This window comes from Strix uralensis, chromosome Z, assembly GCF_047716275.1.
Source record: "Strix uralensis isolate ZFMK-TIS-50842 chromosome Z, bStrUra1, whole genome shotgun sequence".
Taxonomy (NCBI): domain Eukaryota; kingdom Metazoa; phylum Chordata; class Aves; order Strigiformes; family Strigidae; genus Strix; species Strix uralensis.
Genome location: NC_134012.1, coordinates 98,157,061 through 98,218,008, shown reverse-complemented (window position 1 = coordinate 98,218,008; position 60,948 = coordinate 98,157,061). Strand labels below are relative to the sequence as shown.

Here is a 60,948-nt window from a genome sequence, read left to right as displayed (position 1 = left end):
GAGCTTTGCTATATCGCTGCACAAGCTGGGAGTGCTGGTCCAGGGCAAGACCTCACCCTGGCCAGTGAAGGACGGGGGAGCTCAGCATCACCTCTCTGAAAACTTGAACGTAGCATGTAGTGCTGCTGCTTTCTGGGGTATAAAGCATTATAATAACACGCTTTTTGGCTGGCAGGGAGCTCAGATCCTCCTGGAAAGCATCCTCCCTGCCTTGTGGCATGCCCAGGTGGGACTGCTTTAAAAACTGCCCCAATTCTTCCTCTTAACAAGCAGCTGGAGGAAGGAAAGGCTGTGGAAGGAGCCGGTGGTTCCGCAGCTCCAAGTGGAATGGGGTTTTTAGTGGCCTGAGACTATGTTTTAGCAGCATCCCAGCCACAGAAAAGGTTCTCAAATGCTCTCAGGAGGTGTGGAGGATGGTCAGGGGTGCACCAGGGGCTCATCCTCCTTCTGCGATGGAGATGAACTAAACAGCATTTTCAACTTGCCAGGTCTTGTCTGAGACATGCTGTCAGCTGCCTTTTGAAGTTATCCCTCTTTCCATTAGGATTTACTCACACCGTTTGGTCTTAAACCTCCAGCCTGCTCTTCACCTTCCCACTGTTGACTTCTAATGGCTTGAGTCTGCCCTGGGTTACCCCAAAGGCCACCTGCACCCATCTCCCCACCTCTCCAGGGGCCAGCGCTCTTCAAACCTAGGGGGAACCCACAGGGGAACCACCATGAGCGATGGAAAAAATAAAAATCCAACAGAACAAAGGATGATACTGAGACTGGTTTTACACCTCCCTGCAGCAGCTGTGGGGCAGCACGCTGCTCTCTGGTTCCTTAATCACATCCCAGGCATCATGTGTCAGGGCCTGAGGTGGTGGCATAGGCTTGTTTGCACAAGAGGAGTCCAAGGGCTGTGTTGGGGCTGTCTGATGCTCATCATCAAGAATACATCTGCAACACACCCATGGCAGCACAGGTGAACACAGGGTCTTCAATTATTCAAGGGAAGGCATCTGCTTACTCAGTTCAGCCTAAGTAATGCATGATCATTTGAGCAGCTTCACACCTTCCCTGCAGCCAACAGACACCAAAAAGCCACAAGACTCTGTTAGGTGTGAAAGGATGGTTTGAATGTCTGGTTATTTAGTACGACCTGGGGTTGTCGGAGCAAACCTCCTGCCTGGCCCCGAGTACCTGGGGAAGGTTGTACCATAGACACTGCTTCCCCTACACAGTCCTGACTCCCATGTCTGGCTTCTCCCATCTGGCTTTTCCCAGGCCAGACATGGTTTGTGGGCAGATAGCGACTCCCAGTGATTGAATTTTTCATCATTTCAGGGACTTTTTTTAATGAGAGGTATTTGGGAAGCTACTCGGGCAAAGCACTGAAATGGAGGTGTTTCTACAAGCTGGTGCTCCCATGTCTGACTGTCCAGCAGGTTTTTGTCTGGATAATCTCCATCTCTTACCTGTCCGGAGCTGAAAACAGTCCTCTGAAGAACTCTGGCCCTTCCACAGGCTGAGGGTGAGCTCCCATCACTGCCTATCCAGCCTAATGTTCAGCATGGCATTGGAAACGTGACACTAACAATCCAAGAAAAGACCCAGCGCACATAAAGAACCATCGGAAACAGAAATGACTTGACAAAGTACCCAAACCTGCGTTTTTTCCAACTTGGGATGTGTCTCATAGACAGGTGGGGCCCCTCTCCCACCTTTGCTGAGAAAATCAGAGACCCTGCCCACCAGGGACATGTTTACAAGCCGAAGTTTTGACTGCATCACTTCACCAGGCTGGAGATGACCCAGGGGTTGGGGATCTCCTCCAGAAGCAAGAGGCAAAGCTGGAGGAGCAGTTGAGGAGTCACCCACCAGCCGCCCTCGGTGATGTTCCACTGACATGGCTCCCATCCTTGTTGGTACCCCGTATCGTGAGGATGCCTCCATCATTCCCCGCTCCCATGCAATGGAGAAGGGAAACTGAGCAAGCGCAGTCCCTCACCTTCAAGAGTCAACCCCGAATGCTCAGAAGAACCATTGCTTGGCCCAAATCTATTCATTAACCCACATCACCACTTTATTTAAGTGCAAAACAACTTTCGTAGGGTGTCCTTCCCTCTTGCTGGCTGCTCTGAGCAGTAGAGACGAGGAGGGGGTGTCCTCCCCTCAGGGATGCGCTGCTGACCAAGAGAAGAAGGAAAGCCCAGCCAAGGAGGTGGTTTCCAGCGCATCGCCACATCACAGAGAGCTTCACCTTGGCTCTTCGTGCAGACGATGGATCCCGTTAGAGCTGTAGAACGTTAGCAGAAGGGGGGTGTTAGTGAAATGTCAGAAAATAAATCAGAGGCACTTGGCCAGTGATTTGTAACCAGTAGAGCTGCTGCGAGGGGTTATTTTTACTTGGTAGTTTTGTCACACGCCATCTAGGGAGAGTGTGAATAAATGGACCTGAATGGGAAGTGTAATCATGTGGAAAAGCAAGAAAATTACCCTTTCATAAATCTGTGTCACATCCTGTGCCAGGTGAGATGAGCTTTGAGTGAGAACATGTAACACAAGTGACACATTTCCCAACAGGATCTTAAAAGCATCACTCCAGCCCAACCACTTCTGACTTGAAAGATCCTCTTTGGGTTTACAGGACCACTGGCAGCTCGTAACGCCACAGATATACATCTCCTATGTATCTACAACCCCAAAGAGGGGGATTTGAACACACCCTGCTCTGAAATGGCAGCTTCCCCTGGACGTCCATGCTGTGAAACACTGGGGCATCCAGAAGGCTATAGCTGTAACGATGGGGGGAAAATCAAGAGTATTTTAGGATGCAGACAATTAAATCTGCCCATGGTAACATTAGAAAAGATGCATTTCCAAGGAAGCAATAGAAAGTCACTATTTTTACGAGTGACTTTGGCATACAGAGTTGGAGATTTCTACTAAAACCTGCTGATCACACAGAGTTGTGCAGCAGCACTGTCAATACTGGAGGACGTGGATCAGGTCAGTTGAGCTGGAGGGATGGACGTGACATTGGAGTTCAGTAACGTCAAGTTTAAGGTAGACACACAAGGACCTACCAGAAACGAAATGGGAAAGATCTGCCATGTCCTTGATCATGGACCAGCCAAAACCTGTCAATGCTGTGAAGCCATTGGACTGGTTTTGGCTGGAGTAGAGTTAATTTTTCTTCTCAGTGGCTAGAACAGTGCTGTGCTTTGGGTTCAGGATGGGATTGGGTATGAGAAGAATGCTGATAACACACTGATGTGTTCAGTTGTTGCTCAGAGGTCAAGGACTCTCCAACTCCCCGTGTCCTGCCCGTGTGCAGGTGCACAAGAAGCTGGGGGGAGCACAGCCAGAGCACTGGACCCAAACTGGCCAGTGGAATATTCCAGATCATGTAACGTCATGCCCAGGATATAAAGGAGGGGTGGATGGGGAGGAGGGGGGTTCTCTCTCACTTCCGGGATTGTGACTGCAGGATCTTGGGATCGCTGGCTGGGAACAGGCTGGGTATCAGTTGGCAGGTGGTGAGTGATCGCATTGTGCATTACCCCTTTGTACTTTCTATTATTGTTTCATTTTATTTTAATTATTAAACTGTTTTATCCCAACCTGTGAGTGTCCCTTTACCCCTCCAGTGGGTCTCGCCCATCCCCCGGGCAGGGGAGGGTGAGTGAGTGGCTGTGTGGGGTTCAGCTGCTGGACAGGTTTAAACCACGACGTGGGAAAGATTTGTGTGTCCTTGACCATGGGCCAGCCAAAAGCTGTCACTGCTGTGAAGCCATGGACAAAGCAAATGCAATCCTCTGCTGTACGAGATGGCATTTTGTCAGAGGCATGTGTAGGAACCCCCCTGGAAAAGGCACCAGTCAGACTCCAGCAGCTCTGCATTTAATATGCATCACCTACAGTAATGAAAAATGAATTTGACAGGGGACCCTTGTTTCTTTTTCCAGCTCTGATGAGATTGCCCTGGATACACCCAAAGCTGCTGATGCAGCTAGTAAATGTCAAAAATTATCTGAAATTAAACTTTTAGACAGTTTTCCCCTGCCCACTCCAGCTTTGCCCCGAGATTTACTGTCTGAAACATCCTTCCTTCCCAGTAGCTGGCACTCAATTCTAATTTTAAACTGAATTGCAAATCCAGATGACTAACCAGCTCCAAGAGAAAACTTCCAAGGGGCATTTATGAATCAGTAGTCGTAAGGACTCTCAGGAATGCATTTAATACTTTTCATAAACTCCCTGGTATCAAGATACAGACCTGGGGGAGGGGTGGGGGCATTGGATCCTCATCTGCTGTTTACTTTCAGTAAAAGGAAGACGTTCACCTTATTTGTACCAAGGACAAAAGTAAATGCAGGGTTTGTCCATTGCAAGTTTGCGTTTTGCAGGTGTGCTGCTTTTTTCCTTCCCAGACAGAAGGGAAACTGCACCCCTGTGATGCTCTGGAGAGAAAGCCACAGTGGCGAACATTCACAGATGATAACCTTAAAAAGGAGGGGGAAAACCAAGAAGTATTTCAGCAAACAGAGATGCACTCAGCAAAGGACACCACTTACAGATTTTCCAGGGAACTGGGGAACTAATCCACTTAGGAAAGCCTTTTCAGTTCCCATTTTAAGGCAGACAAACTGAATTTTCAGTCACAGAATTAATCTGCATTGCAGTGATTTCCCTGGGGAAAGCAACAGAAAATCTAACCTGTTTGGGTAGTTTTTGTCAGTTCTCATGTTGCCCCAGAAATGACAACTCCCACAAAGCCAAGTGGCTCCTACATAAAAGCAAAGTGGCCTGAGCCACGAGGGCTCAGCTGGGTGCTGCAGGGAGAATTTTTCAGGATACACTGAATGGAAAGCTTAAGTCCAAAGATTCTGGGTATCTCGTGGTGATGGAGAGAAGATTCAGGAGATACGTCAGCTCTTATCTTTCCAGATCTGCACCAAACTCCACAGCGCTGTTCTTGCTTAGCTGGTGATACACCTGAAATAAAATCTGAGTCTGGCGTCCACCTCCACAACCACCACCAGACCCAGAATTTTTATTTTCAAGCTTCACAAAAGCCAAGAACTCAGTAGGGCTGAAATGCAAACTCACTTCACTCTTGACATCCATCCTGACATTTAAAATATGTGGATAAACAGCGCTCATTATTCACAACACAGAGCCTTCTCATGTGATAAAAACATGAGAACTAAAGCAAACTCCCCTATTTAGCTGGTAACGTCATGGATTTTATTATTATTATTGTTCCTATTTCCTTACTGGCTATGAGAAGACTGGCAGGCAGCAGACCCTACATCTAGCACAGTGCAGTTAAACTTACCATCCTTCTCTTTACTTGGATCTGTAAATTCCCTGGTACAATTCAGTGGTTCTCCAAACACTGTGCAGCCTGGCACCAGCTCTTGTGGTCTGCGAGGACCTGCCCAGAGCTTCACGGCTGGTCTACGCGTCCATTTCAAACGGCAGCAGATCGGAGCTTCCCAGCACTATCTGGCTGTGTGAGAAAACCTGAGTGCAACCACCGCCTGTTACTCAAATGCTCCTACAGACTAGCAGAAGACAGCAGGGAGGATGGGACAAGGGGATGCAGTCAGACAAATACCGGTGCGGAGGTTGCTCAGGCAGCTGAAGGACTGCGATAGGCGGGGAGGTGGAGGCTGTGCAGAAACCGCCTCCCTGGAAGGGATGCTGAGGGCAGCGGCCGCTCGTTCCAGCTACCTGCGCATCCCCGGCATCCCCCACCAGCTCCACAGGCAGGAGTGGTGGTCCCGTCGCTTTTGTGGTCAGGAAATAAACACATTACAGCAGGGAACAGAGCTGAATTTGGGCGGCTGTAACCCATTCCCAGGTCTTAAGGCTTTATTTTGGAGATGTGACAAACAGCAACATACGGAATGAAAATGAAAAAAAAAAAATCCCAAACAAACTCATATTGTTTAAATAATACACTCTATTTTATTTTGTCTTAAAATAGTTTAACCTTTATGCTACAGACTTGTTTCAAAAAAAAGAAGGTCTCATCTTGAACCAAAAATATATATATTTATATATATAACACTCTGTTTTATTATTATTATTTCTCCAAAGACCATTAAATACTAGATGGAAAATGAGAACTAAATAACGAGTGTCGAAAAGGATCAACTTTTTAAACTAGAGTCACACATTTTAAACATTTATACTCTAAGCAATGATTTGTCTTCACTACAGAAGATTCCAAGTTCACACTCCAGCAATTCAGGAACTGCTAAACCATGAAGGGCTTGACCCAATGCACTGAAGCCAGTGGAAAGCCCCGCATCAACTCCAGTGGGTTCTGGATCAGGCCCCAAGTGCACTGGTTCTTAGCCATACAACGGCTAACATTTGTCTTTCCTGCTGAGAAGAGCAAAACCATCCAGGCACCTTTTGCTCTCTTTTAAAAAAAACCCCAACCCTAAAGACACAAAAAAACCAAACCAAACAAAAACACTTCCTAGCTATCCAGTGATGGCGGTTTTCAGATCACTACCCTTTCAAATTTGTTAAGAATAAGAGAAAATATGTAGTGTTTTAAATAAAAGAAAACCTGCATCAGACTACAATACATGAATTGTTTAAACAAACACAGTGCACAATTGGAGGAAGTTTGGTTAGGACACAGTCATTTTTATATATACATGGAAGTCACATCATATACAAACTGAAAAACAAGAGAGTTAGTTTGCATTTTTCATGGAAGGACTACAAATGGGTCCCTGCAGCTTTCTTCAAAACTGATCTTGAAAAGACTTTGTGAAACAGGAAGAAGCAGCCACACTAAATCACTGCTCCAAAGTTACCTTTACAGCATGTGTGCGAGCACGCTAAAATGACGGCCGAGTTGCATGATTAAAATATGAGGAGAAAAGACTGACAGCCACTACTGATACAGTGCCCCACCCGTACAGGGCTTCTCCCTGCTGCAGTGCGAACGGCTCCATCCACGTGCCGCTCCCTCCCTCCCTCCCTCCCTCCCACCCCCGGGGAAAAAAATCGGTCGCTAGAAGCACCACATACATTTTTCTGGCCATGCAATACACTTATGTTCAGTGTTTTAGAAAGCCTGAAATTGGAAGATCAACCCCTTGCCTAGTTGTTCTTTAAAGTGCAGTCATAACTGTTCTGCTTATTAAAGGAAAAACTGGCTGTTACTAACGATACTACCACTGGTGGTATTTTTCCTTTAAGTTATGGTAATTATTTGGGGGTTTTTTTGCCTACAGATAAAATTATTGTAAGCCAAATAAATTGAGGAACCAGCCAACACAAAAGGAAAACAGAACTTCTTGTGTCCTGACTACCCCCTGCTCAGCCTTAAATGGCAAAAAATCTGAATAGAACTGTACAAAATTCCTACTAGAAACATTCTGAATACAAAGGAACATTTTAATTGCACAACAGACGTTTAAAGTGAGTAACATCTTGTTAAAGTCTAATCTTTGGTTTTTGCCTTAAGAAAGGCTCAAAATGACAGATGAGGGGCAGGAATTTCCATATATACTACAGAAACTACAGCCCGCTAAAGTAAGTAGTTCCACTGATTTCGGTAAATATTCTGGCGGAAAGTGTTTCCTGGATCATACCCTAAAAACAATTCCAAAACTAGGATAAGACACATGAGCTAAAGCCAGGAAAATGGTGCAGATCTAGGGTTTTTTGTTGTTTTTTGTTTGTTTTTGTTTTTTGTTTTTTTAAAATAATAAAAATCACAACCTTAGGCCCTGATCCTACAACATCTTTTAGGGCAGAGTTTTAAGCACTTGGATGCCCTACGAGTTCCAGCAAACTGTTCGAGCTGAACCTACGCAGCTGCTAAAGTGCTTTGCCAGACTCAGACTTTGCAAGGTGGTTGGGTTTTTTTTTTTTTAAATAGTCAGCAAAGCAAGTAAGCAACAGCAGAAATGAGGACTATGAGCAAAACGTTTCACTTCTCTCCTTCTCCTACTCCAGGCAAGACTCAGATATCAGTAAAAAAGTTCAGCTGTATTTAACAAGGAGAGGCATGCTGGGCCTTCTTATTACTTTTCTTTTTCTTGTGCTTTTGCAATAATCAGCTGCTACTAAGTCACTACTATTACTACTTTGAACTATAACAAGCTGTGGGAAATGATCAGTGAAACACAGTAGTCAAGTAGACAGAAGACTCAGCACTGAAAAGAATGTAAACTATAAATTATATTGAAAATAAAAATCCTTTAATTAAAAGCTGTTCAGTGCATATGTTATGGGCCGTTTGTATTAAAGACAGTCCCTCCTGCTGGTAACATAACCAAATCAGCTTGGGTATAAATACTTTTGGCCCAATTTTCGGAAGTGTTGAATACCCCAGTTCCACTGAAATCAGTGAGGACACAGCATTTCTTAAAATCACTGATGTTCACACAGCAAAACACTAACTTCTACTAACAAACTCAATATACTGATAAATTAAAAATGTTCTGGAGTTGGAGGTGGGAAAGGGTGGGAGGACCTAAATTTGCACAAAGTTATTTTTTCAGATTAACACACACACGTTAGTCACTGTAGACGCATTTTAAATTTGGTGCTATTGGGTTTTAACTCTGGGAGGAATCCTCCTTCGAGAAGGCAAAACCGTTTAAAATTGTATTGAAATTACACTACCTTCTTATGGAAATGAAAAACTTTGTGGGTTTGAATTTCATAATGCCAGGAACAGGCCTTCTGAAGCTGAAACTTTTAACAATGAACTTCTGTGCAACAAAGGGGAGAAGGGGTGGGGACAGAAACACAGTGACACTGCATTACAGTAGATATTTGCGTCTGGTATCCTCATCTAAAGTGAGGTCTACTACTTCTGTGGGCGAAGACCAATTCTGCTGGGGAGTCACAGCTGTCCATGATTGTGTTTGCTGAGTGTTCATGTACTGTGAGCCTGAGCCGTGCTTCCAGGAGGACACACTCTGAATCACACCTCCCCGGGGATGCACACACCTGTAGCAAGGAAAAAAACACAGAGGATTAAAGCTACTATTGAATTCAGGCATAAAATTCTTAGCTGCAGTGTTTTATCACTTAGGCATCTTGTCCTTCTCTGAAATGTCCTCATGGATCTTCCATTTGTAGCCTCCGTGACGTCTTAAATACCCAGTAAACAAAGCTAAGACTAAACTTAAACTTGGGGGTGGTGGTGGGGATTAAATTATTTTTAAAAAATGAATTCTGGCAGTGGGTGTAAAGTGATATTCCTCACAAAATACATGCATAGATCCCTAGGATCTTCAAGAAGTCTGCCCTGTTGTGTGTAGTGCCATGCATTATTCACAAGCATCGTTTCCTGCTAGCAGTTGCACCCACTGGACTTTTAAAAGGAGAAAAATTTTAAGTGAGGCTTGATGAGACAAAGACAAAAGCTATCTTTCTATATGAGATCAAACCCATGATAAAATAAGGACATAATGATACTTTCATTACAGTAATTAAAAGAGACATCTTGTAATTACATTATTGCAGCCATTACATTTATTTTTCTTTGTTGTTCTTAGCTAAAAATTACAGACATGCTGGGAAATGCTCACTGGTAACAGTAGAACTCCACTTCAGCAAAACATTTAAGCTTTCAGTGATTACAGTCAATGAGATTAAACTGTGTATTTAAAGATAAGCACACACTCAAGTGCCTTACTGAAGAGAGGTACATATCTACTTAGCTGCTCAGCATTTTACCTATTATATTAGATATGTGACAATTGGAGTACAAGCTAATAATAATTAGAAAAAAAAAAACAAAATGAAAGATATGACTAATTTTGTTATATGATGAAGTGATGACAAGAATTTACTGGAGTCTAAGATGATCACTCCATTTCCAGTTGTAAATCTTAAACAAGGGCTAGTAAAACTCTATACCTAGTGCTCCAAAAATTGTTTTGCTCTTCTAAGCACTGGTGGTGGCTGTAGCTGCTCCTGGCTGCAGATGTAAGCAGGAGATGTTTGGCTGCTGGGGTAACCTTTTTCCATTTCTTTCTGAAGGCATGTGTACTGCATTTTAGGAACACAGGTTTTCTGCACTGGTCAAATATCCCTGACATTTACACTTTATTTGTTTTCATTTAAGGTAGTGCAATTTTTTTTCTCCAGAACTACTGAGGTTATGCTCATCTCTCTTGGCTCTGGTTAGAGTTTCATGAAATAGAATGAAAAATCTCATTCTCTGAGCTGTAACTTCTCTGAATATAAATGTCTCATTTCCTTCTCAGATACACTATTTAGTTTTGGATGTGATGCTCAGAATTACTTTTTATTACTTCTTCAGGCTTAAAAATACATACTTAAAGTACGTATCTACGAAGAATTAGTAATAAGAGACTGGAACACTAACAAATGTGAGGGATTTTATTTTTTAAAGCTTTCTTTTAAGAAGAAATATTTTTAAGCATAACTGACAGGAAAAGCCGGTAGCCAAAGCACACTAAATATGATGCTTGCTCTCATGAACTGTGACCCATTGTTCTGATACAGAACAGTCCTCAATGCTTAGGCAAAGCTAAAAGTAACTTTTCTCCCTGAAAATGACAGAAAACAAGCTATGAATTATCTCATAAAAATGATACCTCACAAAAATAAAAGTGTTTATCCTCAAACAAGTCACACAAGCAGCCAATAGCAAAACGTTCAATCAAACACTAGCTCAGGGAACATGCTTACCATTCTGTAGCTGAGGGAAGATATCAAGTAAAAGCAACCAAAAAAGGAGTGGGGAAAAAAAAAAATGGGAAAAACCAGTTTTATACACATGCATGTTGAAAAAAGCTATTGGAGAGAAATTAAACAAACTGAAAAAGATGACTTGGTGTACTAAGTAAATGCCAAGTAATATTCCAATGATGAGAAACACCACCAATTCACTAGCAATCTGAAAAACTACAAATTATGGACAAACTCTAAGGTGTCATGACTCACGCCAGTCCAACTACGACATGGAATATGGAGCATGATAAAAAACAGTGTGAGCAAAAGAACTGAATCCAAACAGCATACTAACTAAGCATGCAAAAAATACTGATCAAAAACCTAAACCTTTTCCAAACGACAACCCTATCAGAAGCCCATCAATACTTCATAAATGCAAGCCTAGACCTGCAAGAGAAATAAAATTCTAAATAGGATTCAAAATGTGTGAGAATTCAACGGAGCCAGTAAAAAACAGTCTTTGGGGGATGGCAGATGACTACATGAACAAAGGAAAGCACAAAAGTGTGCTTTAAGTCTGTCTTTGCTGAAATTATTTCAGTTTGTATCTACTAAACCTGATTTTAAACAGCAACTCTGCATTTACTTAACATTTCCTTTCTTGTACATAGTAAATATTATCGAGGTAAGCAGTATGGAAGGCTTTTGACTGGGGGACCTCAAGCAGAGGGGCTGTGCGTACACAGTGCTAGACAGATTTACACAAACTAGGACTGGAAGAGAAGTCCACACTGCTTATGATCCTCCAAGCCCTGGGTCTGCTGGATAAACAGCCAGGAGAGCTGCTTCCTAAAGAGTCAGTGTGTTCCAAAAGCATTAGCCGTGAAAGGACTTTCACTCTTCTAACAGCAAAGGCTAAATGTCCTTTAGCACCTTAAAATTTTCTTTCTTCACATCCAGCAGCACCGGACTGTCCCCACACTGTCCGAACAGTTTCCTGCCCTGGAAATTGGATCCTGCACACCTTCCTTCTTCCCTTCCTCAAGAAAGATGTGGTGGAGGGACAACAAGGAACAGCTCTGTTCCTTGTCCCTCACACTCCTTTTCCGCCTCCAAGCACCCACCAGGCAGCAGACTAGTTTTATAAAAAGCTTGTCTGTATACTGTTTTAACTTGCTTTTATTCCACCAAATTAACCCTCCATACTGTATGAAAATTCCAGTCTTGTTCAACTGCTTCATAATACCTCAAGCCAAGGAAAGATCATAGAGTGAAGATGAAGAGTAACATCAAAAAATACCTATCAAGAATTAACAGATGAAACACAGCTGGACAGCTTTCTATCTGAGCTTCAGAGAAACCTCTGGCTTCCTTACCCTCATCTACTTTGGGGGTTTGAACTCTCCTGTATCTTGAAATAAAACCAAGATTCATAAAGAACCAATTTTTAATCCAAAGGGGCTACGCTATGACATTAGCCATTGAAAAGCTGATAGTACTTTTACACCTAGCGATTAATTACATAAACTGGAACCTGATTAAATGCTTAAAGTGAGTATTTTGAAAGGAAACAAGAAGCCACATAAATATTTTTGTTTATGTATTTGCGTATTCACACTATGCCCTTAAAATTTGAATTCCTAAAATGGTTCCTGATGTATGTAAATTTGGTATCCCAATATCTGGTATTTTAATACTACGTATGTTTTGCCTGTTAATGTTTGGTATCAAATCACAAGCTTAATCTGAACACATATGAAGTTGGTAGTGTTCTAAAGAAAAACACATTCTGATATCACCATGACCAGTAGAATAGAAAGAAGTGCAACGTTTGCTATTTTTGGGTATCAATCATGGATGGATAACTACAGAAGTGGAAGTCAGCAGTTTTCTTCTTTATTAATTTTGGCAATACAGATGTTCTGATACAATGAAAGATACACTGGAAGTGGAAAAAGCAAGAGAAGGGAATTCATACCTGGCATGTTCCTGAACTCCAACAATCTCTACTTCACTATCAGAAGAGGTGATATTAATTTCTTCCTTGATCTGGGCATTACCAGAAGTTTTGTCACTTGCAAGGAAGCTTGGATCCAAATGACCTATAGATGGGGAAAATGCAAATACAGCCAACGTTCAACAGATTACACAATTCAGAAATTAGCTGGAAAAGTCATTTCTCAAAGCTAACAACAAAAAAAGAGCGAGTGAAACACTGAGATCGGAAAAATCTTACTAGATCAAGTTATGCAACTTTCAGTTCATCACCTGATACAGGATGACCACTGGATTGATCCAGTCTCAATGGCTCTAGTGATGGTGCCATCACACAAATGTGAACAAAGCCCGACTATTGCATCAAGAACACCTGATGTAATTAGGTCTCCAGCTGTTATTTTATGACAATGTTAAGAGCTAGACTGTGCCCAAACCTCTTTGAAATAAAGAAACAAGATGATCTATTGTCAATAAATCAAACTCGATGATACTGTGGCAAATAAAGCCTATAGGCTGGACAGAAACATCACACACACCAGAGAAAATGAATTTATTTTCTTTTCATTAAGGGGAAGCCAGTCAATGACAAAAACCCAACAAACCCATCAGTTTCTGGTCACACTGCTTCACACATCTGCTCCAACATTATTACAAATGCTTAATTTTTCATAAGTTCCACATACAGCAGTGTTGTTTTTTTATTCAGCGGTCTGTCAGACAAGACAACCTACCTAAATATTCACAACGAGCGAGGCATGTTTTGTCTTTTCTACCAATTAGTGCTAAGAAGGTTCTTCACCACAGTTAGTGAAGCTGTGTTGTGACATTAAATGATACTTGCATGGAAAACACAAACTAGCCGAAATTATTATTTGTATTACAGAAAATAAACAATTTAAAAAAACAATTAAAAAGATTTCAGTAAAAAGAGATAACTTCTACCATTTTTTTTCCTTAAAAAAAGGGATTACTTCTATTGTCCCTTTTTAGCAGTAATGGGCAGCCCTGAAGCAGATGACACTACCTACTTGGAAATCACTCACTCAGATGTATAACACAGGGGGAGAATCATTTGTCGAGCAGGAAATCTGAGATTAGAGAAATATATTATGTACATCTAGTTTGACTGGACACCTCTTCAAAGATGAGAGGAGGATGCAATAAGGATCCACAGAATTTCAAAGGTGTGAACATGCAGAACTGATTATACCCCCAGGTAGATCAAGAGGACACAGAAAGAAGAAATTAAACTTAAAACAAGTGCCAGAGAAACCTTCTAATGACTGCTTAAAGTACTTGGAAAAGATGCAAGCAAGCAGAGGGGCAGAGACCATACAGTATGTTTAGTTTCTGGAAGGAGAAGACCCTTGGTGCAATGTGCGATCAGGGTTAGCAAGGGAAGGAAACCTGTGTGCTGCATTGTATCCGAAGGAGTTTCCACCTTGTAAGACAAAAAAGATGTCAGCTGAACTTAAAATGAATTAATAGCCCAGGCAGACTTTTCCTAACGTTACAGTTCTGCTGAACATTTCTTGGCAAATATTACTGACTGCCAGAAAGTCCCCAAATGGGTTATGGATATTTCTTTAATAGAAGTGGCTGGGCACACTGTGAAACGTGAAATGGAAGTGCTCAGAGGCTTTGATTCATGTGCGGGCAATGCAAACCGGGAGCTTTACGTGATTACTGCCCCAGGGATTCGCATCGCCCCGCTCCTCAACATCCCTGCTGCTATGGCACAGGCAGAACGGCAACACAATCCTTGGCCACCGATTCATGCAAACTGGCATGGATACCAACGTGCCTTAGTATCTTGTATTAATGATGTACCACCATTGTGCACCCTTTACCAGGCAGGGCAATGTCTGGCAGAGGGGCAAAGCAGACCAGCTCTTCAATAGCCCCCAAATGAATGCCCAGATGTATAAATGAGAGCCCCAAAAGAGCAGTATATTACCACAGCTTTAAGTTCAGACAACAAAAAGGTAATTAGCAGTAGAGAAACCATGATTAGTGGAGTAAATATTGCAACAGTAGCTGAGTGTAAATCAGGATTACAGCATACAGATAGATTTACAGCCTCTGGCCATACAAACTTCATGCCTAATAACGTGCCTACGCCGTTAATTTCTTTGCATGAATATTAGGATGACGCCCAAAGGAGATGCTTTGTTTGCCCTACAACATCAGGGCTTGCAAAACAGCCCAAAATATTTGCCCATGCACAAAGATGTGATAGTGTGTCCTAATAAGATTTTTCACTTAAAGCTTTTGTTATTTTCCCATGGGAACACATCATTTAATGCCTGTTAAACTAGATACTGGCTGAAGATTAATTTGGGAACAAGATGTAAGATTTGAAGATTCTGCTTTCCAAATATGCAATCCTAGACATGGTAAGAAAAGGCCAGTACTGACAAATGTGCAGTCAGAAGCGTACCAAGGCTACAGGGCTCTGGGGCAAGGTGTATGTAAGAAGAAAAAGAGATTCATCCTTTCGGACATTGACATGGCCGTAGCGCCAGAACCAAATTTGTCTGGACATGTTCCCACAGGGTCCAGGGATGAAGAAGCTTCTTGAAGTTTTCTAGTTTTCTTTTACCTGCCAGCCTCCTCCTTGCAAGTTCCCTTGGATATAGGTGGAAGAAGGAAGACAAAGTTCTACCTGTGTTGCAGCATTGTACTCATAAGCAGAAAGTGGAAGAAAGCTTGGTAAGAAACGTTACTTTTTATTTCCTTACACGCCTTTGAAGTACCAATCCATTAGTGCTATATAATAAAGTTAATTTCAGCTGTTCTAATAGTTTAATAAATCACTTTATAAAGGAGTGGGCTTGTTAGGGGTCAAATAGCTAACCATTAGTCAGCTGCTATCCCAAACAATACCAGTGAGCTTGGAAAACACTGGCTAGCTTCAAAAAGGCTGGAACAACATCCAGCCACAGACCACAGTGAAAATAATGCAACAGAGATTCTCGTATTCAAATATAACGGAACATCTCTTTCAAAATCAGCCACATACTTGTATTTCTTTAAGCCTTACAGACATTGAAAAGTGGCTCAGAGCTACCAGGACACTTTCAATGTAAGTGCCCTTTTGCAGGCTTAGGTTTGGAAAAGACAGCATGGAACAAAATACTGCCGTGCTCCACCACTGCAGCAAGACTTCGTGTCTTATGCAGCTAAAAATCTTAACAAGGGTATTAAAAAAATGAGTGGAAAGGAAGGCAGTATGTTGGCATACAAGGCTACGGGGATGAAGTCAACAGAAAATACTCTGTTAGCTCTCTGCATCCAAAACACAGCAGCATTTCACGTTGTTGCTGAACTGTTTTGTTAGTGAGGAGGTGCAAGCACTTGGTGAAGCTGAACAATTTTTATGAGCTACATGAACTGCTCTGAATTCTTCCACAGTACTCCTGCTCTTGCTTTCTTGAAGGAAATTTCTTTGCTGTCTCTTGATGCTAAACCCACTTACCAGCACCTTTTCACCCTTCAGCTTTATCTGATGCTGGTCTGTCCAATTTTCTAAGGTATGTTAGAAATGCAGATGGAATATGGGAATAATTAAGGCTTGTATTTTAAAGAAATAAAGAGACAAACAAAAGAGACATACACAGACAACTACAATACTTAAAATGAGATTATGATCGGTTTACTAGCTGGTGGCACCGGTTGTCATAATCAACCATTCAGTAACAAGCTTGGCTGACTTTCATTTTTTAAAAAAACAACACCAAAACCGCAGACCTAAGTTCCAAGAAGTAATTAGAGGGAAAAGAAGGAGAAACAATAATTAAGAAAATTAGTGTCAGAAAATACATTGCAGGTCTTTGTCAATTTTTATCAGTTGTAATTTGGAATAAATGTCAGACCTTTTTAATAAGCACCTGTACTGTATTGCAAAATCCACACAGGGAGCTTTTAAAGTTGTATAAACTACAAAAATACTGAAAGCAAGAAAGGGAGAGACACCAACTGAGATACTGGAACAAACATCCGAGGAAGAGAATTTATACGAACCTGTATCAGCACTCAGTTCATCTCGCAGCCCTCTGGTTCTCCAGGCAGATCCTGAGTCTTGATTTCCTAAAGAATTACTGTGCTCTTGAACTACTGCAGCCGCCAACAGATTGTCCACATTTACCACTTCTGGGTCTGAATTTGTGTCTGATATATCATAATGAGCTACAACTGGAGGTCCATCTGCAGAAGGAGAGAAAAGCAACGTGGATTAGAAGTCAGCATACTGTGAAAGACATCTTTAAAAGTACAAATAATTTGTTTAAGGATTAATGCATTCTCCTAGATGAAGTTCTTAAAAGAACTATAGTTGATATGAATTATTAAACCTCAGTTAATGAACACAGTCTGAGAGTACAGAGACATTTTAACCTTTGCATACACAGAAAACACAAATGTAAGAAAAACATGTTTATCAATGTATCGGTTGTGTATTATTTTTTACATTAACACATAAACATCTCCATATCTGACAATGTTACATTTACAGTCTTAAAATGATAAAACCTTCAGTTTAAAATAAAAAATAAAAAGTTATAGGACATTAAATTTGGCAAGACAAGATATTTATCTAGAGGATTTTACAAAACTCAAGTAACAACTTATATTACCTTAGGGCTGATGGAATAAAACTAGTTCTTTGATATAACTGATCCAGTGAAAATAAAGTTAACGTTAGGCAACTTTCCTTTCATAACATTTATCTATAAAGGACAGGGGAACTTTTCAAAACGGCAATGTTTTTTGGTTTGGATTTTTTTTTAAGATCAAGAATAGCAAGAAACAAAACTCTGTGCAGTGATAAATACACTTTTAATTCAGTATGATTACCATATGAATTTTTGGCCACAAAAGTGAAGGAGGAAAGAGGGAGAGAAAATTGCTTACATTGAGTCTGAAATCCATTCTTGAGGAATAACAGAAAGCTAATTTTGGTCTATTTTGTTAGGATGGACTATTTTCTTTGTGAGGAATGAAAATCACTTATAATTGGAAAGCATGCTAGAAACAGAAGAGGCTCAGAAAAAAAGTCAAATTCAAGACAAGGATTAATGTGGAAGCAAAGAGAAAATGGATAAGTATGTAATTCTGAAAGGATGCGTATTTTAACTCAAATGCCTCATCTCAGCTACACCTTATCGGCTCGAAGTGCATGAAAGTAGCTGGACTTCCCACTCCCCAAATGGCAGAATAAAAACTTTCTTTGGGCCAAGACTTCATCCACGAAAATGAGTATGAAATAGAAAAACAGGCTGGGCCAAAGCTCAGCTCTTTTGCTACTCCTATTCTTTAACTCCAAGGAAGTTCTGGCAGTTGAGTGTCTGCAGCACTTTGCTGTTAGGGGTATGATACATAGAGGGTGTAATTTGTATGGGATAATATAAAATAATCACAAACTAATAATGTGTTTAGGAAGCTGGGACCTTCAGAGTTACAAAATGACTAAAGAAATCTTTAAACTCACAAAGATTAAAATGAAAAGACTTTTCAGGAAAGATTGGTTTCTTTTAGGATTGTTAAGTGGCTGTTGAAGATGGAACACATGAACTAAAAGTTTCAAATTTAGTTCTCTGAAAAGCTGTTGCTTTTAGGGTGGGTTTTTTGGTTGTGGTTTTTTTTTTTTTTTTTTTTTTTTTGTAACTTGGTCCCCGAAACATAATTCAATTCACTATTTTAAGAAACTCCTATTTTGTGATTAGCAACACACTTCATTAAAGAGTGACCATATTGCTTAAGTTGTAGTAAAGATCAGTTTTGCAACAAGATATGAAGAAATTCACAACATATTTCCAATCAGACCTGCCTCCAAAACAACGTCATAAAACAATGTTATATTACAAACTTAAAACAGACCCGACAAAAATAAATGGGTAGTTAAATGCCAATGTATTAAAGACCAAACTGTTCGTAACATGAAACACTGATGATTATGACTGGAAAAGAAGTTTGGAATAATGGAATACCAAGTTCAAAATTAAGCTGGCTGATGTTCAGTTAATTATTTGTGAAACTTGATTATTAAATTACATGCAGAAGTTGCAACTGGACTGAATCATGAGAGGCACGTCTTCTTTCAGTCTTATCATCAGAGTTCAGCGTGAACATATATAATGTGATCTATAAAAATAAACAGTTGAGTGCAGAAGATACGAGGGTCAAGTACAATATTGACTATTTGACCATTTTTTCGATAGATTATCTAAAATTTCAGGAGCTATGTACTGTTCCTTCAGGTCTCTGTTTCTCTCGCTTCTTACTACAAGCTCCAAAAGCAGAAGCGAAATTTGATTTTAGACAGACGTGTCAACACAAGTAAAATTGTATTTGGACAAAAGGCACCAATAGTCTCAAGTCAAAATTGTACCACTCCTACATGTATAATCATGCAAAAATGTATAGTAAATGTATATACATGCAGAGTGATATTCTCATCACCTACCCATAGAAATAACTTGTGTGAAAGTCTTCATCAGTAGGAAATACAAGCATAAACTTGTTATCTGTAGCTCCACTCTTGTATCTTCCACACTTCCAAACAGCACACCTTATAACTTAGCTTAAATTTAGTATACATCAAACAGACAAAAATATTTTCAATATAATTTACATACTGTAATTATATTTGTCAGTGTAACAGCCACCAATTTAACAGTCTGGAAAAAACAAGCTGCCTATTTACAAAGCAATCACAGCAGAGATCTATTTTTGCTTTTCTCAGCCTTGCCTTTCAGGATCAGATTTGGAAACGAAAGGCCCCCTGACATACCTATCACCCAAGATAACGGCGATGATGCCGCAACAAATCCTAGGATTCCCAGCATGTATAAAAGAAGAAATAAGCAATAAATGTCTATGTGTGTTTAAAAAACCCCCCAATAAACAGACTGATAAATAAGTTGTAGACAACCACAACTAGATGAAAGTTGCAGCAAAGGCATATTAAAAAAATCCTCTAAAAATCACCCATTCCCAAAAGCCTGTTTCCTTTTCAGTGCTACCAGGACAGGACAGGAGGGGTTAAATTTGGAAATAAATAATACTTCCCTAGCCAGCTACGTGATCAGCCGATGATGTGATGCAAAGTGAATGTGTGGTACCAAGAAATATGGACAACTGGCTTCAGCTAGGAAATAAGTGAAAAAATGCTTTCAGGCTGAAAAGGTAAAAGGATTAACTACAACCATAGTTGTAATTTATCATCTTTTCTTCACAACAGAGCCACTCCTCATAATTACTAGCAGGATTTCAGCAAATAGAAAAACAGACACCAAAACAAACCATGCCAGAATCAAAATTTAATGTAGCACAATTAGGAGGTTCCCTGGTCAGTAATTTAAACAATCTATTTAAGAAAAACTGCATCTTTTGAGAAGCCCAGGTAGCTGGAAGACTTATATTTCCCTGGTGGTAAGCTTTAATTCATTTCTAAAGCAATAAATGCTTGAAAAAGACAAGGCTGAAAGTTAATAAGCACCAGCAGCAAAATACAGCTGTTGACATTTAATGTTAACAGAGGGAGGGAAAGACTGCTCTCTTTTTTTGTTTTTTTTAAGAAGAATTCAGAGGCAGAGGTCATCATGAGGACAGCACTTCAAAGTGCCCAATTCTCCCTTAATTTACACAGCTCATCAAAACTAATTCCATTCAGGACAACAGAATCAGAAGCCACCCATATGCACAAAAATATGGGTCTGCACATATCAACTTTCATTTTAAGCTTGCAGTGTAGAAAATCCAGTAATTTCTTATCTGGTAGCCACTCCCATGCGTTTCACGAGCCACATCTCACTCAGCGGTCTAAACTGTGTTGTAAGATTACACTCCTATTATCCCTTAATTCATTAGAATGGAGCACAAGTAAAAAAGGGGAATCAAGCATAAAGTTTCAGCTGTAGGTTAAAAGCAGCAATCCTGCAAGGAGCACCGTACCTTTGCACTCCAAAAGCTGTACAGCAGTATTTTATCACAGGAAACAAAAGATAGTAGCTAGAAGAACCTGAATGGGGAATTTAGTCCTTATAAGTCATCATTTCTCTTCAGCTTTCTCAAATTTAGGCACGTAGCGCCAAGTTCATCGCCTAAACTCCTGCCCACTACAGCCAGAGAGAGGAACTTCAGGGTCAAGTAATCAGCCTGGAAATTGCAGCCTGAAGCATCATCATCTCCCCAGTAAACAGAGCTTAGACACCCACCTTAGACAAGGCACCTAACTTTTACATTGCTGAAGTTCAGCAAGGAGAATTCCAGCCTTAGGGATGGGATTTAAACTTTGCTATATTTTCTCTACAAGTAGTGGAAAAAGACTGAAATCTCCAGAGGATTGGATTGAATTCAATCCTGACTGAAATAATTTCAGAATTAAAAGCCTATTTTTGGTGGTCTGAACCGCCGTCTGGAGTCATCAGTGTCTTCACACTGAGGAGACACGGGGCCTTATGTAGGTGTGAGTATCACCCTAAGCTTTAAAACCCATAGAACAGGTAAAATAATAATGGCAATAATAATTACAGCACTTCATTCTTATGAAAAGCTTTCCATTACTGGATCTCAACAGGGGTCTGAGGTGGTTATTAACCTCCTTTTGCCCATGGGGGAAACTGAGGCAAGCAGAGATTTGCAGCTTGCTCAAGGCTAACAAGCAGAGGAGCTCAGCTTTGCTGAAAACAACACTCCCCTCAAATTACTGAGCTATTTTTAACTGCTAAATTATTAAGTTTAAAGACAGTGTTTAGGAATGCTTTCGTGAACCATGCAAAAGCTAAAAAGGCAACACACAAAAGCACCCGAGTAATGGCAAGCCCAAGGAGACATGGCTTCTTCCAGCCTCACCGCTGCATCTTCACTGTGAATGTAGGCACTGCTTTGCTTCAATCTCAGTACTTTGTCAGAAACTGCATTTATTTTTAGAGAACAAAATACTGAGACATTTTAAAATAATAAAAAAAATCTAAGAATGCCCTCATTTACACTTGACAAATTGAAGAGATAACTACATTTACTTCGAGATGAAGCAAAACACAGAATGGACTTTAATACCTATATAAATTTTAAGATCAGATGACTGAAGTAATTTCAGTGATTGAAGTAATTGAAGATCAGTGATTGAAGTAATTTAAGATCAGTGATTGAAGTGATAAGATTTTGTGTGCCAAAAACTAGAAGATTAATCTTAAGTGACTTGCCAAAGTAGTTTTACAGTAGACACATCAGTAACTTTGATCCAAACAGAAAGGTTTCATATACAAGACTACAGGCTGAAGTGGCAATCTTTTTGTTTTAGATAAACAATACAAAACTGGTATTATTTAGAACATGATCCAGAGCTGCGGTTTCGTAAAGTACGTGCAGTTCAAATGGCAAACCAGCTGAACCCTAAAACAATTCCCAAAGGGGAATGGGGGGGCAGGAGATCTGTGCTTTTTTATGTTGTTTTATCAACATGAAACACTTCATTACTATTTTTATTTATTTATTTATTCCAGGTTATAGTAGTTACATTTCAAAATTTACAGGGTTAGGCAAAGAATACATTGTAAATACAATAAGAAACAATAGTAGTATAACAACATTCTCTCTAAAATCATAAAGTGAACGAAAAGTTATCAATGAATCCACTTTTCTCACATTTTCCTTCATTTCACACAGTAAAGCTTTTGCGTTTGGTTTTTTTTAACCATAATAATAAAGTAATAAAATCAAGCCAACATGATCAAATGAGTATCTGTTCTGAAACTGAATCTTTTTTAATATATCACCTCAAAAGAGATCTGAAAAATTCAAGTCTTGCTGATCAACATTCATTCTTTCAGGCTTTTTGATGACTAGATGCAAAATACCTTGGATTTGTGTTACTGAATTATATATAAAGACATAATAAAGTCTTTTTCACCATGTATTAAGCAAAGGCACATGGAACATGGCTGTGTATTGAAAATATCAGGAAGTGGTGTGCACTTTGTATCTCATGATAGGATTTATTTTCCCTGATGCTACCTAATGATTCATTAGTTATGGAAGCAGAGATATTAGCCAGATCTCTTCCCCAGTTCTACTTGCAAAAGCATTTCACAGGAGGGTTTTGGAAACCATCACACCCTATTTTTACATAGCTATGACAGTTTAAAAAAAAAAATTGTCTATGTAAATACAATTCGCATTAGGAAAAGGCAGGCAAACATGCACCCCATATACACCCCTCCAGAAAACATCCCATTTTTACAAGTACAAGCTGCATCTTCCCATGGAAGGACTGATACAGCCTTGATGCAAAACTTTTGATGGTCCAGACCAACCCCCTCCTCAATCAGTCTGCAAGATTTAACAGAGCAGTTGGAATTGCTTCTAACTTAATAAGCCTATTTCCCATGTGCCTTCATTTTCCTGATCTAACACTATGAGAATAATAAAATTTGTGAGAAAGACCAGTTTCTAGCTTCCTGTTTTGCAAGGTACTGTCCATCCTTATCAATCAGCCTGAGTATTTTAGCTTCTACGGTACAAATTACACAGTGCATTTGTTCTAATGCTTTCAAATGTAACTGCAGTGGTCACAGGGCAGACCTTGACTGTTTTAAAAACATCTGCTCAACTAGCCTGATTTACACACACTCATCAGGCAAAGGCTCCCCTTGAAGTCAGCTGAAGGATTCTCTGACCAAAAACTGCAGAAAAAGTTCAATTTTTAATGAGATTAAATGCTAGCCCCATTGAAATTAGTAGAAATTTTCTACTGGTTTTAATAGGGCTAGAATTTGATTTCTTAATGCCCTTTCAATAGTTCTTTTTAAAAAAAAAAGATTTACAGTGTGTGGATACAGGAAGAGACAAAATATATTAACAAGATAAATCAGTGATAATAAATATGTTTCAATTTGTAAAAATAACGGCCAAATATAAACCTATTTCATTGAAGTTAAGATAGGTCCTCCAGTCTTAACTCTAGCAGCTCAGATAAAATAACCTAACAATCCTGCAAAAACACTAAAAGACACTGTGAACTTAAAAAAATAGAGATGTATATTTCTGCCTGAATTATTTTGTCCTAACACTGTTAAAAATAACACTGAAGAGCAGTATTTCTGAAAGGTTTAAGATTTTTCTATCTTTTTCCCATGCTCAGTTATTTTTTTGAAAAAGAAACACTGAATAAAGTTTCATTGTCTTTACCTGGATTTGGTTTATGTTGTATATTACTTTTTTTTTCCCCTAAATAAAGCCTGAAAATTCAGATGTTTTGTTAGAAGCATGTGAAGCAAAACCCCAAACCCTCAGATAAAACAATGTGTGAAGGGTGGAATTTCCTACAGACCTTCCTTACCAGACCCCACTCAAGGGAGGGAAGCAGCATAAATGCCTGGGAAAGAACCTGCAGCCAAGCCTGCAAAAACACTGCACACTAAAGCCCCTGGACTTCCAAGGACATATGGTCCAATTTTAGGAGCAGATCCTCTAATTTTTCATTTACTGAACTGCCAGTTTGACATTTAGTGACACTTAAATTGACCCTTTATATAATGACTTATTTCTTTTGCGCTTGCAAAAAAATGGTAAAAAAGTAGCCGTTTTTCACCTGCTACTAAATCCTGACTCTGCAGTCATACAGGTGTTCAATTACTCCTGTGCAAACAGCTGCCACATTGAAAACCTATAATTTAATATTGAAAATGGCAATATAGAAACTTGAATAAGCCAGTTGCGTTTAAATTGGCACCATCTTCCCTGGAATTACACTAGTCTATCCCCTGGAATTACCTGTAATTCCCTGGAATTACATCAGCCTATCTGACTTGATGCATTTACTCTTTCAAGACCGTAAAATAAATAAAATTCTTTAAAGAAACTAGAATGTTTCTCTACTCCATTCTGAAGTACAAAACCTAGGGCAATTAGAGAAACTCTTAAATTATCATCTGCAATGCTCCACGTCTGTGCAAAACTCCGACCGATTTCTCCTCTACTTGTTAAATTCAGTGGTTTTGAAGAATTTGCTGAGATGTGAGCATAAACATACATTCAAAATGTAACTCTGGGTTGGAAAGTAGAAGAGTTGCCTTCTGATAATCTTAAAATAGTCTTAAGGCCAGACTGCTTTAATGAAATACGGAATGCAATTTATGTTAAAATTTCAGCTGAAGAAATTTTAACTCCCTGAAAGTTTCTAGTCAAAGCCCTTTGAACATAAGAGCTTATAATGGAAACCATGACAAAATTAACTGCAGCCATATCATACAGCAAAAATATTTCCAGGAGAAAAAAAAAACCCACAAACTGAAATTATATATTAGGAATCTGTTTCCTCAAAGAGATGCCAAAGGCTGCATTTAAAATACAGTCTCATCACTAGCATTGGTATCTGAAAGTTGGTTTATTTAGTGCTCTGCATCTTTCAAATTCACAATACAAAGCAAGAAGAGAGATGCTCCTATTTAACTGCACAGCCTGCCAAATCCTTCATCAGGCAGGTTATACTGCACCTGAACAGAAACGTGGGGTTCCCCTCTCAGTTCCTAGAAGGAGAAACATCCTTCTTCACATGGAAAACAAGCTAATGGACCAGATATTCAACTGCATAAATCAACGCACACTTTTCATTTCAAAGGAGCTGATTTATGACAGCTGAAGTTCTGACTCCAGTTCTGAGGCAAGTGAAAAGAGCAACCAAACAAAATAGTATTTACCATTTACAAAACCATTTACAACCATCGGTCTTGCACAGGTATTCTTAACACTAGGTAGCTTTTGTGGGGAAATTAAGTTAAAATTGTATCAAATATGAAGTATTCCTTCAGTCTTCTGGGTGCCTTGGAACAATTTTATCGTAGAAAGTACAGCTTTAAAGTCTGTATCCTCAACTGCTGTAATCCTCTGCTTGTTCTTTCACATAGCTATTTGCGTTGAAAACACCAATTAACATAAATGGATAAAAATGTTTGACAGATCTTCATTTTTGCCTACAGTAACCAAATCAAATTTTTTATCTATTAATATGCTGGATGATTTCAATGTATGTTTGTTGGTTTTTTTAAAGATTACCTAACCAAGACATTGAAAGTTGGCAAAATTTCACTGGCTACATCCCTACTAAAGTTATCATCCATTTATGAGATCAGTGCATTAAAGTCTGTTTCAGTCTGACAGATAAGTAAGTTCAACTGATCCCCTTACACAATTTGTTTTGAAATACCTAATTGCTCCATATACACTATTTTATAAAAAAAAGTTAAGGGCATGCTTACAGACATACTGAGTTAAGTGACTCTTACACATTCAAAGAAACCAGTCACTGCAAAAAGCTGCTTCTGCATGCACAGGAAGACTTGTAAAGTTGTCATGCTTTAAAATATGCTGCTCTTATCATCATCATAAAGTTATATATATATATAAAATCTATGAACACCAGAAGGATCGGAATTTTTTTTTTAAATATTAGCAAATAATCTTCCCCAAAGGATCTTAAAGACGAGGACAAGTTTATTAAATTGCAATCAAACATAGACTAACTTGTTTAACTTTTACCTATAGTTAAGTTAAAAATGCACACAATGTCAGACAAGGGAGTTTTCTTACAAGTTGATATCAAAATCTTTGTATCAAAATTATGCATGAAGGTGATCTGTAAAGAATTTATTCCAGTACTTAAAAATTATCCCCTGCATAGTCTTTCAAACAGCTACTCTGAAAATAACACAGCTCTCTAACCTAATTTTTTTTTAAATGAAGGCATCACATACTTAAAAAAAAAGTAAGTCTGGGCCAAGAATAATGTTAAAACACCAGTGTTAGTACCATGCTGGTAACAAAAAGCAGTTCTTGAGTTTCTGTTACACGTTTGATTTAAATCCCCATATAAGTTGATGGAAAAACTCCCGCTGACTTCAGGGAGAAAAAAAAACCCCAGACCTACAGAAGATACACTGGTTACTTCCAACAGGAAGAAAAGGAATTACACTAAATTATAAAAAAACAGTGACTGTGGTTTAAAAAGCAAAATAACAGAGCTAAAGGAGAACTACAGTGTTCTCTCTACTTAAATTATGTCTATGCAAAGACTTTCAATTTCCATTATTAAAATTTTGATTTAATTTGCATTAGAAACTTTAAGCAACTTCTAACTCATGATAAATACACATTTTTGGTAGCTACAGAGAAGTTACTTCACATGAAGAAAGGCCTTAATGGAGAGGTGACCAAAAAATCCCTGTGTGTAGTGATAATAAATAGAGATTTCTAATATATAGTTTAAATTAATCCTATTTTAAACATCACAGTTTCAAGCCTGCCTATTCAGGATAACTATCAGTATAAAAAAATTCCACACAATAGCAAGTTATTGTATTATTTAAATGGAACTAATGGTCTGGCATTCCCCATCACAAGTAGATAATGATTTCAGTGGCATTCAAACATGGTTCAGAAGAAGCTCTTGCTGTCTGACCCAGACCAGCAACCCGTACCTTCAGACCACCACAGTGTTTACTAATCTGACTGTCAAGCCTTTGAATTCCTCTGCCAAGGCTCAATCCATCCACTGACGGCTGCTTATCTTAGGACTGACACGACTATTTTATTCCAGCGTGAAGGATGCAGTTTGATTGTATATACAGAAGGAAGCAGCAGTGCTTTGTGTGCCCAGGTCATGCATGCACACGCAGTTGGGTGTGATTCATCTCGCCTAACTTTAGCCAAAAGTTACCTATTCTAAACTGTTTATTAAGGGAGGTTTAGGCAACTAATGGAAGACAAAGACACTGCCAGGAGGAATCCTCTGTAGGTGTTTCTCTGTTCCCACTGACTCAGGAGATCCCCAGAACAGCAAACCTAAAATTAGAGGAGATGATTTCCACCCAAGCCAAACACACACATATATATATAAAAATATGTATACATGTGTGTATTTGTGCACACAGTATAAGACAGCTGCTTCCATAAATATGCCCTGTGCAACACAGCAGTGACATTAATAAAAACTCTGGACAGAAAATGAACTACTAAATGGGAGACAAAAAAATAATCCGTTGTGCACATTTGTTATGTATAGCTAAATCTTTAAGGTAAGCTTACTTATTACTTCTGCCTAAAAAGGAAGAAGAAAAAACTCATGTGTGACATGGTCAAGTCACAAAACTTGGGACTAAACAGACAGTTAAGGAAATGTTATGGGTCTGTATCTAGTCCGGTTCCCTAGGGTACTTTACATCTTTAAATATAAAACTTATTTCCTTATATAAATATTTTAACATGCAAAAAGAGCATTTGGATGAACACTCTGAATGCTCCTATTTAGCAAACACGGCTCTACTGATTTTGGGGTACCTAAGGAAGAATTCTGAGTTATATTTTCCCAAGTTTGGTGATGAAAGCTTAGGGTAGTTTCCCCCTGCACACCTTTAAAGGTGTTGATATGCGTGTGCTGGCACATGCATGTGGGTACGCTGTGTGGTTTTTTAAACTACGTATATATTCTCTATAAATTAAAAAAAAAATTATAACATGGTAATAAAACCTAAGAGAGGAAAACAAAACAAACATATACGAAGAGAAAAGCAAACCTTGTTTTTAGCATAATCCAAAGTAACATCAAGATTGCAAAGACCGGATTTAAGTTTATGATTGATTCAGATCAGGCTCTGCAATATTCCCATTCTCTGGAAAGATAGGTGGAAAATTGTTATTAAAAGTCACTGGAAACTCTAGTGTAGCATCGACATTTTGATAGCCCATGTAAGAATTAAACGACTGCTGTGGAAGTACTTGGCTATCAGGCATCTGTATGAAAGCCCCTGACTGTGTGGTTGGGGGGATTCTTTGGCCAACTAGTTGAATTTTAGGTTCCCTGGGCTCCAGTTGTTGCTTGCTTTCTTCATCCGTGTCAAGACGGGTTAGCTTTTCTATCCACATGCGAAATTTCTCCTCTGTCTGCCTCTGCATCTCGGCAAAGCAGTTCATGGCCTCTTCCAGGACATTGCCTATGCAGTTCCTATCCCACACGGTGCCCCTGTCAAGCAATCCTGGAATTTCCCTGGTCGCTCCTCCAGATCCCCCAGCACGACTGAAGCCAGCTTTAAAGACATTGAGGCCATTTGATAAGACATCATTAAGTAAAAACATAATATTGTTTATTAAGGCATGTTAACTCAGGAAAACAACTTTTCTAATTGTGTCCCTTGGATATGACAACGGGGGAGGAATTAGCAAATAGTAACCAACAGCATTACCGTCAAAAAACACCCGTTTTACACTCACTGAGGTTATAATAGAAATTTTGGCTTCAAAATTATTTTTATTCTAGAATTCTCAGACAATTCTGTCACAAAGGTCTTTTTTTAATAAATAAACAAAATTAGTCCAATTCCCTTGCAGTTTGTTTTGAACTTGACTGAAAGTGTCAAAAATATTATACAATAACATGTTTAGTTCTGTTAATCTGCAATCCAAAATATTATTAACTGATAAACCTGAAAAATTATGCGTATTTTACTTACATACTTGAACCCTTTTATAATGGACTGTTAAACACAGACAAAATTTTACACAAGGTTAACAGAGGGAAAGGCTGATATAGTGATTCCAGCATCTAAAGTGGCCAAGCCCAAAGCTCTTAGTCTAATTCTGGAAAACATGCTAAACACCAATGAAAAGAATACACAACACAAACACACAAACGTGAAAAGATATGCGAATGCTATGCTACTACATGAGGTGAAAGCAACCTCTGTTAGGTCTGATGGACACAGCTACATCACAGGCTAATCCACACCACAGGTAGGAGTGATCGACCTCACACCAACTAGAGGCCTGCCCTCCATCGCATGAGCCGCCGGCTGAGCAGCATTTCAGGCATTAATTCTAGCCAAGGCAGAAAACAGACAGGATGCAGTTGGAAGGAAATTGTCCTCCTTCCTTCTGTCCATCAAAAACATGGCGAAAATGACTTTGGGATTAATCGGAAGAACTTTAGCAGTGAGAAGGCCATCCTCGTTACCTTACTCTACATACCAATAAGAAAAGGCAGTGTTTTTTAAGTTTAGAGTTCACCCAGGAATCCTGTAGGAAGCAGTGAAACCCCAAGAAAACAAGGCTCTGTACCTGTTTTGAGGAATAATAAACAATGTGTGCATGCCCCCCCAACTCACAAACCTTACCTACGGTAATTCCAAAACAAGACAAGCATCACACTAAACTACACAAAGCAGCTACAGAACCTGACAATTTAATATGTATCGCACAAAACTTGTGGGATGCTCTAGCTTAAGAATAATAGAAAATATCCTAAGAATGAGCGAAATCATTGCACAACCTAAGCAAATTTTTACTAATAAAAACATAAGGCACTAAATCCTTATTGGGATTTCATTCTGTACATGAAATTACAGTAGTACTTAAGCAATACATTGTTTTTAGGAGCTATTTAAATGAGGTATACATAAGTCCTTCAGTAACAGCTAAGCAAAACCTAAGATTATTCTCTTATTTCCGAGCAGTAGCAATGCTACCCAGTGGGGGCCAAAAATCTATTAAAAACCCTACTTTTTAAGTCCTCTCTCCCATCTGTTTACCTATCAGACAAGCTGGAAATTGAGCATTCGGGTCCTCTGCTCAAAAATAAATTACTTCATAGCAACTAATTTGCATCCCTCCAACCGCATTTTAACTAAAAGTAATTAAGTAAAATGGTACCTTTCTCCTAAAATGTAGTTCCTTTTGTATATTCAATGTCTTTTTCCTCCCTGAAAAAAACACTCCTTCTGTTCATATGCTCCTAGGCTGATCATCCAATACGATTCTGTTTATTCATCTTTAGTCAGGGATCTTATCCCAAGGTCACATAACTGAACAGCAGTCTTTCTGACTTCCACAGGCTTACGATCAGACACCTTTAAGTAACGTTGAGTAAGTTTTAATTGTAATTTAAATAAAAACTATTGATGGCGATTTGGAGACAATCTAGCTGGGCTTTTAAAGTTACGAATGAACTAGCATTGTCAAAGTTGACAACATGGTATTGCAAATTGAAGTATGTATTACCCTGCAATACTATTTTTAAAAGGCATCATTCATAGTATATTTACAATTTACAGTAGCAGCAAATCAACGTGTCAAATGCTTCCCTTGCAGTTCTTGTAACAAGCCGTAGCCAATCTTTTCTTTACTGGTGGCCTTCAGTTTAAAATAAAAAAATCTAAAAATGCACTTTTATTATAATAAAATTGCTAGCATTTATCTAAGTGGTTCTTTTGCTATCTGCAAACTTACAGCTCTATAGTTTTTGAACTTACACTAAGTTAAAAAGCAAAGAAATCTGCAATCACAAAGGGGTCAGAATCCAAGACTTGTATCTTATTTTCAAGACAATACCTCCCGCAGAAAAGCACCTAAGAAATTCCCCAATGCTGTCTCTTTATGGGATCTATTAAGTACTATCCAAATAATGACCAAATCCAAAGTTATTTACTTTAGGAAATTTGACAACCTAACAATTTAAGAAGATACGCCACATCTTCCTTCTAATTAGCAACAGCGGATTCCTCTGTGGCGTTATGCTACCCAACATTTCCAGATGAGTATCTTACTGCAAATCACTCGTAACAGGTTTTTTTTTCCCTGTTCGTAAATGATCGTCATTCTGAGTTACTTCAACCAAATCCATCCCTTGCAAGATGCTTCATCTGAGGTCTACGGACAATTCTTAGGAGGAAGTAACGTGGCTGAGAGTCCCTTACACACACTGTGCTCCTCTCTTGGGATTTCTGTATACTCAAACTTTTTAACAGATTTTTTTGAAAGCCTAAAGCATTACTCACTCCTATTTCAATTCCAATTCTTTTGAGTTGTAGAAAGCATAATGGTGGTGAAATGCCAATATTGTCATATTATATCTGAATTTTTAAAAACCCCTTCCTTCTCCCAAAGAAAGTGTTTACACAGAAACAAATATTGATTCCCAGACTTGCTCTCATGCCAATTTCATTCAGAGTTAATTTGCGCATTCAAATTTGAAATTGTACAAAGGAAAAGCTTTCAACAGCAGCAGGTCTAGCAGAACCTATTTCAGGACTCAAAGATCATCCTCTTACACCATGGATGCTATCTGGTGTTTAAGAATGGTAAAATCCTAAATGCCAACAGAGAAGCTCAATCATTAAAAGATAAGAAATTGTTCCTCATCTGCAATAATTCAAAAATCATGGCATTCCCTGAATTAAAGAGCCCAAGATCATGACTGCTAAGGTCAGTAAAAAGATTCTCAGTAGCACCCATGAAATTTAGATTGAATCTGTACTTTCAGGTGTAAATTAACACCATATAATGCGTTCAGAATAACATATATTGTGCTTAGCTCCTGCTGAGCTCACAATAGTTTTATTGAAGTATCACCAGTAAGATCTCAACTCTTTACTTTTCAATCTTTCTTGAGAAGAACAAGCCTGCCAGTATTTTAATCCACGGTACATTTGAATTCAGCAGAGAACTGGCTCTCTACTGCACAACTGCTTGGTTCATAACTTCATGGCATTATTATGCATTTCACTGAACACTTCCCTTACCTTACTCATTTAGCCAAACATATTTCAGAGCCAGTGATGTGGATGGCTTGAAAAAAATAACTGCACTATTAAAATGAAAGAGGTTTAGTCAAACATAAAAGACTACTGTATTCTCAAATGTGGCACTTTAATTACTCAGACCACAGAAGCGAACTGTCTTCTGTAACGCTACCTGTGTCAATGGAAGGTTAAGAGCCAGAGCCATATATAACCTTTGTACATGAAAGCCACATTAACTGTCACTGAAAATTTTAGAGCATCTCTGTTGGCAAAGTTATTTTTCAGACAACAGACACGTGAAAAATCAGTCCAAATAACAAGCTATGTTGAGACAGTAATCAACACTACACCTGAAGTGTCCAAATACAGGAAGACTAAGGGGAACACACGCTACCTATAAAGCTCTTCTGCATCAATGTGTACAGACTTTTTTCAAAAGTAAAGGCAAAAGTTTTTTCACGCTTACATCCTTCTGACAGGTGCACGGTAGTTTCTTGACACTCAAGTGTCAAGTTAAACCTCTTAGCTTTTGACTGTGTGCACAGGACACTCATGGCCTGAATTTCCAGTAATGCTTTTTGATACCCTGTATTATTTTCTAACTACATGTTCATTCCCTATATTTTGAGGATATTCACAGTGTAATGCTAAGTGCACTAAAATGGCTTTCTAGTCAAAAAAAAAAATAAGTGAAGCACTTTGCCAGTTCCAAGAAGAGGGACCGCAGATGGCATGTGAACCTACCACTGCGACAGAGAGCTGGGAGTCCTACTCAGACTCACAGCTCCATCGCATCTGTTAAAGACCACAACGTTTCATTAACCCACAAGGAGCACAGGATGCATTTTTGGCCAGCTTTGTCCTTATCTCTATAGAGAGTATTTTTCTCTTGTACTTGGAGACTGCTCCCCACAAACCAAAGTCATTCCTATTTAAAGGAAAACCACAATGTGGCAGGTACACGTTGTACCTAATTCCAAAAGGACAGCTCACAAGTTTTAATGTCTTAAATGTAATTTAGAATCAAGCAGATGATAGGGGCTATGAAATAAGAATAAAGGTCATTGTTCCTCAAGATGGTTTTTGCACTCCCACATCTTGCATCACAGGTAAAACTGGGCCCTGGTGTAATCATGACTACATCATCAAGTTTTTTTGTGCACTGCAATGGGAACTTTTCACTGCAATTACCTCACAGTTAAGACTGAGAGCTCAAATACAGAAGAGTCTAGTGACACAGAAAAAGTACCCTAGCGTGGTTTCAGGTCTCTGCAGTGGAAGTCAGAAATCTAAGCAGATCTGAAAATACCATGTAGTGGCTTTCTGGGTCACAAGGTACTTCTATGACTTAAAAAAAGAATATGACCTGGGGGATTTATTATGTGTGTTCTGGGTTTTTTGGGGGGTGGGAAGGAACCTGTCCCAAAACTGAATGAAATAGTCTTCTTTGACAGGCTTTAAATAAGGCTTTAATTGCCCATCAAAATGTAAATATAGTAAATAAAAAGGCTATGAAAGCTAGAAGTCTGACTACTAAATTGGTAAAAATAATTTTAGATCTCTATTAAAAGTTTACTACACAAGAATTATAGGAGGACTATGCCTCTCCCAGACTTTCTAATAATAAACATGAACCTCCTTTGTGCAACCTGCTTCCTAGCAGTATGTGGGAAAAATGCCAGTTCTCATGGTGACAGAATCACTCACCATAATCAAGTAAATTAAAACACAGTTGTTTGTAAAATCTGTTGCAAATATTTTAATTAATTCATCTAGCAAACATCAGTTAAGCAACTTAAAACTAATTATTGCAGTTTTCCTTTAAATATTCTTGTCCTATGTAAGCTGATATTTATCTCCAAAAAAACCAAACTTCTAGCACAAGAGGCAAAAAGGCATGTAACCCAGTAATAATTGGCAAGCCAAAAAGTTTATTTTTATGTGATTTTATTTTTGATTGCCATATGATGATGGTTCTATGGTATAATATGCTGCAAGAATAATTCACACAAAATCCTGTCCACGGCACTTGGGCTAATAAAATAACAAAGGCTCAGCAGAGAAGAAACTTAAGAATTCATCTTTCTTTTGCTCATAAAATCACGAGAAGGCCCCTATAATTTGCTACCTCCAATCTTAACACAGATGTGTCAGAAAATGAGAAGTATAGAAATTATAGATCCTCATGACATAGGAAATGGTAACAGCTTTGTCTAAAAAGTTGGAAATTTAGGTGTGGCTATAGCTTGGGCACCTGCGTAAACAAATTCATATTTATGTCCTAAAATAGGTGACCAGCTGCAATCTGCAAGAATTTACAATAAGGCTAGGTAGGTTTGTCATGCACTGAAACATAGAGCTGAAAGCACAGCCTAAGTGCAGTAATGAACATGGCCCTACTGTAACACAGGCAAGAGGTATGCCATGTTATTTCCAACACAGCTGCCAAGCTGTGGTCTTAATATATTACAGCAAAGCTGGCCAGTTAAGAATGTATTTAATAGATTATCACCATCTAATGGGATTTGACAGCACTGATAGGAGTTCGTGTAGGCTTACAAAGGAAAAGATCTAAAAATTCCAGAATTCAAAGACAGTCCTTCCTCCAATTTACCATTCCTATACTTTGTTGGCGTGCAAAAGTGCACTGAAACCTCAGAACAGATTTTAAAATTTGCCCATGTCTTGTTAATATACTGCAGTCTTCAAATTTACAGAGCTGCAGTTCTCCTGGGTTTTCTCAAGTGTCACTCATCTAATTTAGCATGACAGCTGAGAAACGATGTCAGATGCGTTACAGTTCAGTTTAAAAAACATCCTCTACCTGGTATCTCTGCAGTGATTGTCTTGCTGCTCCCTGAAACCTCTTCATCATCATCTGATGAACTCGTGCTCGAGTCACACGTCAGGTCACTATCACTGGTACTGCTGTCCTGCAGCAGGTTGTACTTCTTGCGAGCAGCTGCCTCCCGTTTCTGTCTTAAGAGCCGGATTCTTTCTTTGTGCTTTTGGCTTCGATGACCTTTTACCTTGGTAACTCGACCATTCTGCTTATCACTAGACTGTCGGTTTTTCTTGGCAGCCATTGTTGAAGTTTCACTTTCAGACCTGGATCGCCTGGATTTCCTCCCAACTGCAGCCCCAGACACCGCAGAAGGGTCTCCCTCTACAGCAGCTTCAGCCTGACAGGGCTCATTCTCTTCTGTGGAAGACAATGTATCTGAGTCAGCCAAATGCCCACTGGAAGAAGGGGAAAGCATGCAATGATTAGAAGAGTCACTCTCGTAAACTCGACCACCCGTTGGCTTATCGCTCTCTGTAGATGCTAGCTGAGACTCCGAAGAGTCTCGCCTCAGTTCCATCAGTAAGCAAGGCATTGAAGAGAGCACCGCAGAGTCTGCTGCAGCGGGCACGCTGTCCTTCTGAGTTTGTGTCTCGAGTTCTATAGGTCCGTCTTCATCAGGAGCAGTCTCTTGCTTTTCAGAAGTCTTTGTCGGAACTTCTGAATCAACAAGTTGTTCTGCTTTTCCCACCGCCTCCATCTTCATTTCAGAACACTGAGGTCCTCCTGGTCTCAAAGCATGGAGCACGCCGTCAGGAAGACTGGCTGAACTAGATACAGACTTCAGCAATACAGCAGCCTGCACAAGAACAGAACAGCAAGAATAATTTACCCACGTAACTCACTTGATCCTGCTCTTCACAGCACTACCTAAACAACTCATTGCTTCCAATTACAGTGTGGTTCAGTATTGTATTGGTTTTCTTTGTTTACTTCTTCCTAGAGAACCCATCCTGTTACACCAAACTTTTTTCCTTTTGCACACCCGTGAAAGATGGTACTGAAATCACATTAAATGTGATTCACCTCACGAGAATAATCAAAACCGACCAGAAAATAATAAAAATATTTCTAAACTCTTACTTTACAAAATTCAAATCACTATATTATATGCAATGTGTGCTAAACTTCTTTATCTGGAAGTTTAAATGTATTTTAATGAAGAATTTTAGCCCTTGTGAATACTGCCAGCCTGAAAATTCCCAGACTTGGTAGTCATCTACCTGGACAGACCAGAATATAGTTCAGTTTCCATATCGATGGGAAATCTACTTTCAGTTGAACAGGACCTCAACCTTGTAAAATTACAATGTTTTTAAGGCAATTTGCAAACTTACAGTACCAACATGACATAGGAGAAAATCCAGTCACTTTGAGCAGAAACCAAGCAGCTGCTGAACATTACAGAGCAAGACTACAAACACCTTCCTTTTCCAGGGGAACCGCTCTGGCAGTAGATCTTATGTATCAAAGACGTATTTACAAGTGCCATAAAGCGATACTAAACTGTCAGAGACACGGGGTTTACGACATCTACAGGCAATGTCTTGAGACGCATTAGCTATGTGTAACACAGATTTGTTCTCAGCAGAGAGCCACCACCACGCCTGTGAGTCATGTAAAGATTTTTTAGGAGTCTCTAATACGCTGTTCAAGTGCTCCTTGAGTGTCTTCCATAGAAGTCCTGGTTGTATGAGAACCTACAGGCTGACCTACTTTCTCTCAAATCTGCGAGGAAAACAGCATCAAGTAGTACAGGCTGCAAGCAAGACACAGTATCCACCCACACCAGTATTCTACATTTTACTTCAAGTTATAATTTAATAAATTGCATTGCTTCAGTACAAATACAAAACCCAAGCTATTTATCTGATAATTTGCACGTTATCAACCCAGAAGTACCTGAAGCACCTTCAGGGAAATTTTGTTTTAGAGATCAATAAAATTATAACTTTATCTTCATTATTCACATTTTGCCTTCCACCTTAATTTTCACTTGGAATTCAACATAGAAAAAAGATCTTTCAGTTACCACATTCACTTACAGATAAATCACACAGAATTTATCTGTAAGTGAATGTGGTAACTGAAAGATCAAAATGGTATGGAACAAATCATTTATGGGTTTAGAAGTATAGTAAACAATAAATTATGGCACTTCAAAAAAAGCATAGACAAGAAAAAGCAGTAGTAAAATTTAATCTACTGTTTTTTAAAAAATGCGTTTCTGCAGACAAGTACAATTAGTACTTAAGCAGCCTGAGAAAGCATGGATGTTTCAGAGGTATTTTTCTGTACCCTGACAATCCTTCTTCAGTTTCCTGATCCATCCCAAGCTGCCTGTAATTGTATGTATGTATGTAATGGTATGCTGCTTCCCCCCTCCATCTGCAGCACAGAATAAGGCTACTTCCATGCTTCTAAAAGGTGCTGTGAAAAGCTCAGTGTTGTCCTGTCTGCCCTAACCCACTTTGAAACTTCATTTTTAAAGAATACTAAAATAGAGTTCATGCTTCCTTCAGGCTAATGAAAGAACTGCTGTATGGTACAAGGGAATTATGAAAACATTTATGAGAGAGAAACACCAGTTAAGGAAAGAAAGCTCAGTTAATATCACACAACACAAGAAACATGGAGATGACAACTCTAAGTCTGCTAAATACAATGAAAAAATAAATTAATAAAAACAAAACCCCAAACAAACAGTAGATCCAGCATTTTACTTCAAAAAAAAAGTAAAATACAGGAACATATATATAAAAAAAAACTTTGCCAATACCTGCACTGAGTAGAACTCTCCTGAAAGCAACTTAAAAGAAGAATTTCTGGAGATGGTAATTTAATTTAGGCAATAAATATCATGTAAGAACAAATTTATTTCCAAGGCCACATCACAGCATCAACAAACCCAAATGATGAATACACATTCCAAGACATGAATGCATCCCAATACTGTAATAAAATCAGTATTTCTACATATTTAATCTGCAAACCCATATCATCAAATAATTCTCCTATTATACAGGTAAAGCACAGATTTGATGACTGAATGACTGGCCAAGAGTGATACACACTGGGATAGGTATGTAGCTGCTAGTGCAACTCCCAGCTTTACTCTTGTCAAGCACTTTGAAAAATATTTTTTCTAAGAGTTCTGAAATGTACATGCAAGGAAAAAATGGGTTGCTCAAACACACAGCAGAAGAATATTAGCCTGGCCAAAAGAAATATATTTAAATATTCATACTCATAGCTGCAGAGCAGCTTCTGCACTACTCCTCCTTTTAGCCTGGGGAGCACAGAGCTCGACACAAAGCTAAAGAGACTCAAGTGAACTAGAGACTTTTTTTCATAAACATCCTACTTGGGGACGTCATCTACCTCACAGAGCCCAAAGGGATGACAAGAACATCTGTACTTGCCTTTCCATCTCTCTGGCCTACCAGCCAGAAAAAATTATGCTTCATCTACATGTTGCCAACCTTGCTAACAGCCCAATTAGAATGACTTAAGATTTTTTATTATTAAGTAGGATCTTACTTTAACTACTCAACCACGCTGGTTTGATCCCTCATGCAGTGATCAGTGAAATATATTTTCAATGAGAATGTTACCCATGTAAAACTATGTTTGAGTAAGTGCCTAGGTTGGAGTGACACTACTCAAGTTAGATATACTGCATTTAACCTTCTAAGGAGGACCGTTAAACATTGGCTCTATTGTGTAAGCCTGATATTTTGCAGGCCTTGCTAACTACTATACCCTTGAAGAGGAGCCAAAAGATTGATAAAAAGGGAACATCCTGCCCAGAAGGTGCTGAAGGTTGAATAATTGCCAAAGAAGCATAAAGTCAGCAAAAATCTGTGGTAACTAGGGGAGAAGTAAAGGCAGCAGGGGAAGATCACGAGCACAGACTCAATCCAAGACCAAAAAGACTTGTCCGTCATGCCTGTAAGGAGCATGAGTGCTAATTTACACAGCAAGCAAGCTAATTTAAATAACCAATGAGGGACAAAGTAATAAGAAACTACCCAATGATCATTACAGTAAATGCGTATTCGTGTAGTCTGAAGTGTGTAAATACTTCTTTCGTGCGGTGTGCTAGCTTTGCGGAGTTACCACCTAGCACCCCTCTTTGGGCAAACATAAAATAAATAAAATACCACAGTGCTGTGCATATATTGGCATACTGCACACCAGGTAAACCACCCTGCTTGTGGGACAAGAAGGCAGCACAGGGATAGTAACCATCTGGTCAACACTAACATATGCGTGTATGCACGGAAAAAAAATTCTTGCTCTGAGGAGGTTTGTACTCTCCAGGTTCCTTGAACTGGCTATTTGAATGTCAACAATTTGAGCATTAGTATGTATATAAAAGAGAACAACATCTTTATCTCAGTGGAAGAAAAGTCTATTGTGACTGAGACAGACTTTGCTGCAGGGAAGAATACAGACAGTTCGGGGGAAAATATCTATGCCAAGGAAAGCCTTGTCTCCAAGTAAGAAAAAATGCAGCGATTTAGTTCTACTTGAGAAATGTGCAGATCAGAGAGAGGAAGAGACTCTATTGAAAAACTCCCATTCCTTTCTTGCCACTCACTTTTCTAGTAGCAATACTTGCAAAGATAATCTCAAGGTGATGCTAGAGAAGGATGAGTTTTTTTATTTAAATGAGAACACAGCATTGAAAAATAAGTTGAGATTCTTACAGACACAGATGGATACTTAGATATTGCTCAGAAATGCCATTCTCCTTTTTCCGATGCAGATACTGCACTGATGATTTTAAAAGCCAATTTTGTAAAAACTTCTGTGCTAGATTTTTCCAACAAGAATTACTTTATTTTCCAGCCACACATAGAACACACCAGTATGCAGAAGCCATTAAATATCTAACTGTATCTTTACCTGGAAAATATTTTCAACTTGTGGATTCATTTGTAGAGGCACGTAATTTGTACACCACAAAACCTGCCCTTCAGTGAAGAAATCCAGAAGAATTTTGAAGGTCAGATTAACAGAGACGGCCCAGCCAGTCTAACAGTTTGCTGCCACTAACAGGGATGGCTTTTACCCCCTACTCTTCTACCACCTAATCATGACTGCATGGTCACGCTCCCTCCTTTGCACCAGAACTGGCTCATCCCTTCTTGGGTAGATTCACTTCAGTAAGCCAGCAGAAAACAAAACCTGAAAAGTGAAATTTTCTGCCAGAGTTGGCAGGAAGGAGGGAAGGGGAAGCAAGCACAAACCATCCCTTTAGAAAATAACAAATCTGATTAAAAACTACCTGCTGTTTGGTCTCATAGGTTCCAAGTATACACCGGAAAGGGTGCTGAGTGTTTGTTTCACAGCACTGTTTGCTCTGAGAAGAGAGTTTTGAAGATAAAAAATTATTGAAAAGCAAAAAGTTAAATTCAGACACGTTAGCAGCTTCCTGAAGAGCAACTATCATAGAATGTATGCTACACTACTAAGTAATACGTACTACTGCATAAAGAGTTACACTGAAGATGGCATGCATGCCCTTTATCAATCAATAACTGGCAACTCATACATCCTTCATAATATTTTTACCTGGTTTGCTCTCAGTAAATGCTGTTCTTTAGAACTGCATATGCTGCAATGTCAGAAGGAAATGAGTTTCAGCCAAACAGATGATAAGGCCAGAAATACTTAGTAAACACCATAACATCCTAACCTTAATTGCACATTGTCATTTTAGGTGTTATTGACCTGGTTAATCATAATGAATGCCTAGCTTTTATGAAGCAAAACAGCTCTTTTTCTCAGCAGCTGTGGATATGTAAGATTCTTACTTCAGAAGTACTAAGTTTTTCATAGCAGCTTGCTGTTAAGAGTCCCTTTAGTTTATTACTGACACATTTCCTCTTACTCAGAGTCCAACAGACCACTTAGTTACCCTGCTTATGACCGTAACACCTTCTTATGCCAGTTCTAGCAATTGTTAAAATGAAAAAAATTATCTAGCAGAACACTGTTTTTTAATGCCATTTTAGTTAGCGCTGAAAGAAAACAGTTTGAACCTACCTCCTCGCACCACTAGCCATTCATTCACAAGCTGTAATTTTACAAAAATGAGAAACTGCACCTACATTTTCACAGAAAATAACATCAATATGTTCTTTAAGCTTTTGTGACTACATAAATGAAAAGTTAAACTGCACAGCTGCGTAGGAGTTACTTGCTCAGAATACACTGCTAACTACAGAGATCCTTCCAGAGCACCTACTACCTTACAGCCTCAGTGTCACAGAAATCAGTATTTTCATCAAAATCTGAATATATTTTCGTATTTATACAGAACTAAAGACTACAGTGGCTCATACTTACATAAACAATTATTTCCATCACCAGTGGATTACATTATCTCACATTTACCCAATATAACCGAGTATAGATGGAATAAGTCAGAGGTATGAGAGAGGTAATAACAAATGTATACAACTGAGACTAATAAAATTATGTAAACCAGCTGACTTTTTTTAAAAACGTAAACATTCAGGCAAGCTCATCAAGAACTCTGAATCAAACACTTGATACACTAATAGGCGTCTTAAGGATGGCGGGTTGGGAAGGGACAGAAGCTGCACATGACCTGGGTCCTGAAGAGGGGACTATAATGCACAAATCCACTTCATAGTACAGGAGAAAGTTATGGCAAAAAACAAAGTTCCGTCCTCTTCTGACAGAGAGCCATATAACTCTGAAGATGTGACTCCGGCCTCTTCCAAAGCTTCACCAAAAACCTTTGTAGGTGTATCTGCATGTTGGTCATGATTTTTTTCTACTCAAATCGCCTTCGTTTCCATTAAAAGCCAAAACGCTTAATTCTGCAAACTCACCAGTGACATTTTAGTACGAATAACACATACAGATATGCCCAACAATAAAATGCCTCAGTAACTAAAAACTAATCAAGCCAAATAATTAGACCCCATCAGAAAAGACTAATGTGCATCCAGACAAACAGTGAAGTACCAACGCTTTCTGGATCTCCCAAGTACTGTTTTTTGGACTTGTTCATCTCCTCCCCAAGACAACACACATTCTTGTTTATTTTCTTGTAAGTGTCACACATACCCGTGCGCTTAGAACAACAGAAGTGTGACCAGCAGTCAGTTTAAGACAGTTGACTCAGCTCTGTGTGGATGTGGGTGCACCATGCTCCAGAGCAGATTTATCATAACACCAAGCCACCCCCACACGGATACTGTGTAATTTATATAGTGTTCCTTTGAAAATGCTGCCCTAAAGCTGACTCACTGGCACACAATTCTACCTAAGGCACATTTCTGGGAGTGGAGCTGGCTCTTTATCAGATGATTCATAAATCAGGCCTAGTAGCAATCCTAAAGAATAGGACCCTTTGCAACCGACCTGGTAACAGAATTGTGGTGTGAAACAAAAGAAGAAAGGATTAAACTAATACTGTGTTTCAACTGGTTTTGCATAAACAAATGAAGGTTAAAAATAGGCTGCTCCTACTGAGTACTCAACATGCTGCATATACCAATTATCCAAGACTGAATAAAAACTACAGGTGTTAAAACAAAGGTTTGCCGAGCATCCTTTGCAACCTTGAAAAGCAACATTTTTCATGGTAAGTAAGAAGCAAGACTTTACATTTAAATACAGGGTTTTGTAATGCTTAATGCACATATTCTGCCTTTTTCAAATACAAGGTAACTACCAGCTATGGGTTAGTTCACAAGCTTGCACACAGGCTTCCAGAAACATTCACCAGCTGCACTGGAATCCCACAAAAAAAAAAAAAAAAAAAAATCACAGTCCTCGTAAAAATAAATTCATTAGCATACAGTTAAGGCACACAGGGCTGGCTGCACTTAGCCTTCTAAAAAACTCATTTCTTTCTCAAAGTGAAATAATTTTTCTCAAGTGTGCAGAGATTTAATGTCTACAACACTCTCTACGCTAAAAATTAGAGCACACATATCTTTATTACTATCTGTTCCTAAAAATTTGAGAAACTTACTCAGATTTTTCATTATTCCTCAACAAAACTAATGTCAGAAATCAATGCTAGGATAGCCATACTTCATTTTTCTCCCTGCCATACATTAGCTTGCAGAAGATCACCCCACTGAGGATAGTCATACATATGTACCCTCTTTTTCTAAGACTGAGTTCAAGAGATTTTCCCACTTTACGTATTCATTTCTCTTACTCAAAGGAAATGTATTCTGTGCTTCCTCTGCTGGTTTATGGCATTCTATACAAACAGGCCTCCTCTTCTCAAAAAACGTTAGTCTATTGTTCTACCCTAGTCAATAAAGTAATGCTCACAGAAAAGCCACATTCTAAATTGCTTGAACATAACAGGAACAAAGTCATCCTGCTTTTCAGAGCACAGATTTTCTTTCAATTATGAACAGTTATCTGAAATATCCTGAAAGTAATCACACCTTGCATTACCCGCTAGTAGCTCCAATTGGCAGATCAGGACAACTGCAGCGTAACTTCCAAGCTGTAAAGTCACCTCAGTACTGCAGTATTTATTCGCGAAGGGCTTGTGCTGTCTCACGCAAAAATCAAATCCGGTCCAGTGTGGACAGGCACAAATGTACCTTGCTATTGCTGTTACTTGGAAATCTTGGAGCAGCAGTGAGTTCTCTGGGACCCAGGCTGCAGTTCCAGGAGCCATAAATCCATGCCGCAGTCCACTGTGAAGAGGCAGAACAGCCCACCCGCTGGGCCAGTTAGCACCCATCGAGTCTTTTTGTAATTCAACTTCCCAGAGGAAAGCTGTGCACTTTATCAGTTGGCTGAAGGAGATCAGGGTCCAGAATGACAGCAAGGTGAGCATCTTACACAACAGACAGCAGCGACAGGCCTGGAGCAAGGGAGAGGCATTGGACGATTCACCAGATCTTGCAAAACACCACTCCAAAATTGCACAAGCCTTGACATCAGGAGGAGAGATACTCTCAAGCTGATAAGAGAGCTGTTTTGTCAAGTTCTGTGTAACGTTTCTTTCCAGTAACAGTGCTGCTTACCTAACTGACCAACCATAACACACCCATTTTATTGTCTGGCCAATTGAAGAAAAAAAGATCAGGTGACATGCCCAAATTCTACAGAAAGGCTGGAAAGGAGCTGGAAGCCAACCAAACCCTGATCTGGAGTCATTTTCTCATCTACAAGCCACTAACATTATTCATTTCTTGAATTAGTAAGCTAGTAGTAAAAAAATCTAAATATTGCAACATGAATTTGCAGTAGGTATATTACTGAAAAATAAATGGTATCAATACACTAAAGGCAAAGTCATGTTGCATTCAAATTATGAAAATTTTAGTAAAAGTTAAAAATACCAACTGCTGTTGGGTTGCCTGTTCTTGACCCCAAACCCTTGACCGTTTTTTGACCAGTAATAAGAGATGCCAATAGATTTCAGCATCCGTCAGATAGCTAACAATCGATACCATAGTCTTTACACGTCCAAAGTGCTCCTAAAGAAGAAAGCACTCATGACACTGGTCTGACATGATCTAATTAGGGCTCGATAACCAACAATTATAGCTTCACTGAAAACAACCTACCACCACTTCACTAAGCTCACCCATGCCACTGAACCATATTCAAGAGCACAGCTAACTCAAGATAGCTAACCTTTTGAGTCTGTATCTTTACAAATCCTAACACTCTCCTCCTCAGTTGAGCTTTCCTAAGAAACGAATGCAACAAAAAAGTTAAAAATCTTGCAGGGCATTGCAGACATAGACAAATGTCTGTGAACACTAGCAGAACTAGAGGGACTGTTACGGAAGGAGAACGAAGTCTGTAAAGAAAAAGGACAGTGCAGGAGAGGGTTCATTTAGAATAAGCTTTTGACAAACAACAGATGAAAAATAGCATGAAGTAAACACAGGTTGGTTCCTCAAATGAATAAAAGCTACTTTGGGTATTTCAAAAAACAGAACTGACTGGGTCAAAAGCCAGCTACATGCTCGTTATGAATAATGCCTCTAGCATGGCTTTTACTATCAGATACTTCCTACAGTATTTACTCCCAGTTGGCAGAGGTGAAGAAATTTGACCTCTACTTGAGAGGGTAATAGACAGACCAGGAAACAGACATTTCTTTCCCACAACATACAGAAGGCTTTGCGTGTATTTGACTACAGAAATTAAATAACAGCACATAAGAAGATACCAAGCTACCAGCTATAAAAAGAGCAAAGGAAAATGAAAAGGTAGTTTTCATCAGTACCATGCAAGTACTGACAGGAGGAAAAAAAACCCCACCCCCACAAAAAAAAAATAATACAAAAACCTTACCCTTAAATAAAAGCACCATTTACCCCAAAATGATTTGTTGCATTGTTGTTCTTGATTTAGGAAAAAGAGGCTCAGCTGGCACGCCTTTCTTAAGAATAAAACTAATGTTCAGCAACAGGAGGTGTAAACAATATATACAACTTCCTCAGCAAAAGGGGAAATAGAAGAAAAAAGAGCATCAGGTCTGGAGTATTAATTCAACCCCACTCTGTTCATTCAACAGTCTTATCACTGCTGTAACTTGATGAATTCTATACAACAGTGAAACCCACTACAGGTCTTAAAAAGTAGAAAAACCATTTTGATCTTGAAAACAAAAAAAGGAAATCAAGCGTCTGTTATCAAACCAACTTTAAACTAAGATGAGGTCTGTAACTTCATAAACCCTCAATAACTGGCTATCTCTGGCAAGATATTTACTAAATTTCCCTAGCTTAGTTTTATGGTATTCAAAAATGTCAGGATTTTCCTCATTACAGTGAGCAGATCCAAAGCCTGTGAATTGCCTTAAAGATGAGTTATTAATAGCAGTAACCATGGAAAATAAAACTTCACCTTAAAGGCTTTTTAAAACAATACTCAAAGAAATTGTTGGGTTTTGGTTTTTTTAATAACTCCTCACAGATTCTGCATAGTGTTGATCAAAAGGTACTACCAGCTCTGGAGGAACCATAGCACTGACAACTCAAATTGCATTCATCAGTAATTCAGCTCATGGTCACTGCTACCCACAAGCCCATTCCGTCCCACAGTGACAACTTCACTTCCAAAAGACATCTTATTAAACACGATGAGGTCGTAGGCTACCAGCATTTCACCCAAAGTACTTCACTATGAGGCAATGAACCCCCCTTATCTTACACTGTATTTCTAACCACAAGCACATGGAATTAGTAAACAGCTTCCTGACCTACTCTTTACTGACCTTTTTCCCTAAAATTTTTATTTTGCCAGATTACAGAATCACAGAATGGTTTGTCTTGGAAGGGACCTTAAAGATCATCAAGTTCCAAACCCCAGATTACTTAAAGTGTCTCGTTAGCAAGAGCTGGCATTCCCAGACAGCAAGAACTGGGAGATTGAGTTGAGGAGTCAGGAGATTACCAGCTGATGAGAAAGCCACAGTACAAGAGAACAGTACTGCCTGAACCTTACTTGGCTATCACATTAAGTTTTTACTTCAGAAAGTTTAACAATACTATTGGGGCATACAGCACCAACCTCAAACTGGTATCATGGAAATGTAATATTCCCAAGGAAGAACAAATTACTGAAATGGTAATAACTGCATCATGACACAGACAACTGATATTATAAAGTCTGGCTCTTAGTTATTCCCAGCTCTGGTACTGTGAGTCACTTGGTCTCTACCCATTTTGGATGAATGGAAGTGAAATTTGCCTTCTCTAAAATAAGTCTTGAAAGGCTAATGACCAAGCACCACTAAACAAGACAGTACAGCAAAAATGTAGCAAGAAGAACCAATCATGGTCTGGCTCTTCCTGCTCATTTCCAGGAAATCTTGAGGCATCAAAGAAGAAGAGCATTGTGCAGGTCACTGCAGAAGTCTCACTACAAAGTCAAATCCACGACCCGCATATATTGAAACAAAAATGTTAGCTTCAGAGTCTTAAATACATGCATTGAATTAAAAAGTGACCACCTGTTCTGCTTATGATTAAAAAGTTGTCAGATTGAGCCCTAACAGCTTTTAAGCTGTCTTCTTGGAGACCAAACAACCCAAGGCGTGATAACGCTGAAACTTGTATGCTATTCTGCTACTTAAATCAATTTCTGAGCATTCAAGAGACAGACTACGGGGTCAAATTGGTGTAAAACCCTGAATACCTTCTTCAATAAAAAGGGGTATCAGGTTGGATCATTCTGAACCTAAAGCTGATCACCACACGACCACAGGCATGTTACTTGACCTTCCCGTGCCTTCAGTAATGCATCTGTAATGGTGTAACAGCAACACCTCAGTGACTGAGCCGCATCTCATTTTCAGTCCTGAATGAGTAATCGATGTGTGCCCCAGCTGCAGAAAGTAAGTCGCATCTGTGGAGAAACTGCTGTACTGTACAGGCTCTATTCATGATCGGACATGTGAAGAGGGGACACTAACAAGTGGGAATGGGCAACCACAAATTTAAATTCTAACCCTCAGCAGTAACACTGAATAAGCGACAAGGAATCAGTGGCTCCGGTCTAGCTCTGAGATGCACTCTGTTGTGAGAAGACAACTGCAGAGGCTCATATTTACACTGAATGCATGTTTTCTTTTACTGTCTCTTTCACCAGTTTTCTTTCTGCTCAGAATTACACATTAGTAGATGTTGCATTCTAGACCAAGTTGCAGACTCAGAACTGCATTATGCATTAAAAACCTCACAAAGATGCGACAGAAAGACAACACAAATCACCACGAAAATCATACCAAGTTCCCTGCAATAATATTTGCTGCCACAGATTCCGGTGTCTTAACAGTTCAGCTGCTCCTGAGTTACAGTGCTAAAGTAAAAGGCACTAGTGTCTGTTCTCAGCTGAACTTCAATTCACGTACTGGAAAAGAGAGAAGAAAGTGGTTTCCTTGCGACGTAAGCCTCCTATTATCTCGGAGCTGTAACTGCGCAGTGACACGCACTGTACCACACAGTTTTATCCCAGAGTTCTTTCCCAGCACTACACCTGTCCCTCTCTCCCGCTGCTTCATTTTTTGGTTCCCCACTGCTACTGATAATGTTCAAGCCAGCAAAGATTTTCACGTTTTGGTGGTACTTTTCCAGAGTGCTTGTTCTGAGGTGCGAGTTATATGCTTGCAACTACGGTATTTAAATCTCTCACTCTGATCTAGTAAATGTGTTATTAAATCTGATGCTCAGTTTCCGTCAATGTTTACAGTTTTCTAAGTAACTTAGTCAGCTGCAGATAAAGACACAGAAGCTGAGATTGACCATAGACCCAATTCTGTCAAAAAGTACCCTCAACACACTAACTTTGAAATGTTATAGAAAACTAAATACAGGTTGCTTGAAACTATTTACTCATTTGAAAATTTTCCAAAGCTCTGATGTATCTGGTGGTGACGTTTTGGTCAGAGGGTAACCAGACAGTTGTGAATGCTCAGTCTGCAGCTGCTTTCACTGTGTGGTACATAGAGACTCCCTCTCATTACCAGATATGTTTAAGTGAGATGTTGATATACAGGTGGGTCATATATGAATATACATTCCTGGTGAAGCCGGGAGTAGACATGATAATATACAAGAGATAGCAAAGAAAGTGAACAAAATCAAGGCAAGGCAAAGTAGCCTGCATTTTAAAGTAAATACACCGCGGGGAGATGGGGGGTCAGGGCAACCCAGGCAATTATTTCTTGTTGCTTGATCAAGTTACACCAATTTATCTCCCTAACACTTAGTGTTCAAAGCCCTTCATGATTCCCTATATTTACTCTTTGTTCATCCAATCTTATCTTACCTCATTAATCCTCACCTCCTCCACAGTGTCAGCTGCCAGCATGATCTGCCCATTTGTCAAACGCACACAAACATCCTTCCTACCTCTCTTTTATCAGTTAGAGCAGTGCTTGGTTTGCGTGTGTTGTGATCGCTCCATATCGACAGCTCTCAACTGCCTTGTGGTTGGCTTCAGGTTCCTTCCCTTTTCCCCTCCCTCTGCAGTACCCAGTTTGATGTATCCACTCATTTCCCAACTTGTTCATGCACTTTCATTTCTACCAAGCAGGCAGCCTTCATGGACTTATCAAGTGCAAGCAGAGATGGCCAGGCTGACTGCAATTCACAACATACGCTTGAATGTGTAAGACCACAGTCCTTTCCTCTTCCTGATTTCTCAGGAATTTCTCATCACACCTCTTCATGACGCCAAGTAGCAATTAGGCTGAAGAGCAAAACAGAAATAATCGATGCATTATAATTAAAAATTCAAGTGTTTAAAAATGAGTCAGAACTGTTATCCTCATACTTCAGCATAAATACCAGCTGCCCAAACTCACGTACTACCTTCCATCACCCGCACTGTCCCTCCTCCGAGACAAAACACCAGTGTTACTGACATACCAGAACCACAGAAAGCAGTATTTTATTAGCTTTTAGTAGTCACATAACCACCCCTCTTGGAGCTGCTTTTACCAGAAACAGACTGCTCTGTATCACTAGATGTGAGAGATACTCAGAAAATGATGCTTAAAAATGATTGCTGTTGGAGAGCTGCGTTCTTCATCTTGCTGCTTTTCTATCGTATATGTATATAGGGGGAGGGATGTTTGGTTTTAGCAAACACATGACAAGCAACTTACTGGTCTCCTCAGAGCTTGTTACAAATCTGTTCCCTCTGCAAAGACAATGTTTCCCTCCCTCCAGGGCAGCAGGGGAAGCTGCTCTGCTGTGTCTGCCTGACTTTCAGCTCTTGTATCACAGAAACAGCAATTACAAGTGTTAACTAGGGCAGGAGAACCACAAGATGAAGACCTCAAAAAAGCATCATACCCGGTTTCCACCTCAAGGTCAAACATTAAGTTTTTTAATAGACTTAAGCAACGTAAAATACTTTAAGAGAAAAATTTTAAATGTAATGTTTGTTTGCTGTTCCAAGGGGAGAGCTATTACTGTCTGCACTTAAAATTTTAGCTTGAAATCTAGAAATAGTCTAGCACTTGCCTATAAGTGGAACTATTATTTGGTCTTAATGCTTGACAAGTACCAGAGAAGACTTAAAACCGAATAAAATCCTTGGGGGAGCGGGGGAGGGTAAGAGAAATTTTACATTTTCAAAATGAGACGCCCAAGGTTTCAAAGTCTTACTACTCACTGATTTTTAAAAACTACGATTACATGCCAGTGAAAAAAACCCAGTATCAAAGGACTGACTTATGCCATACCATCTCTGCACACAGGTTTTTTTAGCCTTTGAAATGCTGTTAGGTACTTTGTGTTGGTTTAAAGTGTGTACTAGTTACAGCCAAGACCTTGTTTAACTAATTTATTGCAGTTATGGTTTCACAAAGGTATCTACAAACGCTAATACAAGTAGCCTTATGTTAGGAAGACATAAATACGATTCGATGCTACTTAACAAAGGTAGAAGCTCTCCCTAGCAGCTACACAATGTAAATGTTAAAAACAAAACCCCAAATCTGTAAAAAAGTGGCCTTTTAAGTAGTTGTCCAATAACCTCAATGCAAATGAAGTTACAATACTGGAATTCGGGAAATAGTTAAAATGTTACAATGTCTGGTCAGACTGCCTTTTTCCTCTTTAAGAAGAGCAAGTAGCACAGTTAAACTTTATATTCTCCTCAGATGGCTGTGTCGCTGAAAGCCACATCTGCAACCCATTAGATGTTGGGAGCTCAAGGGGAACTCAGGCTAGATAAGCAACGAACAACTTGAACTTTTTTTCCACATAAAATACATATTCCCACATCGTCCAAAGGTAAACAAAGAAGAAAAAAACCCAACAAACCCCTGGAGAAGCGCAAAGCTAGAGCAATTACACGCCTTGTTTTTCAAAGCGTTTTTCTCCAAACAGCTCCTACCATCCCACAACACGGTACAGAAGTCCTAGGCAACACGAAGTGGGCAGAAGTTGCTCGCAGGAGCTGCGGCAAGGCTTTCATCCGCTGACTCCGGGCAAGGTTAGGACAAAAAAGCGGCGGCGAGGCTGGCCTCCTGCGTCCCGGGCACCGTGTCGGCCCGCGATGGAGGTCACCGCTTACCGGGGCGGGCGGTGCTGAAGCCACCCACCGGGCACCCGCCTTCTCCTGAAACCCCTCTTGGCCGGCGCGGACGATGCCCGGCGCGGGCAGGGCCCTGCCCTGGTGGGACCGTGCCCGCCCGCCCCGGGGCACCGCCGGGCCACCCGCTCCCGCCACCGCCGACCCCGGGGGAAGGTGGCGGCGGACACACACACACATACACCCACCCCCACACACACACATACACCCCCCCCCCCCACCACACACACACACACCCCCCCCCACACACACACACGAGGCCGGTGCGCGCTCCAGCCCGCCGTCGCGGCCCGCCTCCTCCCGCCCGCTCGCAGCGGGGCTACCGGCAGCGGTTCCGGCGCCCCCGCGGCGAGGCGGCCCGGCCCGCTCACCTGGACAACGCAGGGCCCCTCCTGGCCTCCTCCTCCTCCTCCTCCCCGCCGGGGGGCCGCAGCTGGGGCATGGGCGGCCGGGAGGAGCCGGGTCTCTCTCAGCCGCGCCGCCGCCGCCGCCTCGCCTCCCCCCCCCCGCCCCCGACGCCGGAGAATGTCACCGGAGGCCGCGGGGCTCCGCTGCGCGACGTCACTTCCTCCCGCCGCCGTCGGAGCACCGAGCGCCGCGCAGAGCGGCCCCCGCGCCCGACAGCGCCACCCCGCGGCGGGCGTCGGGAGGCTCCGCCCGCGGTCCCTGCCCTGAGGCGAGCGGCGGGTTGTCACCCGCCGGCGGCCTGACACCGCTTCGCGCCTACACCCGCGGGAGAGACACCCCCCCCGCCCCGGGCAGCCCCCCAGGCGCAGCGGGGGGCACGGCCTGAGGGGGCGCACCCGGCCTGTCGAGGTGGCCGCGCCCGTGGCAGCGGGACGGGGCCTGAGGCCTTGTGAGGGGCACGGCAGCAGGCGGGAGGTTGTTGGTGCCCCGCGGGTCGCCCGCCACGGAGGAAACCTGAGGGAGCCGGTCAGTGGGCCAGGAGGGAGACCTGCCTGCGGGCTCACGGCACACGGCTGTGTTGGGTTTCTCAGGGCGAAGACCAAGCACGGCGGTTGGAGCCGGCTCACAGGAGGAAAAACGCAGAGGAGGAAGCAGATGGAAACCAGGAAACGAGAAGAAAGAAACGTCTTCCCCTGGTGCAGGGGCTGGGTGACGAGGAGGGCTGAGTGCGGGAGAGACGCAGGCGAAGGTGGCGGCAGCCCAGCACCTCAAACACCTCGGCCAATGCTCCTTCTCCCTCCAACGCTGATCCTGGGGATCCTGCCTCTGCACTCCCAGAGATCAGGGACCTGGGGCCTGGGTGGGGGAAGCATGGCGTGCAATTAGGGTGACATTATAGTGCACCATTAAACCTCGTTCTGATGTTTCTTAATCAGAGTGTTTAGCTTTGCAGCCCCGGGGTGTATATGCTGCACCAGTGTGCAATAGGCTGTAGGTAGTGCTCTGCCACCTGAAAACATGGCAGGAATCATTTCAGAGCAATCCCTAAATCCTGATCAGGGCCTACAAACACCTGGGAAATTAAAGTGTTAAAGATGGAGGATCCTGCTCCTCCGCAGCCACTGCTCGTGGCACAGAACCAGTTATAGGTTGATAGTATAAAAACGTGCGTATGCACCTACCCCACCACCACCCAAATCACGTATGTGGACTTGGGAAACAAAGACATCACATACTCCCTAGAAGAATTTATGACATTGAGGCGAAACAAGAGAGAGATTCGGGTAGAAGTAGAGCTACGCACTTTTACAACAGTACTTTTCTCACCAAACACGTGAAAAACTTCCTTTGCAGGGGCACCAGCCTCGTCGGTCCATCCGGTACTGGTGGTGTCAACATCAGATGGAACAAGCAGGGCACTGACAAAAATCTGTACTTAAGATAAAATCTGCCCTGTGTGGGGCTGCTGGGGGCTCTACTCCAGAGTCTGCTCTCATTTCCTATGCGCCTCTAGCCATGCCCTGCCACCAACTAAAATCAACCTCCAGAACCCAGCGGGCTGCTTCTGGGAAAATAATCCAGAATCTGTCTTTACAGGGAAGGACGTGCTTTGGAGACACAACTCCTGAAAGACACCCGGAGAATGGCATGCTGTTGCACAGGCGTTAGGACATGGCAGTGAGGAACAGGCAATGCAGTTTTGGACAGCGTACAGAAAAGCATAACAACACAGGCGAGGGCGGTGAGCATCTGCCTCGCGTTTGTGAGAAGAGTGATAAATGGAAAAGGAGCTCAAAGAGCCATGACAGAAAGAATCGGCAGGCTGGAGGCATTACGAAAGAAAAAAAGAAATTCTGACTATCATAGGTACAACAGAATTAGTAAACTAAGCCAGGAGACGTTAGTGATCTGTAAATATTTGAATGAAGTAAGTGGCATGAAGGGAGAAGAGTGGTGATACATCAATGATTTTAATGGGGTGAAATTAAGGAAGGGCAAGTTTAAGCTGAGAATCAGGGTGGGAAGCTTTTGAACGGAGAACAGTAGGCTGAAAAATTGTCTCCCTAAGGGAAGTGGTGAAAGCTTTATTGCCTGAGATTTTAAATGCCACAGTAGGAGAAATACCAGGGGACTCACTCTGAATTTTCAGGGATAAGGGCTGAAAGATGAGGAAGCGGGGAGGAAAGGCAAGAGGTGGTGCTGGCTCCAGGAATTTAGAGAGTACAGCCCAGTGCCCCTCCTAGCCTCTGCTGGCTTTGCTTTATCATTCTTCAACCGCCTCTGCCAAGAGTGAAATGATTTCAGCATTAGTTACCTCCACGAGGAAGCGATAAGAACTCCTCCGCCACAAACACGGCTGAGAAGTGGGAGTCTGGGTGGGACATCTCTAGAAAGGATCACCAGGGAAGGGAGCAGCGGAGTCTCCTGCAGCAGCTGAGGGGCCCGGCGGTGCAGCCCCACACCCGAGCTTCCAGGGGATTGTAACTGCCACCACCACCTCCCCTCTGCCGCGCTCGAGCTTCCCCAAAGACAACGGGAGGAAATTAGCGCTGGAGCAGACGGCAGGAGCGACCCCAAGCCATGCTCCCCCGTCCAAGTAAAAGCCGGTTGTGAGAGAAATTCGGCTCGTAAGGGCTTGCAGACCAGCTTCCCTCACCCGGCTCTTGGCAGGGGGAGAGGAGTTCCTCCATCCCTGCTCCCATCTTGCCATCAGCCTCAGGCCAGAAGCTTCCCTCCCCCTCCAGACGGGGAGAATGACTTTTCAAGAGCCCATCCCCATGCACCCGACGGCAGCATCCGTAGGCACGTTACTAAGCATCCTCTGCAGAAGGAATATATAGAAACTTCACCTTCCGAGTAACATTTAAACAACGCCCATTTTCCAAGCTGGGCTGTGGGCTGCCAAGCATCTGAAATCACAAATGTGCCGCTGAAACCCGGCCAACCCATCCCCTTGCTGCGCTCCCGCTCCTTCGCCGAGTCACCCAGGCTCCTCCGCAGCCGCCAGCGGCGGCTGAACGGGCACCACTGGGAAGGTGCCCAGGACGCCGAGGGGCTCACCCACCCCCGAGCTACAGCCCACAGCTCCTGGGGAAGGAAGAGGGGTAAATCCTTTCCTTGCTGCTGGGTTTTACCAGCCAATATTGGCTAATTAAGCAGCACAGCTACTTAATTAGCATTAAAGCATCTTGAGCAAGGGTCTAGAGAAGACATTTATTAGATTAGGTCGTAGTGTTGGAGTTGTTGGTTGTTTTTTTTTAAAGAGAGATTACATGGCTCAGGAAGGACGGTGTAATGCTGAATGACTTCAAAACAGATGGAGACAACGCTGTATTCTCCCACGTAGGTGGTACCCAGCGAAGAGAGAAGGAACCGCAAGTTTTACTTTAAACACATGCTTATTGGTAAAGCCTCTGCTTACTCGCTTGTGGGGGTTTTATTTGCAGAAGAAATATTTCTGAATTGGAGAAGCAGAAACCCTTCCAGCCTGGTACTGAATTTTTTTAATGAAGTGACCATATAAGAAGACAAAAAGTATTTCTAAAGCCACTTGAAGTTACTAACAGCAACTGTGTACTCAGACACAAACTGAAGGATTTCCTGCAGCATGCAAGGCCGTGCAGACCAAGACTACTATTGTTTTGCCGCTGACTCTCTAAAAATTCAAAGAATAGCTCAGAAATATAAAATATTTCCCAAACCTGTAAGACCTATTCATTATTAGATGTAATTTTAAAAAAATCTTAAGTAGACTTATGATTTGACACATCACATCTTTTGCTTGCAAGTACCTAAACCAGAACTGAATATCAAAAGAATATTTGGTGTTATACAGGAGATGGTACAAAATGCAACCAACTCACTTTTAAAATAAATCGTGAAACTATTTTAATATATTTAAAAATTGTATTTAATGTCAAAGTTCCATATTAATATTCTTCATCTACTACAAGATTTATATGAATGAAAAAAAATTTGAATACTTTGTCAAAGGAATACTGAAAAGCAACCACAATGAAATGTTTGCAGAAAATAGTTGTTTCTACAGAGCTAGCCAAAATATACAGCCAGAAGAGATTCCATCCACTTATTTTGATTCAGTGCATTTTGAGTAAATAGATACGTATTTCAGCCTTAAATTTGCCTCATGTATTTCGCATTTCTCTAGCATTTTGATTTTATTATTCTGGTTTTAATAACTGTTTTCTCTTAAATAAATCCCTATCCCCTAGCTAATTTGGGGGTTAATTCTGATTTTTTTCCTAAAGCAATTACTATTTTGCATATTGGCCTGATAAGAACAGTATGTCACTTTGTGGTAAAAATGTATGTAAGTTTACACTTGAGATTGACCACTAGTTTTCACATCTAGTGCATATTTTAATTCGTTTCCTGTTTTTTTCAGGTGGAATTTGGATCCTCACCTTTTCCAGCAGGATGAATTGAGTACACAGCGATAAAAGCACGCACATCTTTTGCACTTTGTCCATAAAAACAAGGGCTCTGCAGCTCAGCCCTGCAGGCAGCTGCCCCAGAGCTGCGGGAGCCCCACGTGAAGCTGCCGGCAAGGCACAACTGCTCTGCACTTGCAGGTGTTCATAGACAGGTGTCTCCAAGAATCAAGCCGGGAGTTCGGAGCAGAGCAGCTGGTGTAATCTGAAGTGAGGCCGAAGCAGCGGAGGCCTCTCCAGGCATTCGTGTCATTCTCAGCTGGGTGATTATTTCATGATACACAACAGCCAAGGAGTCCAGCTGGCAGCCTCCCTCCAGGCTGCCACAGCTCCTTGCCACCCGCTGCCACCTCTGTGGAAACACTCCGCAGCTGCCAGGGCAGAGGGTGAGGCCCAAAAATCAGACTTTTCTCAGCTGAGCACCCAGGCTGGCTCGCTCCTGTCTCAGCAGGACCTCTGTGAGGCGTTCCTGTGTCAGCATCCCACCCCTGCACTGGAAAAGCTGGACCGCCCCAAAACACAGCAGCAAGGAAGGACATCGCTTTTTTGCACTCTGCCCATGCAAATGCTAACTGAAGAGCTGAGAAATCTTACTGACGCTCTCCACTGGCTGCATAAATCTTGTTTATTTGACTTTCTCCATTTCCATCCAAAGCTGAGCTGTCGGACCCGACAACTGGCCATGGATTTATGTTGCATGTGCTGCAGATGGCTCAGCTGTGGCACACAGCTCGCCGGCAGCTGCTGGGTATTTTTTTCTCCTTGCATTTCCAACGCTGGGGAGCAACACGTGGCTATCTTTGGACAGCTCTTGAGTCAGCCTGGCCCTGCTCCTGTCCACATTTGGGCTCTCTGCCCATGAATGGGACACGGCACGTGCTGTGCGACAGCAGCAGCTGGGGAGCGGTGCAGCTGCCCTGCAGGCGCAGGGGGAGAAGTCTCCGAAAAGGCTGGCAGCATCCTCAAGCCCTCATCAAATTTATCTTTCTATCCCAAAGCATGATCAACACTCCCTTATATACACTTAAGCAAAGTATTTCTGATCTGCTCTTCAAAGCTGCCAGTGATTAAGATTGCTTGTCAGGCCGTGACCTCCAGTGCCTCACACTGGCTTTCCCATTAAATCATTCTCTGATGTCTACCCAGCTATGTTCTGACACCTTTCAAAGCAATGCCTTCTTTCTCCAACAGAAAAGATCAGATTACACTCTTGCTCTCTCCAGATTCAAAGCCTGCTCTCTTGCCTTCTCTCGGTGTTTTTCTGGTAAGCGGTAGTGCTACCTGTAGTCATCCCTGCTCTAGATTCCACATCAGTTACCTCTGAGGTAATTTCCCCTTAGCCAGTTTAGCCCATGCATACGAAAGATGGCTTGTCCACTCACTTTGGCCATCTTTTATTTCTAGCCCAGAAGGAATTGAAGATAAATAGCCATGAAACTAAGGCAACTCACCCTTTCCTAACGTCTTGATTTAAAAACCTGAAACTAAACAGCAACTCCTTCCAACGCATGGAAGATGAGGCTGAAGATTTCTACGAGTAGTGGCTCTTCAGACACCCTTCAACTCTTCCCCATCAGAGTGGAAGAAACGAGGTGAAGAAGGCTGCAAGGTGAGGAGGTTGTGGCACTTAAGGACACCAGTGTCATTCTGAGCTTGCAGCTTCTTAGAAATCAGATCTATACCCTAGACACGAGCAGATAGACTCACGATCCTGTTGGTTCAAGGGAGGACACGAAGCAATAAAGAATCTTCCTTCCTGCAGACCAGTGAAATCAATTTCTGCGGTGAAGTAACAGCTCCTGGGGACAGGCACACCACGTTAAATCATTACCATAATCTTTTGCAACTCCAATTGCCAACAGATGTAGCTACAAATTGTCACGGAGAGCACCACTATTTGGATGTTATCCAGTACAAAGGGGCCCAAGTCCATGCTTGATGGCCTTAGGTGCTGCCACTATTTCTAGGTTTTGATTTTTCCCCATCCACAGATTTTCAGATTTTTGGCTTTAGTACAAAACAACTTTTAAAAGCTGGGGTGTTTAAGGCAGGTGCACTGGTGACATGGAAGAAGAGGGCTCTGGGGACCCTTTAGGAAGATGACATTTGAGGTAGAATTGGAAAGGACATCTAGCTTCAAAATGGATCACACCCTGTGGTGGTTCTGCAAACGTATTAATGCATATTCAGACCCAGAAAGGTCTTACTATAAAGCCCTTTTTAAAGCTATTGCTTCACTATCCCTAAAGCTATTTATCTGCTTGAATTTGCTTAGCTGTAATTAGTGTAAGGAGGAGGAACAAGTACTCAACAGTAGACTGGTATCTCTCAAAGCCCTGAGCATGGGCAAGCCTTACAGGTTAGCGACATGGGCTTCCATTTTCTCAGATGACAACGAAACTACAGAACCTTAGGAGGATGCTGCTGCTCCAGCTCACCCCCGCTCTCACCTGTGTCAGCAGTATAATTTGCTGATCTGTGAAGCCAACGCTATGACCCATGTGAAACAAGTCAGAGCTCAACCTGTTTCCATGAAGGTAAACAGCCATCACACACGCAAGAAAATCCCCTTTGTGGCCTGTCTTGGATGCTGCAGGGGTTTAGAAGGCAATGGGAACTACTACCACAATTTCTGTATCGTTCGCTTTGATTAACATATCAAATCCCTGCTGAAGATACTGAGGAAAAAATTAACTGTTCACTTCTGTTTCAAGAAAATGCTCAAACTAAGCAGCACTCCAGGCAAAAGCCTAGAACTCACCTTCACAAACTTGGCAAACATCAGACATGCTATGAGTGGAAAAAAAAAATTATGTGTCCTCCAACCCTGACATGACAAGAGAAAACAAAACAAGGGAGCAAAAGCCAATGATCTAGTAGATGTAGAGAGCGTGTCATCACCGTACTTCGCCAAAGAGAAGAGTCCAGGAAAAAGTACAATCCAGAGCCTGGACAGGGAAGAAGAAGAAAACCAGATTTCCCGATCAGTTCAATTCTACATGGTAATGGTCAACCAGATCCTGACAGGGACATCTCCTGGTGAAGGTGCCATCTGGAGGCCACTTACAGGCGTGTATCACATATGGAAAAAGAACTGATACAGAAAACAGTAAGTTTGGGGAATATTTTATGAAAAATAGGTGATGTTTACAAACAGAAGGCTACATGAACCCCTAAAAAATGAGCATGCTTGCTGGAAGGTCCCAAGTGTGCCATCCAACAGCAAGAAGAATAAGGCAGAAAGCTGCAGAAGTACAGTAAGAATTCCAAAATGTTTTAGTAGTGCAAATAAATAGAAAAAAGAAGTCAATCTTCTTCCACACAGGCCACTTCAGGGGAACAGTTTGCCGGGCTTTGGCAGCTCAAGAGTCAGCATATCAATCTGCCTTGAGAACTCTGCCTCCACAGCCTCCTAGCGGGAGAGAAAACCAAGAAGAATCAGTGACCATGAAACAGTTTTCTTACGTTCTTGTTAGACAAATGTAGCTACGATGATCTAACCTTGAGATATTATTAGCACTGATTAACCCAAATATCGAACCAGAAGCTCTCACTACTGTAAATGGCAGTAGTCTCCGTAGACAACTGCAGAGAAATCTCCAAAGCAGCTCAGTCGCCTTCGTACTGTACCCCAATGTGACATCAGACACCTTCAAGCTGAACAGGTACTCTCCAGAGGTGAGTATTCTGACCTGATAAAAGCCTCAAGCTGGGAAGGTAAGCTTATATTTCTGAATCAAAACCAAGTGGCTTACCAACCTGAGCGGTCCCATCTGAAAATGTACAAATACTCTCAAACAACTGTGATTTTTTGATCACAGCTTTAAGACTTATCACTGACTACCCTCTGCTTTATCTATGAGCCAGCAGACAGTAGCACAAAGAAATAAAGACAGGTTTTACGCTCAAACATGGCCCGGCTCACTCATAAAAGCTACGTATGAACTTCCCAAACAGCTTTATAGGAACATTTCCCAACAACTATGCCTGCAGACTAGACAAGCATGGATGAAATGGGCATTTCCTAGGGGAAGGTCCCCACTGCAGTCTACAAGGCAGCTCTTAAATAAAATATGGGCCCCCTCCGAGAGTTCAGGAGCAGCAAGGAAGGTTGTGGGACCAATGAGCTGCAACACAGCCGAGTGAATAAGCATTCTGACAGGTGAAGCAGACAAAATCCAGAGGGATACAGACACCTAATCCCCACTGATACTACTATGCCCAGCTGCCTTTGTAGCTTAGATACCATTCCTCCACCAGTTCCTACTACCAATATGCACAGCTTCTGCCTTACCAGAGCAAAATCTCCCTCTAGAGATCATTAAGACTACAATCTGAGGTAGATAAATCCACAGCCAATTAATATATACAGCTTGTTTTGGAATGACAGCAGTCATTTAAATCTCTGTGAAATATATAAAAAAAAAATCTTACCAGTTCTCGTTTTACTTCTTCAATCTTCACGTCTACAAGGGAAGAATTCTGGTGAGAGAAAATGGCATAAAAATCAGTATTTCAGTTGCAAACACAGAGTCCCTGCATCACTGCAAGAGTCTAATGATGTGCCGCAGGGGAATTCAGGGATAATGAAATCAGTTTTGCGTACACCCTTCATATGTAAAAGGTACTGACATCAAAAGCCTAGCATCAGTTTGGTTTGGGCAATCACATATTTTTCAAGAGTCTGGTATGGCCTAAAGTCTAAAAAAGCCTTCATTTTTAGCAATTTCCCAAACCTACCAATCAAGGAACTGGATTATAAACATATCCGTACATGAATCTTCCAAAGCACAATAAGCTTGCAGGGATGAATCGTCCTCCCTCCTTCTGCCTGCACCAGAAGTGAGGCTTCGGGGCTCCCCTGTCTCCACTGACGGCAAGATGGGAGGGAGCGGGTAACTGGAGAACCTAATCCAATTTG

At 41.0% G+C, this 60,948-nt stretch overlaps 2 protein-coding genes and 1 long non-coding RNA gene across 8 annotated transcripts in view; all 3 read right to left on the bottom strand.

Moving 5' to 3' along the window:
- Nucleotides 1–4,386: 4,386 nt before the first annotated feature.
- Nucleotides 4,387–5,779, bottom strand: LOC141937390 (uncharacterized). The gene is made up of 3 exons (XR_012626944.1): nucleotides 5,725–5,779; nucleotides 5,327–5,514; nucleotides 4,387–4,490 (listed from the first exon to the last, which is right to left on the bottom strand). It is a non-coding gene; the product is annotated as an uncharacterized LOC141937390 (long non-coding RNA).
- A 2,403-nt stretch (nucleotides 5,780–8,182) lies between these two features.
- Nucleotides 8,183–51,715, bottom strand: ARK2N (arkadia (RNF111) N-terminal like PKA signaling regulator 2N). 4 transcript variants are annotated; one of them, XM_074854951.1, is made up of 5 exons: nucleotides 51,540–51,715; nucleotides 35,068–35,884; nucleotides 16,699–16,881; nucleotides 12,656–12,779; nucleotides 8,183–8,979 (listed from the first exon to the last, which is right to left on the bottom strand). In XM_074854951.1, exons 2-5 carry the CDS (start codon nucleotides 35,789–35,791, stop codon nucleotides 8,790–8,792), a joined length of 1,221 nt encoding a protein of 406 aa, XP_074711052.1. In that variant the 5' UTR covers nucleotides 35,792–35,884; nucleotides 51,540–51,715; the 3' UTR covers nucleotides 8,183–8,789. The 4 variants fall into 4 exon arrangements, with proteins under 4 accessions (XP_074711052.1, XP_074711050.1, XP_074711051.1 ...); XM_074854949.1 differs by lacking the exon at nucleotides 51,540–51,715 and adding an exon at nucleotides 43,818–43,963; XM_074854950.1 differs by lacking the exon at nucleotides 51,540–51,715 and adding an exon at nucleotides 43,536–43,793.
- A 7,422-nt stretch (nucleotides 51,716–59,137) lies between these two features.
- Nucleotides 59,138–60,948, bottom strand: part of HAUS1 (HAUS augmin like complex subunit 1) — a 12,367-nt gene continuing 10,556 nt past the window's right edge. For all 3 annotated transcript variants that reach the window (XM_074855765.1, XM_074855764.1, XM_074855766.1), the window contains exons 8-9: nucleotides 60,462–60,509; nucleotides 59,138–59,439 (exon numbers count right to left, since the gene is read on the bottom strand). In XM_074855765.1, the coding sequence (XP_074711866.1) occupies nucleotides 60,494–60,509 (16 nt within the window). In that variant the 3' untranslated portion in view covers nucleotides 59,138–59,439; nucleotides 60,462–60,493. The remainder of the gene's footprint in view (nucleotides 59,440–60,461; nucleotides 60,510–60,948) is intronic.

What these genes read in the sequence shown, in the direction of transcription:
- ARK2N (XM_074854948.1), bottom strand. Translation starts at nt 48,933, where the DNA reads ATGCTGGCAGCTGACACTGTGGAGGAG. An exon ending in CAGCTGACACTGTGGAGGAG is followed by an intron (nt 35,885 to 48,906) that starts GTGAGGATTAAT and finishes GTTCTTGTGCAG; the next exon opens with GCTGCTGTATTGCTGAAGTC. An exon ending in AATCACTGCAGAGATACCAG is followed by an intron (nt 28,758 to 35,067) that starts GTAGAGGATGTT and finishes ATGTCTTTAAAG; the next exon opens with CTGGCTTCAGTCGTGCTGGG.